This window comes from Episyrphus balteatus, chromosome 1 (assembly GCF_945859705.1).
Source record: "Episyrphus balteatus chromosome 1, idEpiBalt1.1, whole genome shotgun sequence".
In the NCBI taxonomy this organism is placed as follows: domain Eukaryota; kingdom Metazoa; phylum Arthropoda; class Insecta; order Diptera; family Syrphidae; genus Episyrphus; species Episyrphus balteatus.
Genome location: NC_079134.1, coordinates 127,189,431 through 127,261,519, shown reverse-complemented (window position 1 = coordinate 127,261,519; position 72,089 = coordinate 127,189,431). Strand labels below are relative to the sequence as shown.

The 72,089-nt window shown below is 31.0% G+C and overlaps 1 protein-coding gene and 1 non-coding gene across 3 annotated transcripts; one reads left to right on the top strand and one right to left on the bottom strand.

Annotated features, from left to right (window-relative positions):
- Positions 1–44,932: 44,932 nt before the first annotated feature.
- On the top strand, positions 44,933–69,395 carry LOC129906172 (serine/threonine-protein kinase meng-po). Of its 2 annotated transcripts, none has more exons than XM_055981846.1 (7): positions 44,933–45,384; positions 56,296–56,888; positions 67,025–67,286; positions 67,365–67,464; positions 67,522–67,704; positions 67,771–68,257; positions 68,317–69,395. In XM_055981846.1, the coding sequence occupies exons 2-7, from the start codon at positions 56,826–56,828 to the stop codon at positions 69,301–69,303; spliced, it is 2,082 nt and encodes a 693-aa protein (XP_055837821.1). In that variant the 5' UTR covers positions 44,933–45,384; positions 56,296–56,825; the 3' UTR covers positions 69,304–69,395. The 2 variants fall into 2 exon arrangements, with proteins under 2 accessions (XP_055837821.1, XP_055837822.1); XM_055981847.1 differs by lacking the exon at positions 44,933–45,384 and having other exon boundaries at positions 55,703–56,888; positions 68,317–68,665; positions 69,071–69,395.
- Trnar-ucg (transfer RNA arginine (anticodon UCG)) lies at positions 56,733–56,805 on the bottom strand. Its single transcript has one exon. It is a non-coding gene; the product is annotated as a tRNA-Arg (tRNA).
- Positions 69,396–72,089: the final 2,694 nt, after the last annotated feature.

Genomic DNA, 72,089 nt, shown 5'->3' with positions numbered 1-72,089 from the left:
CCAACTTTCGGGGCATCTTGCCCCATTGTGCGACTGGAGGAATTAACGTTGCTTCGAAACTGTGATTTTTCTTTCAAATATTTTTTCACAAACTTTTATATACTGTAATTTGTTCAGCCTAGATTTTCACTTACAGTGATTTTTTTGTCACTGTTAATATGTGTGATTTTTGCCACTGTGTCGAAAAGCAAGAAATTCCTGATTTCTTGGTGTTTACCGGAAATATACTAATAAATAATTAAAACATTAATTAACTCCACTTTATTTACTAAACAACCCACTTCAAGGACCTTCCATTTCATTATGTGGATTTATTTTTTAATGAATCTACTATACATTCTAAATAAATACAAACGTATCCTTCATAATCGCATCCGCAACAATTGCAATCAATTATTATTACAACAATCATCAAGTTGTGCTCTGATTAAAATAACACATCACATCCGCTTGCGTATGAATAATTAAGCACAGTATAACTTAGGACAGAACACAGAGAAGCAGGGGCCAGAGTGTCTCATGGATGATGATGGTCCTCCAAGAGCCATCATGGTCATCATTGTCACTTGTGCACCGCCCCATGCATACGTGCTTGTCGTATATTGTGTGTTCATTAAACGTGACAACGAGAGATGACATCCTTCCTCATCTCCTCATCCATATCAAAACCAAGGACAACAGTATACCAACAAGGACATACATATAAATACTCGTACTCTTGGAAGCAGGCATCTCACATACGCACTGCAACAATTATTATCGATCCATTTCTCAGGCGAGAATTAATTCCAAACCCACAATTTTGCCAAAAGAGGAATTCAAAGTGCTATTTTATGGGTTTGGTGCTGGTGGTGGTTTGTACTCATTCTTATTATATCCTGCCTACTGACCACAGAGGACAAATGCTCAAGGACCCCTCATATACACACACACTTTCTGACTTTAAGCACATGCGTTCTAATCACTTGCAAATGCATATATGCGGATAAGGTTTTCATCTTGATATTTATACGAGTGTGGGAGGCATATTAATATTCACAGTTAATCTTCTGCAAGCGGACATCTCAATTTTCTCAATTTGGAGAATGAGAATATGAAAAGGCGTTAGTCTATGCTGCAGCAGGGATGGAGTTTCGCTTTTCAATTTGCAGACACATTTATTTAGAGCCTATGTGATATTGCCAAGAACCACAGATGCTAGTAACAGTTTTATTCTACTTCATTTGGCGCGAATTTGAATTTTGTTTTTTGGGGTATATCTTCGGATTTAGAAACGCTGCAAGGGTATAGTGCGTTGGGGATTTTTTTTTTATAAATTGTATAGCCCTTTGGACTTACAGTATGGGAAAATGTTGACGTACATTATTATTGAAATAAAAACTCTGAATTTGGTTGAAAAAGTTCTGTCATTTGCCTCGTTTCACTGCAGATCTTGATTAAATGACCTTAAAAAATAGATCTTTGAAAAACTGTGTTGGTAAACGTCCAGAGGTAGTACAGATGGAATTCATTCGCGAAATATGACTTGGACCAAGTTTGCATTTCGACTGATGAAGGACAAAAGTCTGAAACGCGTCACATAAAAACAAAAATAGGTACATTAAAGTTGTGATATTTTTTTTTTTTTAATATAAATAAAAAACAACCAATTTAAAATTTAGTTTCTTTTAATTTAGGTAAGACTCAAGCGAGGAAATTTTCGTACACAGCTATATCATGGAAGTCGTTTCTATAAAAACGAAAAAAATCACTCGCTTTGCCAGAAGCTAGAATTTATACTTCCGAAAACCAGTGATACTCATACATAATGGTTAGAAAGAAGTGCGGAGAGCGAAAAGTACGACCAAGTCAAAGCTTGGATAAAATATCAACTTTCGCATTTAGGGCCACTACACTGAGGGAAAAGCCACCATAAAACCACGTAAAATCAATGAAAACCACATTGATTTAACTATTAATCGGAATGATTTTGCGTTGAAGATGAACATTTTAAAATCAACATGGAAAAAATGTTAATTTTTGATGGTTTCGTATCTGAAAGTCACATAAATCAAAGTAGTTCATCTTTGAATCAACGATTTTTCAACTTCAATTTATTTTTTTCCCTCATTGTAGAGAATTTACAAAAATGCCTTAATGATAGCTGAAGTAACTTACAAAATTCACCTTTTGGCCGCCATTTTGGATTTAAGTTTTAGTCAAATTTTTCAGTTTATACTGGAAAAAAATCTGAAGCAATTAATATTTTTTATGATTTATATTAGCTGAATTCATAAACGCATGACTGCTTTTGCATTACAACTTTTTTTATGGAGAGAAAAAAAAAAACATTACCAGAAATTTTTTTGATGCAAATTTTTGATTTTGAATTTTGGCTCAGCCATTATGACCAACTGTCCATTATTATTGATATTAACAAAGTTACAGATCAACAATGTTGAAAAAATATTTTTTTTTAAGTAGATTGTTTTAAAAATTGAGAACATTTTTTATTGAAATATTAAAAAGTTCACATGAAAAAAAAAAAATTATGAAAAAATGGCATTGATTTTATCGGACTTATAGCGCATTTTCCTTCTTTCCAAAACAAAAAACACCCTTTGACGAATTTTGATAACTTTTTTGTCCCAGTTTTTATGGTACCTACTAATTCTTAAAAAAAAAAATCACCCTTTCGCTCAAGATAATTTTGTTGACTCTTGAGATTCTTGGCTCTTGTAACAAACGAAACTTTTTCACCAAGTTTTAACAATAAACAAAAAAAAACACCCTTTCACCAAAAATATTTCCAAAAACTTTATGGATTTATCCTTTCCTGCTTTATCTTAACTTTTTCAGTTTTGGTGGTTAGTTATCTAACCACCTTTTCAATTTGTTTTATGTTTTTTCTATGCCATCTGGTTCCTTTTTTGCATAAAAGGCGAAAAATCGTCCTTTTTCGTGAATTTTTGTAAAAGAGGCTCTCTATTAAATAAATACATACAATTCAATGTGTTTTAAGAATTCGTGATGTATTTACCTACAAGTTGCGTTATTTTTGTAGAAGATCTCCTAGATGACTTCCACAAAAAGCTTACTGGCGGGCGGTGAGGAAGATATTTCTGATCGAAATTGTTCAAAATAAGAAAAACCAAAAAATTCGTTTTTAGAATAGCTGAACCAAGGTATTGTCAAAATTTTCATTTTTTACAAAATGACGGCTTAACAAATAAAAAAATAGTTTTTTCCGAAGAAAATTTACACTTTAAGTGGCTTAAAAAATCGAATTACTGTTAGAAAAATTATTCCTTCGATCATTACCTGGCAAAAGTATCTAAGAAGATCGTGTGAAATTTTCCACTCCGACTTTGAAAACATCGTTTCGAGAAAAAGGCGTTAAAAAAATTTTAAACTTCCATCCCGAATTACATCAGTTTTTTCACAAGAGTGCGTTAAACTTTCCCCAGCGTTATCGTATTGATTTGGTTTTGATGTCATTAGATTCAGCATATTAAAAAATAACTTTTGAGCAGAGTTGTAAAAACATCAATTGAAAAAAAAAAATGTATTTGAAATTAAAACAAAAAAAAAATATATTTAGGTATTGTAACTGAAAAAAATTTGGATTAAAACAAAAATTTTATTACAAATGAAAAATGTTCTGCATTGAAGAAAAATTGTATGCAAAATGTGTGCATTAAATATTTTTTTTTAAATATTCGTCGAATTTCTTGCAATTTTGACTATTTGGCCTTAAATTGGGTTCGATATTATAGTTGAAATCGCTAATGTATGGTCAAATAGCCAAAATTGTAAGAAATCCGACTAATATTTAAAAAAAATATATATTTAATCTACACATATTGCATTGAATTTTTTTTAATTTCAATGCAGAAAATTTTTTACTTGCAATAAAATTTTGTTTAATGCAAACATTTTACAGTTGCAATAAAAATTTTGTTTAATGCAATTTTTTTTTTCAAATGCAAACAATATTGTTTGTTTTAATTCGTAATGGAAAACAAAAATGCATTGAAAACATGATTTTTTACAACCATGGTCATTTTATCCAAATTTTGTTATAGAATTTTTCTGATTCTTGATTCTTATTTCAAAAGCAATTTTTTAAAAATGTTGCGTTTCCAACACTCGAACCAAAACTTTAGTATGTTCTTGTTTATTTTGGGTCGTTACTTAAAACAATTGTGCCAAAAAAAACAAAAACAGAACTTGCTGATCTGACTCACGATTCCACTTACATACATACATTACATATATACAAAAAGTAGTATTTAAATTAGATTTTGAAGGATGCCATTAAAACGTTGTTACTTTTAGAAATCATAAGGGGCGTTCAATCATTAGAGGCGGATAGGGTATCTGGGGATACCCGTAGCTGGAATATCTTTTTAAACGAGACTGTTATCTTGTATCCAGATAGCTTGACATTATGTTTAACTATCAGCTGATCTCTCGGATCGCCTAGGTTCTGTTTCGGAATTCGGGACTTATCAGAAGATGTTTAGAAGAATCAAATTTTTTTTTAATATGGTGTCCGTAATTTTTTAGAACACACTTTCATAGTAACAGAGTCCTTAAACAATGCGCATGCAATTTATATTTGCAAGTAACCGATAAATACTTTCCCAATGTAACACACAAAACAATAGGGGGATGCATTACTTGAAAGTGTATTTCGTTAAACATTCCTGAATACAATTAATTTGAATACTGCCTTTCTGGTTTCTATGTTTAGACTCGTCCAGGTAGATGGGGTATCCCACCCGAGAAGGACATAGAAAATGACTTTTCTTCCAATGCAAAATGCACCACATGCATGACGAAATGCAGTTTTGTGGTTGCATCCTTGCATCTATTGCAGCGATACCTATACAAATTTTGAAAGTGACCAATGCAATGCCCAATGCCCACACCTTCTGTAATTTTCCTCTGAAAACTTCTGTTAAACGTGTGATTTATGTGATCTCTCATAAATTTCACCGGATGCCGTTATGGCCAGGATGTCATTAATAATTTCATTTTTGTCATACAGCAGCACCAGCAGCAGCAGCGATTCCGTAAGGAAAGGTTTGAGTCTGAGCTATTACAATTCTGTACGGGGTGGATAGAATTTTGGAGTCTGGGTTACAGTCGGATTATCACATCTCCGGTCGGTGTGGTGGTCAGAATTTTAGAAACACATACATACATATCCCGACAGGACATGCATTGGGAATATGTGTACAGAGTATATCTACATGCAGAAACAGCAAGAATCATGATGTAAGGTTTTGTAAGCTGTAAGACACATCCTGAATGAAGAACTTAATCTGCCACAGACGTGCACTTCGATGAGCAGGGACAATAAATTCAGTTAATTGTAGTTTATATAGGAAGAACAAGGAACAATGCACGATACCAGACAAATGGAAGAGAGATTCTTCTTAAAGTTGTTAAATGGACGATTTGCTTGAGGCATCTGCCTGGAATATATACTTTTATGAATTTTTTGTCTAGAGAAAGGTATAGTAGCCTATTCACATATAACATATATGTATGAATGTGAGTGTCAAGACCAAGGAGCTCCTTTTCTTTGGGTGAAGTAGTTTTTTTTTTTTTTTTGTTCAAGAATAAAAAGATACCTATATCTTTTCTATGTTATAATGCTTGCAGAGCTATAAATTCTCTTAGGACTTTCTTGTAAAATTTTCCAAGTCCATTTTATGGTCTTTTCTAGGTCTCTTGCACCGTAAGCAAGTCGGCGATAATAACTGAATTAGGACGTGTGTTACAGATAGTCTTTGAAATATGTGTGTATATACCTACCAAGTGCAACCGGGGATAGTTTTAGTTTCTTTGAGAGAATTTTCCATTTTCGGAAGAAGGTGATTTACAATTTTTACATTGTTAGAGATTTAAGAGTCAGATGGGACATTTAGAGGGTATACCTTTGTATAGAGTAAGAAACTAAAAAAATAAAAGATTAAAACTTAAACAGAAAATTGAGAAACGTTGCGTATACAAGACTCACAGCTATTGCACATCTTAGATCTTACTTTCCAAGAAAGATAATAAATACTTTTATCAAAAAAAAAAAAGGAATTTTCAAGACATTTTTTAAACTTTATTTGTTAAGTTTATTACCTACTTATAGTTGGCAAGCTTATTAGATGGTTTTAGGCTCAAATTATAGGAAATTGCTATTAGTAGAGTACAGGTAAAATAGGCATTAGGGTGGGTCAAAAAAATCGAAATTATTTTTTTTGATTTGATACTCCGAAAAATCGATTGCTATACACCTCTAGAATATACACACCAAATATGAGCTCTTTTATTAATGGGAAGGTCCTCCGCTTTGCAATTTTCCATTTTTACATCAAGCTTCTACTAAAAAAATATTATTTTTTTATTAATTGACTTTTTAGCAAATTTCTTTTCATATTCTTGTAGGAAATTGAATGCTCTACAAAAAAGGCCTTATACACTTTTTTCGTTTATCTAACCGTTGAATAGATAGTTGAGGTCCAAAAATCGAGAAAATCTTTAAAAATTCGTTTTTTGTTCTTAATTTTGTAACAAATTGAAAAAATATAATAATCAAAGGCGAAAGACATATTCTTGTTGGAAATTGATTGCTCCACAAAAAAGGTCTTGTTAACTTTTTTCATTAATCTAACCATTCTAAAGATATTCGAGGTCAAAGTTTTAAAAAATTATAAAAACATTTTATATTTTTAAAAAATTTTCCAGTTCACTGAAAATTCATTATTTTCAATTTATCAAGATATATTCTTGTAGGGGCTTAAACGTTCTACGAAAAATTTCTTGGCATCAAATTGATTGCTTTTACTGTTTAGAAGATATTCGTATCCAAATCGCAATGCATACGGGTCATAAGAAAACTATTGAAATCAGTGAGCATTGGTTTGGATACGAATATCTTCTAAACGGTTAAAGCAATCAATTTCATTCCAAGGAATTTTTTGTAGAACGTTTAAATGAAAATAATGAAGTTTTAGTGAATTGGAAATTTTTTAAAAATATAAAATGTTTTTATATTTTTTTTTAACTTTGACCTCGAATATATTTAGAATGGTTTGATTAATGAAAAAAGTTAACAAGACCTTTTTTGTGGAGCAATCAATTTCCAACAAGAATATGTCTTGCGCCTTTGATTATTATAATTTTTCAATTTATTACAAAATTAAGAACAAAAAACGAATTTTTAAAGATTTTCTCGATTTTTGGACCTCAAATATCTACTAAACGGTTTGATAAACGAAAAAAGTTTACAGAGCTTTTTTTGTAGAGCGTTCAATTTCCTACAAGAATATGTAAAGAAATTTGCTAAAAGTCAATTAATAAAAAAATGATATTGTTTTTTAGTAGAAGCTTGATGTAAAAATAGAAAATTGCGAAGCTCATATTTGGTGTCTATTATAGATAATATTCTAGAGGTGTCTAGCAATTGATTTGTTTTCGATTCCAAGATCGAAAAAAAGAATTTCGATTTTTTTGACCCACCCTATTATACATAGTTCCAAACGTTTGGAAAAATATGAAACTAGCTTCAATACCAACTTTTAAGAAATCTGGACATAGTGAAAGATGCTGTCACGCCCTGAAAGAACTTAGTTGCAAAAAGGTACAAATGATGAAATAAAAGTGGATATTTAAAATAAAGCCACTAACATGAGTGAAATTTTAAGTTTAAGATAGTAATCTGCTGTTCTCAACTTTTCACCTGAAGCACTCGTAACAAATATTTATCTCGACCTTCTTTAGAAAGATGCTGTCTAAGGGATTTTATGTTGTATATCCGAACCTTTGAAGTCTCTTTAAAGGACAGTTTAATGAAAATTAATTCGTTTTAAGGCTCTTCATAAAAATGTCCTTTAAAAAGTCTTTAACATTTGAAGCTTTCATCAAGGTTAAACGATGAATTCAAATATCAATTATATCAATAACTCAAACACCTTTTTCCATATGGCTATCAAAATTTGATTACAAGAGTTCAGTTTTTGTAAATTTTGTCCAATTTGATATTTAAAATCTTATCTTATATATAAAAATGAGTTCGTTAAGTGTGTGTGGCCGATAAACTCGCGTTTGGCTGGTGCGATTTTGGTAATTTCTTGTTTGTTTGAAAGGTATTAATATGTAGATGGTTTGTATCAAAAAAAAAATAATACCTTTTCTCAAACTTTCACATAGCTGTCAATTTGTACGAGTGAAAAAACACTCTTGCTTTTTAAAAAGTTTAACTAAGCTTTATTTGTAAAAAAATATATTTAGACAGGCTTTCAAAATAATTACACTGGTTTACAAGGGTTTTGTTGCCGAAACAAAAATATACTTTTCTAAAGGTTTTCGGTGTGCTGAGCTCAAATCCGAAGTCAAAAACAACCAATCAGCTCCCGTTTTTGAGATATTACCGTTAGAAAATGCAAAAAAACGTTTTTTTGAGTTCTTCGGATATTATTCTTTTGTATAAGGAAAATTGTTTGAGCATATATAGTAACGGTTTCTATAAGAACTGTTTTTCATCTTTCGATACCTGTTTAAATCTTTTCAATATCTTTTGTATTGCCCGAGATATCTTAAACTGAAGTCAGTGGGTTTGGCTTCATATATCATAATCATAAAGAAGATAATGACGTTATAAAATTTATAAAAATACCAAACAACTGAGGATACCTCGGGCAGAAAAAAGATATGGGAAAGATTTAAACAGGGGTGGAATCGGCTAAAATGATATTTGACTATCATATTTTTTACTATCAAATTTGATAGTCAACTATTTTTTATCTCTGTAAGGTGATCGTCTTTAGATCATTTTTAATTTTGGTTTAGTTGGTATCACTTCGGTTTGACATCTGTCAAACGTCATTAAATTAAAAAAAAAAAACAATGCAGAGTTTCAGTTTTTCTTTTCCATAGCTACAATAATTGAGAAGACAATTATTAAAAATGTAAGTTAATATTTTTTAAAACGCTTAAAATAATAATTTATAACTTTAATATCTATCCAGCAAACACAACTCGAAAAGGATCGCTTACAAAGAATCCCACAAAATATTGTGTAAACTTTGAATTCAGATGGCAGATCCAAAATGTGTATTATACTCATAAAAAGTATCTTATGTTATTCGAAAATTTTGTACGAGTCTATAAAAAGCACTAAATATTATTTCAAATTATTTTTTTTTTGTAAAAAGGTGTGATTGCACATTACTTTGAGTCGGGGATGTAAAATATAATTTAATTTGTTCCTCAAGTCTGACTCTTCTATTTTCTATTTCATATTCAGTTACTTTATTTTAATTTTGTAGTCTTAAAATAATTGCACAGGCACAAAAATATTCATTTTTCCCAAACAAAGTAAAAGCACCACGAAAACCATGAAAAAAATATGCTACAAATGTTAAATTGTATCAAATTGACACCTAAATAGGTGTCAGCTGAAAAAGTCAAAAAAATATGATAGTCACTTTTGACTATCATCTTACACAGACGAATTTTCTTGAATTTGACAGTCAACTATCAAAAATCATCTTACACGATTCCACCCCAGATTTAAAAAGGTGCTAAATAGTTCTTATAAAAACCGTTGCTTAAACAATTTTCTATATATAAAAGAATAAGGTCCGAAGTGCTGTATTTTCTAACGGTAATATTTCAAAAACGGAAGCTGATTAATTTTTTTTGACTTCGGATTCGAATTCAGCACACCGAAAACCTTCAGAAAAGTATATTTTTGTTTCGGCAACAAAAAAAAGTTTAATTTTGTTAACCAGTGTTATTATTGTTTATAGTCTGTCTGTGATGCCTGTCAACGTTTGAATTTGCTTGAAGCAGACACTCATTGGGACTCAACGCTTCCTGGTGCATTTGTTTTGTCTTCGCCACATCATATTGGTCTCAGTAATATAATACCTTGCCATATTGTGAGGGCCAATCGAACAAAATACAATTTTTTGGTTCATGTTGCTGAATTTTCAAAGTTTTTGTCGAAATATCTTGAATTTTATTTGTCCCATTTACTTGCACTTATCATGTAGATACGGATTGACTTAAAAAAAGTCAAAGAATTCATACTTTTTGATACAAAATAACGTACAATAGGGGATAAGCTCTAAAAGACGTTTCCTATGGAATTCACGCCCGGATAATTACCAGACCGGTCCAATACTTATTTTTTTTTGTACCGAGGAGTAACGTGACATGCTTAACTTTAATGGCAAGGATCGCATTTTGCATAAACATAGAAGCTCTGATCGTCTGGATAGTAATTTTCTAAGATTTGGAGTAGTTTTTTTTTTCGTATAAGACCAGGCAAGTACGTTAATCAAATAAAAAAACATCCTCTGATCATTATTGGCTGTGCTGCTATTTCAGGAAAAGGATGAGGTTCTTTTTATATTGTGGAAAACGCCAGACCAAAACAAAAGGAGCTTGGGAACGTTTTGATTCTACGATTTTAGAATAGACTCGAGACTCGAAGCATCTATATCTATGCAAGACTGGGTCCTTACCATAAAGTTAAGAATGTCACGTTATTCCTCGATATACAAATTCAAGTATTGGACCGGTCTGATAATTCTCCCGGCATGAATTCCATAGGAAACGTCTTTTGGAGCTTATCCCTTATGTACGTTATTTTGTATCAAAAAGTATGAATTCTTTGACTTTTTTTTAAGGCAATCCGTATCTACATGATAAGGGCAGGTAAATGGGATAAAAAAAATTAAAGACATTTCGACAAAAACTTTAAAAATTCAGCAGCATGAACCAAAAAATTTTATTTTTTCGCTTGGGCCTAATAATATGGCAAGGCTTTTTGATACATTATAGTCCTGGTATATCCAATGAATTCAAAAACTCCGTTTGGTAATTTGATACATTGTTTTCATTTGTGATAAGGTCATCCGATTTGTAGGCAAAACATTGTGCATTTATATAGTTTAAAATTGTTGCATTGATTTCAGAAACATTTTTATTTGTACCAGCCATTATTGAACGTTCACTCAGCCAAGTATGATTTTTGTAATTTGTTATTATACTTGGAAATACATTTTGAATCAATTCATTTTTTGAATTTACATTGAAAAAATTGTTTTGAAGTGTAATTCGGCCTTCCGAATCAAGTCCCGGTATTCCATCAACAATGTCCAATAACTACATAAATTACAATAAATTGGTTAATGTTCATTACAATAAACCAGTTTTTTTCGGTTTAAATGTATTTTCAAACAGGTTCTATTTTTTTAAAAAGTACACTCAGCGAAGCGGGTGGGGGTTAGCTAGTACTACATAAAAATAAAATAAATTTTCCCACACATCAAAAATTATCAAACCTCTCCTTTCAAGCAGAGGGTATAATTTTCAGCTTTTCATACTGCTTGAGGCAATGCCATTCAAAATTCCCTTCACTTTTCCAATAGGTCAAAATATTAATAAAAAAAATAAAAAAATCAAAATCATTTTTTTCGATGACTCAATATAAAAATCAATATCAAGCCCTTGGCAAAGGCAAAAATATGCAATTTAAGTCTTTCAACAGATCTTCATCATCTCATAGACATATCCAATAACATTATGATGACGATAGTGATGATGATGATTCATATTGTGCATGCAACGCAGCCACCCTTAAATTCTTCATCTATCCAAGGAGTCAAGTGCTTTTCATATAACCTGGAATATATTTAAACGCGCATATGTTTTACCTTCACTACGTTCCTTTTCCTCAGGACCTCGGATATAGACATTAAAAATCATAGAAAAAAAGTGTAAATTCTTCATCATGAACATTGCCGGATTTACTGATAAGAAAAACCAAACCATTTGATAAATTCTATGCTACTTTTAACTTCAAGCTGAAGAAAGGTTTGAACTTTGAAGATATAAGAAATTTTTAAAATGTGTTCAACTTAAAAAATACTGGCCTTAGAAGTAAAAACTGAATTAACCTGGGACTGATGCATCATGAACAAGAAATCAACAGCATCAACTCAGTAACTCCAGCTGGGGATGAATTATTATTATTATTATTGGTTCATCCCCGTAAGCAGTTTTGTGTTTTCATCCAATCCTTCTTCATCTTCTACTTCTTTTCGAAAAGTTCCAATAAGTTTTTTTTTATGATTTTTTTATATTCTCTTCTTTTTTTTTATTTATCAAACTAACAAAACTCGCTCAAGTTCATTGATTTTCCATTTACGACTTTTGAGTTCAGAAGTGGGCTTAAGGCGGCAATGGTGTAGTTCATCATGTTTCGTACACAATTTATGTTTCCATTGCTAGTCTTTGTTTTGTTTTTGGTTTGAGGAGAGAAGACTCCAATAGCTGGCTGCTAGAAAGGAGCCCAACAAGAAGCCCACAAAAGGAGTTGGATACGAAGGTAGATGTATACATTGATGTGCAAGGATCAAGGTATCATGGGATCCATGCAGGTTGATTCTATTGAAAGTTTGCAATCGAACTGAAGTGCTGTTTCAGCATCAACATCAGAAGTTTTAGTTGAAGTTTATTTTTATTTTTTGTTTCTTCTTTATTTTTTTGTTGTTGTTTTTGTTACTTTTACTGTTTACAGTCTACCTGTCTGAGAGAATGGTTTTGCTGTATCAATATACATATTTGTTTTCTTTTTTTTTTAAATCTTCTGGGAAGTGTATATGGGAAGACGAGATAATTAAACCTCAAGAGCTATTGATAAAAAGAAGATAAATCTACTGAAGTTGCAATACGAAAGAGCGATGAGTTATGAATTTTTCTTATAACAGGGCAAGTAGGTTGGTATACAGTAACAAAAGTGACCTTTTAGCAATAATTTATTTATGGTTAGATTAACCTTAGTTTGTTTTTTTTTTTTTTATATTAAAACTTCTTGAAGATATTTTTGATTTTATTAGTCAGTTAACTCCTTTACTTTCACTAACTATACCGTGGGAATATAAGTGCTCACTTTTGTTATTCACCATTCAGTTTCAAAAGAGATTCAGAGATTTTGCTGAATTCGGGATGACAATTTGCGGTCGGACATTGCATTGAAACTTGAGAAAACAATTCCACGAGTTAAAAAAAAATAATTTGTATGTATTAAAATTTTCTAACATTTAGCTTAACAAAAAGTTGGTATGCCATTCTTAAGAACATTATAATCAAAAATCACTTAAAAATAAAGTCAAGGAGATACCACCTTACATACACATTTGTAACATTTGACCTGAATTAAAATTTCAATGTCGAATAGGAAATTTCACAAGACTCGTAGGTAACTACCAAGTGTGAAGAAATTCGCTTCAGTAAATTAGGATCTATTTCAAGATAGATACAGACTGGCAGACAGACAGAATTGCGGGACCTACTTTGCCTAAATACGTAAGATTCCTTACACTGAGGGAAAAACAACCTAAGATCAACGAAAACCACGTTGGTTCAACTATTTTTCGGACTAATTTTGCGTTAATTCGAAAATTTTAAAATCAAAGTAGAACATTGTTAGTTTAAAGTGGTTTACAGTTACAAAACATACTTAAATGAAAGTTGTTTCAACTTTTAAAAAATGCCACAATTTAAATAAAAAAAAGAAAAATTTGGCAGCCACTAGGGATCGAAACCTACAGCTCCTGGGTCACAAGGCGAATGCTTTACCAACGCGCTATCTCACTGTTGGAAATTAGGGTTAAAAATTTAAAATTTTCTTACGTTGCTTCAATTTTAATTGAAAGATGTTTTATGTTAGTTTTTTTCAAGATTAAATCAACGTTGACCATATTACATTTTACCTTAAGTTTTTTCCCTCAGTATAACATTGTTTGTTTTCCTCAAAAAAATAGTTACGCATACGCCACCGTGGCCGTTTAAATAAAATATTTGTTTAAAGATTCGTAGCACGGATGAATTATTGCTTGCAAATTTTATTAATTTCTAAATTTAGCTTACTGACCTTCCTTTACTTAGCTTTTTCCTTTCAATAAAAGTTGAATACATAAATTGAATTCCAAGTTTTGGATTACTTGCATACCTATACTATATCTTTCTTCAGTTTTCAAAAGGTTACCCCCAGATTGTTGTAAAAGAAAATAAACAAAGTTTTGTCATTGGACTACTTGTATTTATAACAGAGAATGTTTGGAATTTTTTTTTGAAAACGTTATTAAAAAAAATTTTTTTAACGTTTTCCAAAAATATGCGAAAAAATCTGAAGAGAGTAATAATCTTCACATAAAAACAAAATTTGAAGATATAAAATAAGATATAAAAATAAATATTGTTAAAAAAAAAATTTAATTAAAGATTTTCAGTATTTTTAACAACTTAAGAATTAGAGAATTAGAATTAGACGTAAAACCCTTTTGAGCAAAAATTTTTGTTTAATCGATCAATTAAAAAAATGGCGTTTTAATTGAATTTTAAGAAAGCTATACATAAAACTAAAGAATATAATTTTTTATACGTTGTCGAATTTCAATTAAAATCTCCAATTATACCTAATAATAATGTGCTAGCGGTGATCTCAGACCGTCCGCTTTCTGACTTACGTACTTCTAAGCCGCATTGACTGATACACCGAAAAAAAATTTGATAATAACAGCTATCAAATTAACATTTTTCAGTGAAAAAAGTCGTCCAACAATTAGAATATCAATTTTGATATGAATATCATATCATTTTGACATTTTTTAATGTAAGGTGGATGGTGAAAATTTCACTTTGACATTTAAAATATCATTTTGACATTTTGTAATCTAAGGTAGAAAGTGAAAATTTCACTTTGACAGTTAAAATATCAATGTTGACTAGACTTTACACTGAGGGAAAAAATAAATTGAAGTTGAAACGTCGTTGTTTCAAAGTTGAACTACTTTGATTTATGTGACTTTAAGATACGAAACCATCAAAAATTAACCTATTTTCCACGTTGATTTTAAAATGTATATCTTCAACGCAAAATCATTCCGAATAATAGTTCAATGAATGTAGTTTTCATTGATTTCACATTGTTTTATGGTGGCTTTTCCCTCAGTGTACGTTTTAGTTTATTATAATGAAACCTATTTCTTTCTTTTCTTTTTTATTACAGTAGTCCCTCGTGTAATGTGAATTACCGATAATGCGAATTTCTCTAAAATGTGATTCGCCAAATTTTCATTGTCATCTCTATAATGTGAACTTTCAAAATTTTTAGACTCTGTAATGTGAATTTCTTTTGTAAAAGCTTGTGTGTTTTTTTCTTGTTCGTGCAAACAATTTTTTTTATAATCCTGGATAATGGACAACTGTTATTGGTCTAGAAAAATCTTTAGAAATATTGAATGCGATGACTTTTTTTTTGAAGTTTTGAATTTTTGAAATCAAGTGCACTCGTAATTAATTTTATTTTTTTATTTATCTTTGAAAATTTTTTCAATATAGGCTTAAACGGAGGTTCAAAAAAATATTTTGTGCTGCATTCATTACTTATAAATATTGTTTTAATCAGTTTAATTAGAATTGGAATGAGTTCCACTAATGTAAATCCCTCTAAAATCCGAAAACGCCTTGTTTTAATTAGTTTACATTATCAAGGGACTACTGTATTTTTATTTTTTTAAGTATTTTTTTTCTTTTTTCTTTAAAATCAAACAAAACATTACTGAAAGTGAATATTCTTTATAAAAAAGTGGTGATATTATTTTTTCTATTTTAGTTGATAGTAATTATTACTTTGTCATTTTTTCCCCAACTATGTGAAGTAAAATCTTATTGCCGATCAAATTTTATCAGTAAATCATACATTTACTTCGAAAAACCACAAAGCGCCTCTAAGTTAGTACACATTAAGAATTTTTTATTTAATATATTTGTCAATGATTTCCAATGAGAAATTGATATGAAAGATTGATAATAAAATATCAAAAAAAATTTCAAAAATGTGATATTTAAATATCATCCTGATAATAAAAATGTTGTTTTAATATTTTAATTATCATAAAACACATTTTATAGTGAATTTTTGGTTGATATTTAAAAAATGTTAAATTGATATTGGTTTTTTTTTTTTTTTTGTGTATTAAAGTGCCAAAAATTATTTAAAAGTCGCGACTTTTCCAGTCAACACCTGACTAACTTTTTTGCATGCATCAAAACTGGATGCCTTGTAAAAGTTATTGCAGTGTTCGTCAGATCTAGTATCTTGCTTCATTGTGCACTATAGTCTATAGGTAAAGCAGTATTTGAAGTTGGGTTTCGTTCTTGTTTATTCCCTTTTCTTTCGGACCCTGGATGTTGGATTTAAAACTTTTTTGGGCGGAGCGTTGTTGTTCGTTCGGTCCGTGTGACCTGAACAAGCTTTTCGAGGAATAATTTTTCTTTTTTGTAGAAAGGATTGAAAATTTAAGAATAAGGTGATTTTTACTTGAAACCTTATTTTTTAATTAAAAATTCATCTACATATCTACTTACGAGTCACCGGAGATTATATTTATTTTATATACCTTCGGCTGTTGTTTCCAACGCAACGCTTTTCACAGAATATTTTTAAATAGTGTCTTTAATAGCTTTTAGGTAGCCTAACCTATAATATTCGTCCTATTAATAGCATAACTCTGGCTGTAAAAGGGTTCACATTAAGGACATATTAATTATATCCACTGGTAACAACTTTTTCTTAGAAATGGACCATCAATTCTTCAAATAATCCTTATTCTTATTTGTCTTTTCAAATCTAAGGAAATATACCCAAGAAGTGAAAAAATACGCTCAGGTTGAAGTCTCCTTTAAGTTCCACATCAAAGTTAATTTGCAAACAAAAATTCACACCTGCCCTACATTTTCCCCTGAATTTATCTAATCAACCAAAAAAGTTGTTCGTCATTTATTAGCTTACTAACACACAACAAAAGTTTTACGAACATGTCACCTGATCCATTTCGCCTATTCTGTCAGTTCAATGACTTTGCAAATTCCTTCCACAAAAAAAAACAAAAATAAAACTACCAAACGCATATTTTCTCTAGGTAACATGAATTTTCTTCGAACATTCATCTTATCCCCATATGACTCGTCACAAATTTGCACAATTTACCAAAATTACACACACTTTCCATGTTCATCTGTCTGTGAAAAATAAAATCAATTTATAATCCTGTCAAACCAAAAAACGAAAGCCAAGACTCTCTTCCAAATCAAAAACTATAAAAAAAAAACACAAAAAAATTATACCAATACACTCAACTGCTTTACGTTAACTGCCAAATTTCAGGTTACAGTGCACAAAAGAAATAGGCATATATCTTGCACACACCTGGTTTCCCATTCTGTCAAAGATAGGTGAGCCTGGGAAGGTACATATACCTACGCGCCAAAGCAATTTTAGGATTCAGGTCGGCTATTTAACAGCCCTTCTGGAGTAGGAAAAGAAATTGATTGTTGCCAGAAGCAGGAGCTCTTCCATCGGTCGTCGTCGTCGGTCCCAATGGACTGTGAATTTCTTCCATCCAGAGGTCTAATACTGGACACTGCTATGAACACACATCTCCAACTCCAAGTTCTAACCATAATGGTCTATACACAAGAGTAGTAAGTGTGTGCTCTCTCTTCTTCCGTACACTATTTCATGCATCATTTGTATGCAAAATCTAGAGCCTGCTGATGTCCAATAAAACTCTCACCAGGGATATCCGTTTTTTCTACTCTTCGGTAGGCAATTCATGCACTCACACATTCCATGGCACTTTGAACTATCCCCAAGGATTGAGTGCGGATGTATGAAAAAGCCTTAATATTAGAATGTGTGTATACTATACGTTGTACACACGGAAGCCTATTGTGCGTCGTTGCCAGGGATATTTCTCAGGATACTCGAGGTTCTTCGGCCTTATATTCATTTCCTTACTTTTACCTAGAGTGAACATATAACAGAGAGAATTGTTGTGGGATGGTGTTCTAATAAATGGCCGCCTATTTAGGAAGGATGCATGAAATTACCATTAGGAATGATAGATTGAGGAGATCCTTGTTGAAGACACGCACAAGTTTTTTTTCTATTTTCTTTTTTCTTTTTTTGCCTACCTACCTCTCTAAGCCCTTGCCAAAAGATGGAAGGGATAGGAGAAAGAGTATAAAACGGAAGATTAACTACGGTAAATTAACTTTCTTGAAATGAGAACCTTATATTTCAATCGGTGTGTCTATGTGTTGAATAACGTATATCTTCAGAACACCTAGAAACAAATTTCACCAAAATGAGAACATGGGAACTATAGAACTTTTAAGTAATATAGAAACCAAATAAAATTAACAATTCGGGGCAGTTTCTTATAGTTAAATGTTATAATGTGGTTAGAATTCGATATGAGATAGATAAGTCAAAAAGTTCGATTAGAATTAACATTTCTAGAGAGTGTAAACAACAAAGGTTTTGGAAATGTGTACTAAACATTCAAACTAGTGATAGGAACTATCGAATGATTTGAACTATCGAATAGTTCATTCATTCATTCATTCATTCATTCATTTATTAATTCGAATAAAAACTGTCCAATAAAACAATCGAATAAAAACTATGGAATAAACTATCGAATAAAAACTATCGGATAAAAACTATCGAACAACCTATCAAATAAATACTATCGAACAAAAAAAAACCATTTGAATGAAAAAAACTATCGTTTAAGAAAACTATTCGAATGAGAAAACTATCGTATAAAAAACTATTCGAATGAAAAAACTAGCTATCGTATGTAAAAACTATTCGAATGAAAAAATTATCGTATAAAAGAACTATTACAATGAAAAAACTATCGTTTTAGAAAACTATAAAAAACTATATGTATAAAAACACTACTTTAATGAAAAAACTATCGTATACAAAAACTATTTAAGTGAAAAAAAAAGTATCGCTTAAGAAAATTATTCAAATGAGAAAACTATCGTATAAAAAACTATTCAAATGAAAAAACAATCGAATAAAAAAAACTATTCGAATGAAAAAACTATTCGAATGAAAATAGTAACTAAATTAATGAATGAATGATTTAAAACTATCGAATGAATGAATATTTTACAACTATAGATAGTTTGATAGTTTTCATTAGATAATTCCCATCACTAATGGGTTTTCACAAACTATAAACACACAAATACTGGGTTATTCTATTGAAAATTACTCTCAGTTTTATTGTTCTCATCTACTTTAGACGAATTGCAAATGTTCACACCTCATATAAAGGCCAAAAGGACACCCAGATCCTATGAGAGACAAGGCCACCTTAATCAAGTCAAAGCTTGTTTCTTGCTGTCGCGATGAGCTAAGGGTTCTTGACATGCAGCAAAAAGTGGATGAGCTTGGAAGAGAGGGCTCAGTGCTTGATCCGTCTTTAATAGACCATAAACATCAGAATCCCACAATGTGAGTTAAAACGAAACGTTACCAACAATACTTTGCAAAAGAAAACAGTGAAAGATGGAACCTTCTAGAAACATGTGGTAACACCAGGAAACTATGGCCGAATTACGACAAGAAAAGATCCAATAAGATCTTAATTCTTAATGAATCTTCATTAAGATCTATATAGGGTTTTAACGGGACGTAACCACAAAAAGAAGATGAGGCTTAGTACCCATTATGTACGTAGAGCCAGTGTTTTCAAACGTGGGGCTCACGCAGCACAGAGGGGCAGTTTCACTTTATACAGGGTGTCCCAAAAGTTAACGTCGAAACGAAAACGGTAGATAGGGAAGGTGGTGACAGTTATCAGAAAAATAATAAAAAAATCGCAGCCATATATTTTGGGAGTTATGGGCTTTTGAAAAAAAGTCGAAAAAATGGTCACCCTGTGACGGTTTTTCATGTGCCGTGACTACAAATCTTAATTTTTCTCATTTTTTTCTTTTGTTACGGAACCTTGAATAACCCTGCTATCAAATGCATTAAAAAATTTTAACTCAGCTGCATCAGTTTTAAAGAAAATATTACTTTTTTACCCAACTTAGTACTAAACAAATTTACATGACTCTAATTCAATGAGCCGTAGTGTAAAAAAAATGCACTACGATGTTTCGGCAAGTTGCCTTAAAAGTTGGTGTGTTCAATTCTCTTTTCAAAATGGTATAACATTATTGGGAATATTTCATAAATAACCGAGGTAAAATTTTTTTTCTTAAGAAATCCGACTTTTTTTTAGGTAATTTTTCCATATTATTATAATATATGGCTGCGATTTTTTTATTATTTTTCTGATAACTGTCACCACCTACCCTATCTACCGTTTTCGTTTCGACGTTAACTTTTGGGACACCCTGTATGTATGTTCACTTCACTCAATAGTTCTTTCTAAGAAACCCGGACAGAAAGGTTGATTTCGCAGATAAATTTAAAAAATAAAACAAAAAATTGTTGAATTGAATCGCGGTTACTCGTTTTTTCATTAAACAAATGTTAATTTTTTACAAAATTGAAATTAAAATATAAAAAATGAGAATGTGAATGGTCTTCAACTTGTTCCAGACTCTTCTACAATTTTTCAAAGTTTTTTTTTGTCCTTCTGAGTAAGTCTTCCAAATTTAGTGCACAAAAAGTGTAGAATAGTACTATTAAACAATTTTTTTCATATTCGTGCCAACTTATTGTGTTAACCTTCTCGTTTGTGCTTTGAATATTTTCTTAGTTTTAGAAATGATGTAGATCTTTTTGAGCATTTAAGATTTTTGGTGTTAAATTTTTACTGTCAGGGATAAATGATGATTTTTGAACGGTTCTGGTGGGGCATATCACAAAAAAAAAGGTTGGAAAACATTGATGTAGAGGCTGCGGTAATGAGGACGAGCAAGAAAACACTGCCCACTTCCTCTGTCACTGTCCAGCATTCTACCGCACTAAGAATACATTTTTAGCGAACTACTTCTCTAATGAATAAGAACTATCCGGATCCGTCAACAGCCTACTAAACTTTTTCATGTACTCCAAGTGGCTCGACCAATCATAGGATTCATAGGTATACACTTTTTTCACAATACTTCAGGGCATCACAAGGGATCTACATTCTTCTAAATATGACGGTAACAAAATCAACTGTCAGCCCATATAACCTAATCTAACCTATGAGAGTGAAGGCAAACTTCTTCACCTGCTTTAATTTTGGAGTACACTAAATCACCGCCCATAGTCAATTAAATAATATTGGTGACAGTATGCAACCTTGTCTGACTCCATACTGAATTTGAAACTCAGGTTTTCACAACCTCTAATACTAATACTGTCTTTCAATTTAGACCACTGTAATGTAGTAAATCAAATCATGCTTTGCTTTTTTAAGCATGAGTTTCTCTCCCACGTATTTTCGTGAATGACATAAAGACTATCACGAAAAATTTTTTAGCCAAAATCAACGGCCAAGCTTCGAAACGACTGACTTGACTACTATAGGACTTGAAAATCTTTGAACGTTTATTAAATTTTTTTGCTGCAAATCCAAAAATACAAATGCTTGTTTTTATAGAAATGTGAAGAACGTGGACAGTAAGTCACTAGAACGGTATTTCAAAACAGTGGTATGAATTAACTACCTACCTAACCCAAAATTTTCATATAATATTTAGGTTGGCATACTTTTTCTACACTGACACTGGACAAATTCACCTTGAAAAATGTTCTCCGACTCCGATCAGTCTTGATGAAAAATCCATTTAGGCTCCTGTACGAAGAAAAGGCTTACCTTTCCTGCCATCAAACACAAAAAGAAAAAATTAAGTTAAACCATCCTTCAAAATCCTGAACAGGAGTTATGTCAATAGCATTAGAGTACCTATTCCAAATCCCAAAAACATTGAGAAAAAAAAACTTATATAATTAAACATTCTAGAGTTACCATAGGATCCACCCTCTTCAATATCGATTGGATTCTTTGAAACTCTTTCTCTATCTGGTTCTTTCGAAGCTCATCAATGAAAATACCTTATATAGACCACATAGTTAAGAGCCCAACAATCCGATCCATTCATTTGCTACATCATTAGAAACCTAAACGAGTTAACTATACAAATGGTACAAACAGATAGGGAAAGCCGAAAAAAAAATAAGGAACTTAATGCCTAATCGAGTTAGGTTTTCTGTTTTTCCTTAATTTTCCACAGTCATCCATTCGAGAGTCCTTCCGGCCATCACTGCAATTTATAACAACGCCATTCAGCAGAAGGTATGGTTTAGGTAGGTGTATCTACAACGGGATAGCGAAGGACAATTCGTATATATAATATCAAACGAGTAAAGGACACAAGCTAAAGAGATAGGATAAGGCCACAAAATTTAATTTGAAAAAGAAAAGAAGAAACAGAAGCAGCTTCTCATTCCATAACCAACACCATACCACATCTTCTATCTAGAATATCCTTGCCAAGGACGACACATACAGAAAAGTGCAAAAGAATATTATTGAAGGGTGGCAAATCTCCGTTAATAATTCGAAAGAAACTCAAAGAAGACGCACAAGAAGTGACTCGGGGAAATCTCATTTTGTTTCAAGTCCTTTGTATCCTGTTGGAAAACGGTGTTGTATGTATTTATTGTTGTTGTTGTCGTCTTGGTCTCCTGCTTTTTGTTTCCTTGTCAGTGGACTCCAATCGGAGTTATAAATTTTCGTCGAACAACACGGATGGAAGAACAAAAGGCTGATACGAGAGCAGCACAAAAAAAAAAAACAAAAAATAATGGAAAACAAATTATGCACTTGTACCTTCAGTGTAGCGTGAAATCCCATCGTCCACCGACTCCCACACCTCCTCTCTGAGTTTCCGGTGGGTTTTTTAGCCCTCATTTGGCTGGAAATTAAAATGCATTTTTCTTTTTCATGCTTCCTTTTTCCGTTCTTGTTGTTTATCCAATTGTCCAGATTTTTTTTTTCCTTTTTTTTGCTTTTGTTTCTGTTTTGGTTATATTCTTTTGGTCGCTTAGTCCTTATCTCTGAATTCGAAGAGGATTATTTCGATGGAATTTTAATCATGAGGAAGAGATTTGTTTTAATTTTGTTTTTGCGATTTTAATTTTTTTTTGTTATTTCATTTTCTTCGTTTTATTTTTTGTATTGAGTTTTAATTGAAATTTCTTATACGATATTTTGGGTTTTTATTAAGAAGGCGTTTTGAGATAAAAGTCCCGGATGAAAAGAGATTTCTTTTTAACAAGTTTTTTTTTTTTAAAGATTTTGTTGAGGTTCTGCTTGAAAGAGATAAACTGGATTTCTAATCCTAGATTACAGATTTTTTTTGACAGTCTTCATGTCCATTGAAAAAATAAGATATGTATAAGAGGATTAGACAACAAATATAGGGTAAATGAATTGTTTGTGGATTTTATTTAAATTTCTTTTAGATGGTTTCCTACCACCATATTTCATTTATCTAGGTGAACACAAATCATAATCCTTTCATTTTCGTTGGGATTTTTTGTACCCTCTGATTATACATTGAAGCTCTAATAGTCCGATTTTGTGTAACACAAACCAAACAATCAATTACTCGTTATAATAGATTTTCCTTAAACTCGAATCTCGAACTCGGAAAATCGGATCAGTTGTCTATGTTCACTTACTATGTCCCGTCCCCTATTGTCGGAGATTCCTGAATTTTTATTGAGACTAAGACTTAAAAGCTTCTACATCTAACATGATTTGACTGTTTAATTTTTATAATATGGATGTTAGGGTGGACCAAAAAAATTATTTTTCATTATTTTGATTTGCTCTACCGATAACTTGTTTTCTCGACACAAAATAATGCTACCCTAATTTTTTCAGAATTTTTCGATGATTGCGCGCAACCCTTTATTAAAAAAATAAGCTCTTTTAGTTTTTAATTTTTTTAAAGCTTAAATAATTTTTTAATCAAAAAGCTGTTTGAGTAAAAAGTATTGAGTTTCAATAGGTCTACTTGCTTCAATTTTATTTTTTTCAAAAAAAAATATTTTTGACTGATTTTTGAATAAAAAAATTCTTTTTTATCAGACCAACTCGAGATCTTACTTCTGGTTCCACGAAATTTTATTTTGCAAACTATCCATATTTTTTCATGATGTTGTTGTTGATGCAGCACCTCATAATATTGAATATCGGATATGTTTTTTGATGGTGGCAAAAATATCGAAAACATCCATAAAAATTATAATCTGATAAAAAAGAATTTTTGATATTTTTCAATTTTCTCAAAAACTAGAAAGCATTAAAATATATGGACTTCAGTATTTGATAAGGAATCAATTGTGACACTTTATTTTATCAGCCATTTTTTGTATTGTAATCCACAATCTTGACAAAAATAGTATTTAATGTGGTTTTTTAAACTTTTTTCCCCAATCGATTATTTTAAAAACAATTGATTGAAATAACTTAACTTTAAAATTAGAATAAAGTGTACAGTTCTAGCTTTTGAAAAAAGTATCATTCATAATTGTAAGTGTTGCCATTGTTTTTTAATATTTTTTTTTTATTATTTAAAGTCATTTTTTAGAAAATTGCCATTCCCGCCTAAACGGAGCCAGATAGACCACCGCTTCTATAGTAAAAAAATGATCGTATTTAACTCCTCTACAAACTACCGTTGTCAAATCTCGGCGCCCAAGATATAGTACTCTCCCCCATTTTTTCTTCACTTGTTTTGGTACGATCTTTTTTAAAATTTTTTTTTTCTTTTATCAATTTAAGAAGAATTGAGCAATATAAAAGCACGGTTTTTATAGTAAATTTGATGAGGAATACGATACAAATAATTTTAACCGTTATGAAAACCGTTAAAACATAGTTTTAAGGCTTTTTTGCCAGCATTTATCAGTAATTTCGAGTTCTAACCCCTGGGAATCAGTCAAAAATATTTTTTTTTTGAAAAAATAAAAATTGAAGCAAGTAGACCTATTGAAACTCAATACTTTTTTCTCAAACAGCTTTTCGATTAAAAAATTAAAAGATTAAAAATTAAAAGAGCTTATTTTTTTAATAAAGGGGTGCGCGCAAACCCTAAACATCATCGAAAAATTCTGAAAAAATTAGGGTAGCATTATTTTGTGTCGAGAAAACAAGTTATCGGTAGAGCAAAATAATGAAAAAATGATTTTTTTTGGTCCACCCTAATGGATGTTGGCATCTCCCTCAAATTTTCTATACGCAAAACGCTCAAAATGTTGACGAGAACGATTTTCTTTCCAAATCTTTTCCCTTAACATCAGTAGAAATTGAAATAAAAGCCAATTTTTATTTATGTCTTAAAGTCCAATGAACAAAGCTTGATCGAATTAGTAGTACGAAGATCAGAGGAAGCCTTCATGTTAAAAATACCATATACCTACCAACAACATTAACACCAACGACTCAGTTGGTATTGCCATGTTCAGAGGAGATATCCTGAGAACTCCGTCAAAAAGGCATTACCATACAACGCACACAGGTCAATTTTCCCAAAAACATGGCCAAAATTATTTTTTGTTTTTATTCAATTTATTATTGCATGATTATATCAAAATAAGATAATTTCCATAAAATTCACCATTTTTAAGTAAATTTACACGAAAATTCACAAAAAAGAAGCAAAAAATGAAAAAAGTCGTTTTTTTTTACTTTACGCCATAGGGTTTCTTTCATTTGACATTTAATAATACAATATTTATACATTCAATAGATTGAAAAAAACAGTTGAACAGTCGTTATTATAAATAAGTAAATAATGCAGGCATAGATAACAACTATATACATAAATAAACATGAGTGTGAGTTTGTATGTGTGTACATCATTCAATGACTTGTGAGTTGTGAAACTGTAACTATAAGTCTGCTTGCTCGATCTCTGGTTCTATTAGAAACTGAAGTATTTCAGAGGGAAACGCATTTTTTGTTTTAGGATTTAGTTTTCTCAAACCACTCATTAATGGGTCAGAAGACACCAAGAGATTATAAAACACATCTTCCATATTTTGCTGCCTCGAAAATTTTCTTGGGAAACTTTCTCGAAACGCTTTATATCTTTGTTTCTTGATTCTTGGGCTTCTTCGCCGAGCTGTCCAATGAATGAATAAATTTTATGGTTATTATGAAACTAAGTTAATTTTCCTTCAACAACTATTGAAAGTGCTTCTTCTGATGTATATGGAATAATTTTCTGGTCAATTTTCTTCAAAGCTTTTGATATTTTTCAGCACGTGAAGGAGTTGAAAATATTATATTTTTCATTACATTTGATGAACAAGTTTCCCTTTTTCTCGCAGTTGCATGGCGCAGCATAGCTTAATTCTTCGGCATTATAGTTAGAACGTAAATCTTCTGTTTTACGTCTCTTTGACCGTTCGCTTAGGTCTGAAAAATCCATTCGAGGCCGTCCAACAAAGCCATGAGCTCAGCATGGAAACGATATTTCATATTGCAACCAATTTATATTTCGTTTTAAGAAGGTGTTGTTATTTCTGGAGGCACTCAGCCATCTTCTTCTATGTTCATATATGCAAAATCAAAATCCGTTAAATTTTTCTCTATTTGCTCCGAAATTTCAATATTTCAACCTTTGGTACCAAAAAAATTAATTTTTTCTGTAATGTCACGTGACGAACAGCTTTTTAAAAATTCAGAAAGCTTATTTCTTGAAAGAAAAATGAAAGTTAATTACGATCCTGTGTCAAAAAAGAAAAATCTAATTAAAACAAAAAAAAAAAATCACCGTCCCCAACACCTTTTGAAGCCAATATTATAAAAAGTCGCAAAAAACCGCAATGTTTTAGGATTGTTTCCCATAAAGGAAACATTTAACTATTTTTCAACACTATTTTCAGTACAGAAAAACGCAAATCAACTTAACTTTTTCATTATCAAAGAAAAAAAATTTGTTTGTTTTTACTGCTCAAACACATTATCTTAAGAAGCTTTAAAATTTACTTTAGACTTAAAATTTTGCATTATCTTTATCATTATCTTTTTTTAACATACCACTAGCAACAGAATCCATGTTAATTATTTTTAAAATCGCCAAAAAAAATTAAATAAAAAATAAAGCAAACTACTTCTTATAAGAAACCAACCTTGCTACTGCACTCGTTAATTAAAATGTTCTACTTTGAAAGCGTCTACTGATTAAACAGTTACAATTTGCATCGCATGATCAATCAGGTTCTAAGCTTATGTTATTTGTAAACAACTTGGCATTAAAAAAAAACAACAAATCGCAAATTTTTTTTTTGTAGTTTTGGCCATGAATTTGGGAAAATTTACCTGTGTGCAACGTTCCAATTCAAACTAATAAGAGAGGTAGGGCTAAAAACTCATGGTACAAACAATTTCGAAAACACCAGCATTCAGTTGGCCTCAGAAATGGAACAATGGAACTAGTGTGAAGCAGATACGTAGGACAGTTATGATCCCCTTGACATCGAGATCATAACAGCGCCGAACAAGGAAAAAAAGAAAAGATCCTAGGAACAATATATGTAGGTAATAATCCCAACTAACAAATTTGCTTCTATAAAGCTTTATAGAAGCATGTATAAAGCTTTACAGAAGCAAAATTGTTAGTCGGGATCATTTTCATCAAAAAACCGACTTCCATTGACCAAAACTGGGTTTTATGGTTTTTCTAATAGTTCCTATGGCCAGAACTGAACGAAATTGAAATGGGACCACATTGCAGCCACCAGCTTTTCAATACAAAAAGAATTAAATACCTCCTCCTTTTTGGAAGTCGGTAATAAAAATGCAAAGTAAATCCTGTTATAGTGTTTGTTATGTTTATATATTCCCGAATTTTGGTCTAATTTGACTGTACCTCTCCGTTTTTAGGATGATGCAATATGTATAGACATTTTTCATAACACACTCCAAGTTATGAAAAAATTTCTTGACAGTTTACAAAATTTTGGAAACTTTCCAACTAAAAATATATAAAATTTTAAACGATAAATTGCTCTCATAATCGTAAATTACTTCGATATTACTCTATTTAGAATATTTTACAATAAATCAACAATTAATTTTACAATTGAAAGTATTTTATGATCTTATTACTTTTGTACCGGACGAAGGTACATAATAATTATTTGATTTTTGTTAAACATTTCCTTATTTTTTCTTTAAAATGATGTTATTATTTAGCTTATTTACAAACATACATAATTGCATACAAAGGGTTAAAAAAAAAAAAAAAAAATTTTTTTTTAACCTTTGTATGCAATTATGTATGTTTGTAAATAAGCTAAATAATAACATCATTTTAAAGAAAAAATAAGGAAATGTTTAACAAACATACATAATTGCATACAAAGGGTTAAAAAAAAAAAAAATTTTTTTTTTAACCTTTGTATGCAATTATGTATGTTTGTAAATAAGCTAAATAATAACATCATTTTAAAGAAAAAATAAGGAAATGTTTAACAAAAATCAAATAATTATTAGAAATTACAATAATCGTTCAGTTCTTTAACTAAAAAAAAATATTACGCATACGCCACAGTGTCCAATATGAGTTTAAAGTTTAAAAATTAATAAGCAAACTTCTATGGGTGATCAAATTATGAAACGTGATGATGTTTCTGCTAGCATTCACTCCCCTTAAGTGATAATTGGTCATATCCCCAAAAAATACACTATAATTTTTAAAGATTTCTTAGTCATTGTTTAAGTACATAATTTATGTTTAAAAAGATTACCAGTAGCAAAAAAAAAGCTTATACTCCGCTTCCAAAAATCTCTTTTCAGACACATTAAATTGTTAAACGTACCCAAATGTAAATAATGCTCCCAAAGCTAAACAATAAATTTCTAGCTACTGATTAATATTGGTTTAAGGTGCTTATAGCAGCTTGAAACAACGAAACAAGGACGCGACCCCCAAAATTGGTGATAAAAACTTTTGGTTCATTTTTTAACTAGCAATGGATTAAGAGATTCTAAAGGACCAGTTTAATATTATTAAAAACAAAATCTTTGAATCTTTTAGGAAACTTAGAATTGATTAATACAAAATTATTCGACTCTTTAAATGGTCGATTTTTACTAATTTGATTCAGATTCAGATGCAATGTTTTTCTTGAACTTTGTTAGGATATTAGAAAGCTAAACGGTCGGATAGATATAGGTTATATAAAAATTGTATTTCAAAATATCGTTCAGAATTTTGGTCTTCCGATTAAGGCTTATTAACTTGAACACTGTCATAACTCAAAATAACTAGTTTTTCAGAAAACGAATTTAAATTATGTAAGTAGGTAACGGTCTATTTTTGTATGTAAAAAGTTAGTTTCTAAAACAGAACTAGTGCTCTTTCTCCGTCAATTTTTAAAGTTAAAAAACGATTAAATATTATTTTATTCCAATAGTTTCTGCTTTTTTTATGAGTTATGAAAGTATATTCAAGTAAATGAATCATATTTAGAAAATTTTTTTATAATTATAAATAATTCATTAATTATTAAAATAATTTTTTTTTATTAATACAAATATAATATTACATTTTTATGAAAATATTTCAAATTAAAGCAAAAATATGCGACTTATTCATGGATCTTATTTCACTTTTACAACATCAACCTTTACCATAGCCATGAGCGAGGATTCTTTTGTAACAAATGAGTCTAAAATTCCTGAATAACATGTAAATGTGTGCAGTAAATAAATCACTTGGCCAAGGGATATGCTATAAGCAAAAGCTATATATACGATTTTTGTAAAGCGAGAGTTCGAAGTAAATGAACGACGACATACAGTAAACATATTTTGGTATTTTTTCAATCGAACATATAAAATACATAGTCATCTCTATAGTAACCGTAGGTCTTATGTAGAAATGGAAAGGAACCAAGTGAAATATAAAGCAGGCGATAAAGAGAAAGCAGAGGGCTCCATTTTTATACAGGGTGTTCCGGAATGAGATAAGGGATTTTCAGTGGATGATTATTGGGTATATTGTAAGAAAAAAGTTTTTCTACAGTAACTCTCTATCTGCAAAGTTGATACCCTTTAGCGATGATTTAAAAAAAAAAACCGCTTACTTTGGTATATGCCTTTACTCATGTTAATGTTAATATCTCCGTTTAATGTCTTAATGTCTTGATTTTTAATGCTATTCTTTAGAAATGCATTTAAAAAATGTTAATATCTTTTTTAATTGCTTAGATATTAATTTTTAAAGGTATTAATTTTTTCTTACCCATGATAAATTTTGACTTTGGGGCAAATTTTGTTCGATAAATGTATAATAAATATATTGTTTTATAAATTTATTCTTATGGAGAAAACAATTACAAAAAAATCATTTACAAGTTTGCCAGAAAACTCATAAATTTAATGATAATTTAGAAAAATCTGCACCAGGTAAAATCCTTAAAAAATGTGTTTTTTTGCTTTAGTCAAAAATGGGTAAGAATTTATTTTCGAAGTTTAAGTTTATTTCTATTTAAGACCTAGTTACAACAATTATTTAAAGTGTGCTCCTTGATTTTGTATGCTAGAGCCCGTTTTTTTAATTTTATTTCGTAAGAATTATAATTTAATTTAATTTTTTTTTTTTTTTTCAAAGTAAAATTTTGTTCTTCATTTTACTTTTTCTACCCTGAAGTTCTCAAGAAACAAACACAACACAAATAGGTCGTACTAAAAAAACTACCAAAGTTATTGCTGAAATTTAGAAATTACTAGCTTTACCCGGCGGACTTCTGCTATTAACTTCCAATTTTGAAGTGTGTCAACCTTTTCCAAAAAAAATAAAAAATTGGGTCATAACATCAAATGTAGGTCTTTATAAATAAAAGAATGTGTTTTTTAAGCTTTATGAAAATAAATATTGGTAGATTCTCAGACTTAAAAACAAACTAAATTTCATAAAAATCGTTCCAAAAAATTTAAAAACAAAATTTTGAGTGAACCACCCTAGCCATTTAGTGGTATGAAAATATATGTAATGCACACAACATTTTATAAAAATCATTCCAAAAATATATAAAAACATTTTTGGTTGGACCACCCTAACCATTTAGTGGCATAAAAATAGATATTGGCTGATTTTCAGACCTAGCCGATAAGCACACGAAATTTCATAAAAATCAATCCAGCCGTTTCGGAGCAGTTTGGGAACAAACACTGCGACCGACACGAGAATTTTATATGTTAGATAAGATCGAATATTTAAAGCCTTGTTTATTAACTAAATAATAAAATTTATTTCATTCAATTATCTTACCAAAAATGTGAAAGTTATTCACCGATTCATAAACGTTGAACTGTTTATGTGGTGGATGGTGTTCCCATCCAGCCTCACCCAATAAAATGTTCCGAAAAAGAGGTTGTCTATAAAGCCGGTTTACGGACGATGATTTGCGTCGTCTGAAAACAGGTTGTTTGCTTTTGTTTAAAATGAGTCAATTAAAGCGTTTACTTATTTCAAACAATCATAATTTACAAGAAAAAGCTAAAAAAAAATACCTTTCTTATTTTCTCATTATATTAATTTTTTTATTTTAAAAGCTTAAGCCAAGTATTTCTTCTTAAGAATAAAATAATTTTAAAATTTTTACAATGCGCAAAAAGTATAAAAATAATTTATTGAAAACAATCATTTTCATCAAAAAAGCAAAAATAACATGAATTTTTATCTTCTCACGTCATTAATTCCATTTTTTTTCCTAACAACCTATAAAAAATTTTATACTATCTGAAAGCTTATTGTCATAGCTCAAAATATATATATCGATCAGGTCTATGAGACATCTACAAAAAGAGCTCGAATTTTTTGAACTCGATCAAATTTCTTTAAAAAAAAAAAGCAAAATACACATTTATTATGTTCTCACGCTATATAATCAATTTTTTTGTTTAACAACCTTTATTTTATACCATGTGAAAGCTTATTATTTCACCTTTCATATGACGTATCAATCTCATTTCAAAGATGCCTACAAGAGAAGTTAGAATTTCTAGACTGAGATTACTTCACTTCTCACACTGGTGGCTGTTCTGGGAGCAACAGATCTCCACTGGTGTTTTGAGGTTTTTCGCAAGTTTCTTGATTTAACATTGTGTAGCTTGTAGTTAGTCTACCGTTCTGTGTGATATACTAAATGAAAGGTAATTGTATTAGGATGCTCATAAAAGTTTAATAAAATTTCTATCTGCTCTTGGTCAAAAGTAATAACCTGTTGAATTCTAAAAATTTTATTTTACCGTTATCTCAAAATTGTGTTTACGCACACATTTAGTCGAGGTCATGTTCTATCATTACTCCATATACTTTATTCCTGTATCTATTAAAGAAAAAAAGATAAAAATAAAAAACGATGAAAATCGGTTAAAAACGGTCAAAAAACGTGTTTTTTAAAAACTTGTTTCTTCCGTTATTCAGTCAAAACTCACAAAACGATTGTATGCATAAGCCCAAAACCTACATTACCTATTAGTTTATAATTTTTTGAACGCTCCAAAAAAAGCAAAAAATCAAAAACTACCCAAAAATACCCCTTCAAAAATTCATATTTCGAAACGCAAAGTGTTGGAAAAAAATCCGTACTAATTTTTTTTCCCTCATCTTTCACCTGGCACCTTTAGAATTGTCAAAAAAAAATTTCCCTACCCAAAATCATCATTTTGTCATAGCTCCAACACATGTACAACGTTCAAACAAAACGTTATAGCTTAGTTTCAAAATTTTTTAGATTTTTTTCTTAAATGCAGTTAATCTTAAATTAGTCTCATCTATCTATAGCAAACAAATCAACTCTCTACAATTTCGCGTTTAAATTTTAGCCCAAATTTCATCTTTCCGTTTTACCTCTGTTTACCCTATTAAATTTTTAAAAATCCTTCATTTGGATTAAACTTTAGGTTATTATCTTTCAAATAAGCTATAGAAGATTAATGTATCTCTAATAGTTTATTTTTAATTGAAATTTTTCCGCACTGCGAAAGTGCGAGAGTGGAACGGGAGAAAATTGCGTCACTTTTTTTTGGTGGCTGCCATGGTTCATCGATTTATAAGACGTTATCACGTCAAAAAAAAAAAATAAAAAATAACTTACTTTCATTTGTTTTCATACAATTCAGTGAGCCGTTTATAAGCTTTTTGTGGAATGAAGGACCATAGAATTTTGAAGAGGGTTAGGAATGGTAAAAATAAGTCCTAAAAGGTTACTTTCAGTAGTTTACATAATAAAAAGTGGAGTTTCCCAAGGTTCCATTTTGACTCCCGAACTATGTATATAATCTGATTCTTTTTATCTCCTCCCCTTCTCTGTCAACAACTTGGTGAAATCAGTGTTTCCGAAATACACAACTTTCTTCAGTCATAAAAAAAAAATAATCCCTCTTACCTTTATTTGCTAACGGTTTTCGCAGTAAAGAAACCGTAAAACACCTACTCATAACTCCATAAAGTTGAGCGCCCTTTTATTCCTTATTTGAAAGCGACCCTGTTAAACAGAGTCCTTATGCATATTCGAAATAGCAAATGGTACTTCATAATGATGTTTCAAATTGGCAAATGTTTTAATTAGCAATCCAAGCTATCGATCTACTGAAATATTTCAGTGCCTTTGAAAAACCTTGTTTTACAATGTGCTCTGTGTAAAAAAAAACATACATATATTTCAAGAGTCAGTCCAATGTTGAATTCAACATTTCCCTTTGAACAATTCTTGCTAGTTCAACATCATCCAGGTTCTTTTACCAAAGCCAAAGCCTATTTTCAAATATTTTTCGCTCGAATTCAATCAGGAAAATTCCAATCGAAAACATCCGTTGTGTTGTGAGTGTGTGTGAGAGAATTAAGGGTAAAAAATATATAAAAACACTTATCTCGCACCAGCAATTGCATTGTATATGGCACTGAATAAAAGCCTTCTGGCAATCAATTGATTCCATCAAACTCTCTCCTCCCATTGAGCTGAACACACCTGAGAAGTACACCTGTGCAAATCAGAAACGGATTACTTTATGCCATTGAGCCTATTATTTCTCGGGGTCGAGTTTTGTTTTTTTATTTTTAATTGTTAATCTCGATAAAACCCAACCTTATATTGGGTGGCTGGGCTGGAAGGTTGCGGATTGAAGATTTCTTCAATCGGAAAAATGGAAAACTTTTCTTTTTGCCACCAAACCGACAACATCATGGAAACTTTTTACACCACCACAACTTCGTCTTTCTTCCACCTGCATTGTGAATATATCCTGACCGCAAATAGGTACTGGTTGTGCATAATGCACAGCGCTTCCAAGCATTAGCGCCTTTTCTCTCTCGTTAAAGGCTCAATGGCATTGGTTAAGCTTATACAACTTCTAGGCCACCATTCCCATTAACAATGGGAATATTGAGTAACTAGCGTAATGAAAACATCGCTGATGTAAAATAAGAAAAAAAAGGTTGAGTTGAGAAGCAGGGGATAAAAAAGTTTTTCAATTAAAATTATAAATATTCATTTAGTAAGAGTCCTGCGGAATTGTTTTTCTGCCGGTAAACTACCTGGAATTGTTTTGGCCTCTAACCATTTCCGTTAACTTGGGTAGATGGGCAGTTGCAAGTAAGAAAAGAGCAGCTATTATTCCACGAAAGGATTTCTCCCCCATAATCATTCCAAACAGTTTTTTTTTTTATTGGTAATGCCTGCTGAGTACAAATTGATTGTAAATAAATAACGAAGAAAAAAAAACCAACATGCAAATTCACAATAATAAGTGAATAGTCTTGAAACTGATTATTAGTATTATTTCCTCGAAACTTTTGTATTATTTTCTCCTATTAGAAATTGCCAATGGTGATTATTGATTTTCAGGTAAATACTGATAACAAATAGTGTTTCATTTATATTTGAATCGTGGCCATAGCTTGAAGTTAACATCAATATCAATTGAGTAAGGACTTCCGGACTTCTGACGTTTTGAAATTTGTCGAAATAATATAAAATTCTTATTTTTTTACTACTTTTTTTCATTTTTATGGACCATTTGTTAAATCATTATTTTTAACAAAAAAGAAGTAGAAATGAAGTTGACACAATCAGTGAAAGTTACGAACTCGCTGAAGATTTAAAAATCTGTTGGTAAAGCTGGCTTTGACTCTATTTATCATAGTACTCAACAGTGGTGCATTTGGTGCTTTATGGCGTCAAAAATCATTTGCACGACCGTTTCTTGACGAAAAAACAAGAAATCCAGGATAGGACACTGCGAAGCATTATTATTATGAGAAATACGAAAAATTATCCAACTTTTAATTTTTCAAAATGGTAGTCCAAGATAGCGGACAGAATAAGCGTTAGTAGAATTTTCTTTTTCAAAACTGTACATAAGCTAGAAATTAAACTAAATGAATGTCAAAAAGACGTTTAGTAGTACCAAAGTTCTGTTATATGCCGACGATTTGGTTATGTTTGCTGACAATCCAGTTTCGCTACAGATGCAAATTAACCGACTTTTTTTATTTTGTGAAACTTGGGGTCTGGAAATAAATGTACAAAAAACTAAAATTATGATTTTTGAAGGAAGGCAAACAAGAAGATGCTCTGATGAAAAGTGGTTGCTTTATAACACCGCTATCGAAACGGTCCAATAATTAAAATACTTGGGTGTTACTCTTACCCACAATTTGGATTCAGTGGCGTATCCAGAAAAAAATTTGGAGGGGGCTGGAAAATTTTTCAAAAATTTTTTAGAGGGTAAATGTGCAAAAAAATTTTCATTTTTTTTTATTAATCTTTGATCGAGAGTTAAACGCTGTGCTGCGGTACTGAAAGTGGTATACCTAGTTGCATTATAGTGCTCTCGATAGATTAGTACAACTGTCTCTTCCTTTCACATTCAGAATACCTAGTGTTTTTTCAAAGTTCTTGTGTCCCAAACATTTTACACAAACAGCAAGGAGTTGAGTCATCCTTAAAAAAAAACTCTTTATTTCGTTCGAACTATTTCATGTGCTGAATCCAAAACTGTTTACAGATTAATTTATATCACGTCAAGAGTTTTTGGGCTATGCTTATCAATATTTTCGTTATATACGACCATGTTCCCCAATTCGAACGAAAGTGAATTCAAATCACTTTTCAATTTCACGTGAAATGAAATATCAATATTCTTCATTTCGATCGGTTTCGAAAACTTCGAAATTACTTCTAACTGTCAAAACTGAAGAATCTTCCATTTTTATTTTGTTTCCAAAGTGAAATTACTGCAATTCATTGGAAAAGGCCCCCAAATTCACGAACAGAAACATAGTGAATTGAAAATCTAAATGAGTGAAAAAATGCGGAACACCTATTTCACTTTCGGCAAGTGAATACGCAAAAAGTGAAATGCAGAACGTGAAAGTCACAAAAACTAATTTTAAATGAAATTCTTTTTGATGTTTAATCCGAAATATATATGCTTTTTCGTAATACGTTGCTCTTTAATCCAAATAGGAAGCGCAATACTGCAATTTTCTTAAAGAAACCTGTTGACCACTTAGATTTTGAGATATCAAAATTTCTATTTCCAATATCTTTGTGAAAAATATTATTAAAAAAAAAAGTAAATATTTGATCAAATACTGCGTTTTGAGATTGCATAAGAAGTTTTGCAAAAATTGTGATGTAATTGGACGTCAAAATACTAAAAAAAAATTATCTAAAGAATTCGGAATTGGACTGAAATCCGAAAAAAAAAACTATCACAATCCTCATCGTCAGCTAAGCTCTTACTCAAACAAACCCAAACAGCCATTTCAGAATTTGCCGCAACAAAATAAATTCATGCACAAGTTTTCGATTTTTATATCTACATAGATGCTTTCGAGAGCCTGCAAAGGCACTTCTTTAAACGCCTGTTTCGTTTGCCGAACTCAACTCCAAACTATGCCATTTACGTAGAGTCAGGCATCACCCCTATATATTTATATAAAAAATTTAAAGGCTAATGTGGATTTTATTGTTCAGGTGATGAAAAGAAGTGAGTTCTGCCTTCACAAAATAATTTTGAAAAAATTGCTGCAATCAAATGCATCTCCGTTCAAAGACTGGAATCAAACTCGCAATAGCAACAGAATCTTCTCTTAACCTTTAGAAAACTAATGTTGACGATTGGCAAGCGCAGTTCGCAGGTGTTATTGCAAGTTGTATGTAGAAAATCTTTTTAGCGCAACATCTTCAGCATCTAGAAACGTTTATAGAAACTTAAATCATCAACTGATTTCAGACATATTCAGATAAGTAGAGCCAGAGTCGAAGCTTTAAACTTAAACTTTATACCACACCGAAGTGATTAGCCGCAGCTATGTGATCTGTGTAAGTGTGTAACAGGAGAGAAATCGAAGATATCTACCACTTTTTAGCTATTTGCCCAATTTTACAAGAAATTCGTAGGTTATACTTTCGGAAGTGTTTTAACAATGCAAGAATTTTACGAAATCCTTAATGGAGCACTAGGTTTGCTAAACGTATTTAAATTTTGTCGCCACGCTCAAGGCTACCTTTGCGCCTCTAAAGAGGCGTTTTTCCTCTTTTTTTTTACCCAATCCACTTTCCCTCCACTTTTTCAAAATTGTCAAAAAATCCCTCTTTTTGATATTTTGATTTCTCTTTTTCCTCTTTTTTAAAATTATGTACGTTTGATTAAAAAAATAGACATTTTTTTTTAAATCATGGAAAATTTGGCTCATACCACTTTCAATTATAACGACTCAATTGTAAAAAAAAATATGCTACTGTTGTTTAGCGCTGATTTGATTTTTATAAGGTTATTTTTGATAAATTCTATGTTGTTTCTTGAAGAAACTATGCACAAGTAATGTTTGTATACGAGTATTATTTTTATTATAATCAAACAATTTTAATTTTAAGAAAAATGAGGTATTTCGTGTGACTGTCGTACTTAACTTATTCTATTTTCACATTTTTTTATTTGGGCCTCTTTTTTTATCAAAATCCTCTTTTTTGGCCTCTTTCTGAAAATCAACTAAGGTAGCCCTGGCCACGCTCTTAACTACCGGAACAGTTTTACTTATTAAATAACTTTTTATGGTGTTAGAAGAGAAAAAAGAATGATTTTTTTTGCTTTTTTTGAGAAAACTGATTTTGTTCAAAAAATTCTAGCTCTTTTTGTAGATGTTGTATAGAAATGGTCGATATAAATATTTCGAGCTGAAACAATAAGCTTTCGGATGATAAAAAATTTATTGTAAGTTGTCATAAAAAATGGATTTAAAGGTGATGAAACAAAAAAAAGATAGGTAGATATTTTCGGTTTTTTTTTCAAGAAAAAATATTTTTTAAGGTTTCACTTCTACCGCGTGTGAATTGCACACATGATTTTTTTTTTTAATTTATATTTTTTTTTATCACTTATGAAATATAATTCACATTTGCTTTTTGTATAACCTAAGTAGAAGTGAAAAATTTTACTAAAACAGAGATTCTTTTAGTCTACTTTGAGTTGATGATCTATCCTTAATGCAAATATTTTTAAGCCATAATAGATAACCCTCGACATGGAGATCGTAACAGCGCCGAGAAAAGGAAGAAGACGATTTCCGTATTACTGAAGAATTTTTGAAATTTGGTAAGTTTTCTTTTTAAATAGGTCAGTGTCTCATTTTCGAATAGTAGGTATTTCCATAGTCTCTCACTTTGAGTTCGATCATTCTGACTTCGGTCATTTTAGCTTATTTTAGTCATACCCTCATACGGGGTGGGAAGCACTTCACTGCATAATGCATACGCATTATTATTTTACTATACATTTTTAACTTGATTCGAAAATTTCCTTTTTATTTACACAACGGGTCTAAAATTGTGTGATACAAGTCCATAAAGAATAACGCCTTTTATATAGTCCTTACCACCTATCCATGGACAACAAAAACAATTTTGTCCAAAATTTTTCTCAGAAGCTACTGATTTTGATAAGAAAATTAAAGAAAAGATTATAAGCTTTTAAAAAAGGTAATGCAATATATATCGAAACCAAGTTATTTGATAATTTTGAAAAGTTATTAAATGTTTCTAACTGAAATATTGCACATTGATTGCATCGAGAAAAATAAAAAAGTATTTCTAGATGAATGAAGAAACAGCCAAAGCAACACAAAACTTTTCAATGCAGATTGATAGAGCCTATAAGTAGCAGTACATTCGCATAAGCACATCACCCGCAACTAGGTATATAAACTTTATTTTCATGCGGATGTGAATTTTAAGTATAATTGATTAAATAATTTTGTTTAAACACAGAGAGTAGGTACGAGTAGAACTTTGATTCAATCAAAAATTAAAAACTTTGCCGTCGGAAAACTTATTTAATCCACATAAGAGATGTTTTATAAACTTTTCCCGGTTGTTGTTCAAAACTTATCAAATTGTGCATCAGACATAATTTTCAAAATTTTATTTAAACATCTTCCCATCAAGCTATATCTATATACTCCCTCTACTCCTTCCAAACATAGCATCCCAAAAACAGTTCAACTCATAACTAACAAAATTCCATACAATTCCACAGCGTCACAAAACAATTTGTGTATATAATTTACAATATTACCATTGTTATGTTAAAAAGCCAATTATACTTCTGTCATTTTCATGATAAACTTCAACAAGACTACACTTTCTATACAAGATTTTGTACCGCTTTTCTATAATGAAAACAACAAAAACATAAGAAGATACCCCAAACTATACGAGTAGGTTCTACACGTATAAAGAACTATACGACCGACAACGCTGGAATACCCCCGAACAATGCATCCGGTAATCTTGTTAAAAATGAAAATTGCAACATGCAACAATATATACAACATCTATTGTCCTGAATTATTCATCTTTTAGCAATTGAGGAACGCTGAGCACTCTGAGTGAATGCACATCGTTTAAGGCATTCCGATTTTAATTCCACATCCAGTCGGGTTTGGGTTTTAGGTAGTTTGTTTGGTTGGGGTTGCTTTGACTACCCTTTTTCTCCATACTCAACACCCCGGGCATCCTTTTGCATATCTTATAGAATAAACTTTAGTTCCTTTCCGCACTGAAGATGAGAAGAAATAAAAAAAAGTATCTACACACAAACTATGTGATGCACATTATGAGCCCGCAGAAGCTTGTCGTAGAATCGTCCCTTTTACCATCATCATCGTCTTCGTCGTCTTTACCCGTCTTCATCGTCCTTGTCGTAGTCTCAAGACCCTGTGTCAGAGTCTCGACCCCCTAAGCTACTCGCAAGGGACAAATTAAAATATTTTGAAAACATCTTTTGTGCCTCCACCCTTGTCGTCATTCTTTTGCGTTCCCTTGCTCTGTTATGCATGCAGAGCATGCATAGTAAAAGTTGCAAGTTTGGTGCAAAGTTTGCTTCCGCAACACTGCTGCTTTTACAGCTCCCGCGACTGTTGCCATCTGTATCCGCGATGCGATAGAGAGAATGGGACATTATATATAGTTGAGTTGGGTTGGGTTGTGAGATTCCAATTTGAAAAAGTTTTTATTTTTTTTTGTCCGCACTGCAAGAACGCTTTGGATGCCCATTAAAAAATTAAATCATAAACGTAAAAAATGAAGAAATTCGCAGAAAAAGGATGAGATAAGCGCAAAAGAAAAACTTTTTCATTGACTTTAACAATCACAGAGTCAGATTGTGTTTTTTTTCTAGATCCTTCTGTTATTTAGCGACAGCTCGGGTAATACCTGGTTTGTCCAAGATATACTTTGTTTCATTCCATAGATAGTTTACTGTTAATTGCCTTCCAAGCTCAAAAAAGCAAGTTTTTCTTCACGAATATTTTTTTTTCTTTATAATCAGCGCTAGAACTTTTATTTAAGCTTCTAGCAGAGACTATGGGTCGTATACAAAAACAGCTTTAAGCTCTTTTCTCACTTTTCAGAAAATTTTCTTGAAACCGATCTTAATTTCTTGAGATAGATCTCAGAAAATGTACTGAAAAGTAAGAAAAGAGCTTTTACTCTTCTTTTTGTAGAAGCTCTAACTACCTTTAATGATAGCAACTAACTAACTGCTTTAATAAAGCTTTACAGAAGCACTAATAGCTGTAAGGTTTCTGTAAAGTCTTAACTAAATTGTTTGTTGTATGTCGATGGAGAGTTTCCATTGAAAATGCCCAACAAAGAATAGTTTTTTTTAGTTTTCGGATCTTAAAAAGTGGGTCAGTTTAGACTGCAGAAAAAGCCCACGACGCGCATGTGCAATTGTCATTTTAAGAAATGAAAGAAAGTCTGAAGGGTTTTTTTTTTGTGATATAAAATATGATTGAAGCGTCATATTAAAGGTGAAATAATAAGCTTTCATATAATATAAAATTTACTATAGGTTGTCTTATAAGAAAATAGATTTAATGGTGTTAGAAGAAAAAAAAAATTTTTTTTGGGTTTTTCAGGAAAAATTATAGTTTTGAATAAATTATTTTTATACTTTTTGTGAATTGTAAATATTTAAGTATGGCTTTATTCTTTAGGAAAATTTGTAAGCTTTGTAATGGTGTAGCTTTTTTTCGAGAAAAATAACACGGTGTTACAAAAATGAGGTTTTAAAATATACGCGGGCGGAGACCTATCAGGTTTTGTAGAGCTAGTCGCACTGAATACGAAACGGTATTTGAAAATCCCCTAACACCCCCAAAATCTGGAGTTACGGGCAAAAAACGGTTTTTTAGAAAATTAGAATCAAATGCACAATTTTGCCTTTTGGAAATGGTATCATTTATTACTGTAAGTGTTGCCGTTGTTTTTTAATAATTTTTTTTTATTTTGATAATTTTTTTTTTAGAAAAATGCCCCTCCCACCTAAACGGGGGGAGATAGACCCCCCTCCCAAAGAAAAAAAATGTTTGTATTGAGCTCCTCTACAAAAACCTTTCATCAAATCCTGGCGCCCAACTTATCCTACTACGTGCCGAAACAACATTTTTGTTCTATGCCTAAAAGTTCGAATTTCTGTAACTGGGTTGAAATCGAAAAATTTTTTTTTCTAAGCCAATTTTGAAGTGATTTTCATAAAAAATACCTCGATCAATTGGGAAATAGATAAAGTTTTAGAATACATTTTTTAAATAGCATGTTGTCTTGAAAACATATACTTTAAATTGATGCCGAAGTTGGGCAAATGACAAAAAAAATTGAATTTTTGAACTTTGACATCTTATAAATTCTAAGTGGTTTAACCGAGTTACATGTTTTATACATTGTTAAAAAGGTATATTTATCTTCTATCAGAAACTGTAAAAAAATCGAAAATGGGTAAAAAATTGTCGAAGCTAGAATTTTTTCAATGGGTGAAGGTCCAAAAAACCGTTTTTTGCCCGTAACTCCAGATTTTGGGGGTGTTAGGGGATTTTTAAATACCGTTTCGTATTCAGTGCGACTAGCTCTACAAAACCTGATAGGTCTCCGCCAGCGTATATTTTGAGTGTTACACCGTGTAATTTTTTAAGGTTTCACTTCTACCACGTGTGAATTGCACACATGATTTTTTTTTCGTCATCAATTTAAAGTATATGTTTTCAAAACAACATGCTGTTTTAAAAATATATTCTAAAATATTGATTATTTCCAAACCGAACAATGTATTTTTTTATGAAAATCGATTGAAAATTGGCTTAGAAAAATAAATTTTACAACATCAACCCAGAGACAGAAATTCGAACATTTAGGCACCGAACAAAAATGTTATTTTGGAACGTAATACGATAACTTGGGCACCAGGATTGGATAACGGTTTTTTGTAGAGGAGTTCAATGCAATCATTTTTTACTATGGGAGGGGGTCTATCTCCCTTTAGGCGGGAGGGGCAATTTTCTAAAAAATAATTTAAAATAAAAAAAAATTATTAAAAAACAAAGGCAACACTAACAGTCTTAAGTGATTTCGAAAGGCAGAATTGTGCACTTAATTCTTATTTTTAAATCAATATATTTCAACCAATTGCTTTAGAAATAATCGATTTTAAAGTGAAAAATAGCCAAAACAAAATTTTTTTAAACTCATTTAATACCTACTATTTTTGTCCAGACTGTGAATTTTAATACAAAATTAACTGCTTTTTAGTAAACTGCTTCAATTAATTCCTTATCGAACAATGAAAGCTACATTATGTATGTGTGTCTATGCCTTCTAGGTTTTGAAAAATTAGAAAACTACTTTTTTATCAGATTTTTCTTTTTTCAATTTATTTTTTATTTTTATTTTTCGAGTTGAACCATTTTTTTCGCAACTTTTGCATGAAAATGAAGAGCAACTGCCAGTCCATTATAATACGTCCATGGCCAAAACATTCTAGGTAGACATAAAGAAACAATGATACAATCCATTTAAATACTTAAAACTAAATGCTAAAAAGAGATGATGAAACTGAGCATTAGAAAAGTTAAAAAGTAAAACAAAAAATTATTCGAAGGCTGAGTTTAGCACAAGTTAGCATTTCAATTTAAGTGATTTTCAAAGTGAATAACGAAGATGATAAATTCAATATAACAGTAGGTAGATACTTATATGCAAGAAAAAGTTTCTCTACTCTCGCAATCTGATGCTACTATGTAGGATGTTAAGAATGTCTTTGTCGCATTTATAATTTCTATCAATTCCTGTGAAACTCTACAAGTGGTGCGGATTAAGGTGCAGATAAAAGAAGTTTAAGTTTCAACTTTTAAGTAATTGATTCTTTTTTTGTCACATTTTTTGCTTATCTATGTTCTAAGAATGAAGGAGATTTTGCCTTGTGATTGTAACCTTTTGAAGTTAAAGCACTTTAGAAGAAGAAATAAAAAATTAAATGTTTAGTTGATTTACCTAGTCTTTAAAAAATCATAATTGGAGTATTTTTTTGACTGAAAGTCGTAATTGTTGTGAAGTGTAAGTGAAGTAAAAAACTTATATTCATAAAAAAAAAGAATCGGTTCAAAATAAAATCCAAAAGAGTGTAATGCTAATGAGTAATTTGAATTAATCTGCAACCATAAAGTTTTTGACATTTTGACAAAAAAAAAAAAAAAACAATCAAATCAAATTGGATTTTTAAACAAGAGAAACTTTTTTTGTGAATGAAAAAACTAAAAATACAGTTATTAATGAGTCAGTATATAAAATGTTAAATCCCCATCGAATGATAAAAGAAGAGATTCGAAATTCACAAAAAAAGTGCGTATACGCCCGAGTGTACGGTAGAGAAAATTGAAATAAACTCATTTGGTTGTGGATTTTATCATACCAACTGGTATAGAATCACCATCGATGGAGCTGATGAAGTGGAATTTTTGGCTTTCTAATCTTACGATTAAGCTTGTCCTGTAAATTTTCGAAAAAGCTTAAGTCTGTGCATAGTTGCAATATCAACTTAGATGTCAAAACTAATGTCAAATGAAAGATAAGTTGATACTGAAAATGAAAAAATTCAGTTGTCACTTTTAAAATAGAAATTTGTAACTGGCAAGCCTATTTTAAAGGGAAAAACTGTCGCAAAATTAATATTTTTTCATATTTTTGTGGTTTGATCAAATGAGATTTTTTTTTAAATGCCAAACTCGAGAATGTAAAAATGAAAAAAAAATCTCAGACAATATCATATAATTTGCCTGAAAAATGAGTATTTTTAGTGTATTTTATCATTTCAGTAGGGTTGCCGTACTTGCACGAATTTTATATTTTTAGATAGAAGAGGGTCTGGCCTAAATTGTATGTTTTAGACCTAACTCTATCAAATATCATACATTTTAGCTAAAAACAAGTGTTTTTGGTGTTTTTTTTATCATTTGAAGTAGGTACCTTCATAACAACCCTGATGTACTCCATAAAAATGTAGGTACTCTCAAATAAAATTTCCCATTTTCAATAAGCCGCATAATGATGCGACGTGCCATTTTTCTCTATTTTCTCTCTAACGCATGCGTTATTCACTTTCTCCGAAAATCATTCATGTCTTCATGAATAAAATCATTTTCGAAATCTCAAAATAGATAATTTAACCTGAAAACATTATTCCTCATCGGCACGATTTAGTTTGCAGTTAATTCTCACGTCGATCATTTTGAATTTGAAAAATCGGTGAAACCCGCGCTACGTATTAAGTCGCATTTTAAAAATAGAAAAATTCCTTTAGCGGTGATCTCGAAAGTGTTTTTTTTTTTTTTGTACTCCTTTCAAAAAAAGTGAAAAAAAAACAGATTCCAAAATCAATTGTTCTATAAAAATTTTGAAAAATTCAAAATTCCGTGAGTGATTTATGTAAGAGTTTTCTGTTTTCTTCTTTTGAAAATTGCAGCATATATACATATCTACATATTACTGCATTGCTAATACAAAATTTCGGTCCGACAAAATCTTTGAATGGAAGTGATTTTTCATTTTTCAAAAAGAAAAAATTGTGTTTTTTGTTATAAATAGATTTTCACAATAGAGTGTTTAAAAGTGTCTAACGAATTTTAGAGCTGCAGCACGCGAGAGTGACGGTTTGTTTAAGTGTTCAGTTTTTTTTTTTTTTTTATTTGGTTGACTTGCGGAATATTTTCGAAAAGTTTTGTAAATAAAATTATTTGTATATGTTCGTTTATGTATCTCGCAAATGTTAATTAAGTGGGGCACGTCAAAAAATTGTTGAAAATGGGCGTTTAGGTATTTGAAAATGCATTTATTGAACTCTAACAGCTGAGTGGTTGTTCATTATTAGCTATTCGTGTAAAATAAGTTACTGTCTTAAAAAGATTATCACGTCTAAATTACAAAATATGTACATTGTATGACAAATCAGCTGTTTCCAGTCTGTGAGGTTTAGACCACGACTACTACCTTTACAGCCCATGCAAACGTTTAACTCAACTAAATAGTTGGCACCTTTCTTCGATGATAAAAGGATCTGTGATGTGATTTTTCAATGAAGTAGCAAATGTTGATGCTCTCGTTCAGAATGATGACGAACGAGTATTACCGCTTCTTGGATATTGGCGAGTCCATTCTTTCTTTTTGAATTCTTTTTTAATGAAATTGGTTTTAATAGGACACTCGCTGGACTGGTGATTTCGAAAGTCCTTCTTGAATTCTGTAGAAATCGTTTAAAAACTCCCGAATTAAGTCGATGTCCAAGAAATAAAAGCTTCTACTACCTACTTTTTTGAGGTTGCTGATTATAATTTTTGGAATTATGTAGTTTCTTACCTATCATAATCTGTTTAAAAAAAAAACTTTTTTATACGTAACACTAGTTTACAAAAAAAAATGAAAATTGTTGGTACATCAAGTGCTTTTATACTTTTCGTATAGTATTTTAAGCAAAGGAAACTCTTTAAAAAAAATGTGTATGGATAGGTGTTCAAAATATGGTTTTTTCAAAATTTGTTGTCGTTTGTATTTCCATCATACTTATAGTATTCGGGCTATATTTTGAGTAATAACTGACTGATCTGAATAGAAGAAAGAAACACTAAAATAACTTTCCTTATCACCTCAAATGTTTAAGTCCAATGAGAAAAAACATTTTTAAAAAGTCGATTCTTTAAATGAAATTTTTGACAAAAAAAATTGGTCTGATCTGATCCACGATCTTATGCTCATGTTTACTAGACTATTTTTAAAATAAATTTTGCTAAGTCGAATCTAGTCCTTTAGTACATTAAAAGTTAGTACTAATAACTACCTTGTATCTAATTACTATTGATACAATAGAAACATATACACTTTTTGAAATTCTCTTTAAGATCATTTAAGGCCAAAGGTGTTTAAATTTGTACAAAAAAAAATTTCCAAATTTTCCATTGAAAACCAAATTTTAAACCTTTGTGGCGACAACTTTGAAAAATTTTAAATTTCAAGTGACTTAATTGATGTATAGAAAATTATTACTATTGATTTGTGGCTTACAAAAACGAAAAATAAAGTTTTCAAAAAATACACTTATCTAACAATGAAAGCTCATATATTTGTTTATGATTGTAATGGCTTTTTAACATGATTTTTTTTTAATGATCATATTATCATAAGGTTTATAAGATGTTTATAGGATATGAATTTTTTAACCGGGGACTCTGTTTAATTATATTTTTAAATTTTAATTAAACCTTTAAAAAAAATCTCAATCTCAAAGCTGTTGGAAGTCAGTTATATAGAAAAATGTATTAAGATAAAAGTTATAGAAAATAAAAGTTTTAATTTTACTTAGGGGAAGTGGGGGCCAGACCGCCTCACAGTGTGGCCAATCACGAATCTAGCTGGACAAAATTTATAACTCGCGTTAAATCGACTTTTTTTCTAAACAGTTTTAAACAAATGAATGTGAATAGATAAAATTCTATAAAAAAGAAAGATTTTTTAAAAAGAAATCTATAATTTCTGCAAAAAGTGTGTCAAAATAGTGATGAAGAAAATGCATTTTTATAGTATTTGAATTTATGTTTCCGTAAACATATTCTATGATTGGATATACTTAATTATTTTAAAAAAACGCTTGAAAAATCTCAATAAATAAAAACTCTATTGCTATTCACGAAAAAAGAGAGGCAGAATAATTAGTTTTTATTAAGAAATAGAACTTTTACACACGTTTTTGACAGGTGACATACATGATTTATTTTCTCAATATCATGCTTTAAATTAAAATTTTAGCAATGATTTTAATTAAATATGCTTCACAATCATAAAAAATGGCATCACCTTTAAAAATATCTGCAGATAATTTAAAAAAGTAACTGCTTTTTGTGCGATGCAAACTTGAAACATAAGGGCCTATTAAAAACAGCTGTGTTTATATTACCTTCGATGTTTTTCAAGCTAATAATTCTCTAAATTTCTTCGTGACCCTATTTCTGGCCTTATACACTTGCTTGCTTTTTGCATTGAACTTGTTTAAGATGTTCCGACAGAAAAGCATCATTCATCAATGATAATGCCTCATTAGTTGAAAATTCCAGTGGTTTGGTGGTTCCAGAGGATCAGAACTTAATCTTTTATACATTATGATCCTTCACTCAAAGAACATTTCGATAAATCCTTTCCGGTATTATTGGAATATGCTTTTTCAATTTTGCGGAGAGCGATTCTACTGATTTTAACTTTTTTCTAATGGATAGGTGCACTTAGGAGTCTTTTAACCTTCCGTTTGTTATATTTTTCCCGTTTTTTTAGTTTTTAAAAATTCTTTTCTACTTTTGTTTCACTATCTACTGTTTTTGTTTATTTAGTTATCGCATAATACTGGTCAAGCAAACTGAAATTTATGTTTAAAGAGCGGTCCAATGTGTCTTCCACCTTTTTTTGTCTTTTTTTCGCTTAACTTGAAGCACAAAACTTTTATGTTTTTTATTTTACTTTATTGTCAAAAATGTTCCAAAGATGATACCTGCTCATTAAAAGATCAAAAAAACTGTCTTTTCGATCGTATTTGGCAGTTTTGACACATTTTTCGAAAATTTGTTTTTTTTGAAAATCTTGACTTCATTTTGAAAAGTGAAAAAAGTTGTATGGCGGTCGAGAAAACGCGAGACATGTAAATAGTTAATCTTAATTACAACACTCCACAATGCATTAATTAATTAATTTCAGACCGGAAAAATGCGGAAAAATTAACTTTACCTCTAGGTATTTGAAAAACAAAGATATTTTTTTTTGCACTTCCTAGGCTTCTTACAGAATTTATTTTTTTTTTTAAATAGTTGCAATGGTAATTAATAAATAAAAATTATAATACTTTACCTCCAAATGTAGATTAACAATAAAAAAAAAACAATTACAACAATAAAACTACCACAGCGTTTTTAATCGTCAACCAAACTCAAGCGAAAAATAGAATACTTTGTATTATATCCATCCAACTGTTGACAAGAACCAACTTTCAAGCTTAGCTTACGCTAATCCGAGATGAAAACAAAAACACCAAACATGAATTACAGTTACCCATTGTATTGAGAAGCTCAACTCATGATTTAAAATCATGTGGCTAAACTTTTTTTTTTCTATTTTGTCCAGTCAGATTGGCGAATTACCACACTGTGCGCCTATGGGGGCAACACGGTTTTCGTACTATGTTGTATGAAAAAAGTAAAATTGGCAACACTTGCAATATAGAATAGGTGCAATTTGGTACTATCGTCAGTAAGTTTTAGCAATTTTGTTTAAGACCTCGAAGAGTTACGGTAAATTTTATGATTTTTCATCAAATTTTTATCGTTCATGTGATAAGTCAGCTGTATTTTGACACTGAAATAATTAAAATTTTTAACTTTTCCTTTTTTTTATAATAGAAAGTGAATATTAAAAAGTATTTTCTGCAAAAGAAGGAGTCATAAAGATAAATTACAAAAAAATTATAATACAGAACATCAAATATGATATGACTGGGGCAAGACAGCCCATGGGCGAAATTGGAAGCTCTGGTAGCTTAAACAATGTGAAAAAAGAAGTTTACCGTTAAATCTTCCAAAAAGCTAAGCAACAGGCGCCCAAACAATGCTGTAATTGATGATTCTGATGAAGAGGACTTTGTAGATTGTATTTGTACCTTCTATCTGCAACACTTTTCTTGATCCAATCCAAAGTATTGTTGGATTAAGTGCAAAATGTGTACCAAATGGTACTAAAAAGATTGTGCTGGAGTGAGAACTAATGAAAATATAGCATATATAGCATATAGGCTGCATTTAAAACAATAGAAACGGTCTTTCTACCAACAAAATTTGATAGGGCGGTCTTACCCCCATGTGGGGGCAAGACGGTTTTTTGTTTGATGTTTTTTCAAAACGTATTATCTTTTGTTCATTTTTTTTTTTTTAATAATAAGAGTTTCTGCAAAAAACATTAAACTTAATGAATAAAAACTTTATTCTATTTAAAAGACGTTTTTTATTGGTTTTTAAGAAAGCCAAAAACTAAGTGGGCGGTCTTGCCCCCACTTCCCCTATATCATTTTTGTCAAAAATCAAAAATGGCCGAGTTATTCACTAAAAGATGTTTTTCCTTAAATTCAAGATGGCAGCTTTGGCTCAAGCTTGATTTTTCCGGAAAACTGGTTTTAAGCTCTCAGTGACCTCGTCTACTATCCTATGAAAAAAAAATCACGATTTAATTTTTTCCATTTGAAATGTTTATCTCGACTGGGCTATGTTATCGAAAAGGTGGCTCCAGTTAAGCTGGCGATTTAGAAAAAAAACTTCTGATCCGACCGTTGGACTTGAACCCAAGATGCGGGCTCTGCAGTCATCCATAATAAATCGTTTGTGATGCAATGGCCGCCCCCAATCAGTTTTCGGGCTATATCTTTAAGAATAAATGATCATTCTGAAGAGCAAAACTAAATGCTGAATATATAAACAGTAAATATTATAACTTTTCTGGGTCATATTACAATTTTAAGTGTAATAAGTACTTGTAATAAAGTTGAAAAAAAGGAAAAATTCCATCAATCATATCTCCAATACCTATTAATAAACATTTTTGTCCAGTTCTATGCGTTAAGGGGGGAAATTCCTCTGGAATTTTTTATTTTTGCATTTTTTTTTTGCGTAATAAATTCATGTATCAACCGAAGAAACTATTTTTAGTAGTCTTAGCCTTAAATGAAGCCTCAAAAGTCCCTAGATAGTCCCGAAACCTACGCCGAAACTACCACAGTACGAAAACGAAAACTTTAAACGCATTTTTCTCGAAACGCGTTTTTTTTCCGCGCCGTGGCAACGTAACTCTTAAACTAATGAAGCTCTCGACTTCAAATAAAATGCAAATTACTCGTTAACTTATGGCCATTTCATAAACCTAAAAGTGCAATATAATTTTTACCTACAATAAATATTTTTTTAACAATTTATTTATAAAAAAACATTGTGTTTTTTTGGTCTTCAAATTTTATTTTACACTTTTTTTACTAAATTTAGGTTCATGCAATGCGAATAAATTGATTTTATTGGTAAAAAATTTCTTTTTTGATTATTAATAATTTTCTGTACTTGGGCATTGCACGGCGCAAACTGTAGACGCCAAACTTTTAAGAGCTATAGAGCCGCCATTTTCTTTTTATTTTACTTCAAAAAAATTGTATCAATACTTCATAATGTCAATAATATCGTATGCTTTTCCAAATTTCAATAAATGCTGGTTTTCCAAAGCATTATCGAAAAAGCTGTCTTCCCCCTTAAATTCTGTACAAGAAGTGCCTTATGTATAACGACAATATCGTGTCCATTTTTTTTTTTTTTTTTTATTTATTGTGTTAAAGTAGTATTCCTGGTTTAACATTGATTAAAGTTCTCTATTTTTTGTCCCGGAATTCATTTCTGAAACATTTTTATTTTGCTTAAAACAAAAACAAACTCTTTTTAAATGCAAAACTTAATTACCAACTTTGAGGTTTCTGCAAAAATTAAGATTAAATAAATGAATTAGGTAATTAAATAAATAGGTATGTGAAAATTTATATTTTGGACCTAAAACATTAAATTTTTTTATGAATGAAGCTATCTCAATTATATTTTTGCTTGTTTTTTAGGTGAATTTATAAGGAAACACTTTTGTTATTGCCTTCTTAATCAATTTCTGTTTGTGGTCACTTCTTAGATTTTTTTAATTTTTTTTTTGGATAGATAAATAAAGCGAATGATTTCCGATCAAAATAATTGAAAGCAAAATCATTTGACTTTTGATGTTTTTTTTTGTTTTTTGTAACCCCACAGAATGCCAATACAACATAGATTTACATATATCTGGTAGATCCACTTGTACTAATTTAACACTTTTCACTAACTTTCTTTTGAAAAATATGGTAAAAGGTTATCAAGTGGATGTTATCTTTACAAATTTTGCGAAAGCTTTTGACCGAGTGGATCATAAAATTCTAATAAATAAACTTAATCAAATAGGTTTTCATTCGAAAATGCTGGATTGGTTAAGTTCATATCTAATCGGTCGCACACAATATGTTAAAATTTATTCAACAACCTCTAAATCTATCAAAGTAACGTCTGGAGTTCCACAAGGTAGTCATCTTGGTCCACTACTTTTTCTTATATTTATAAATGACTTACCTAATGATTTGTCTTCTTCGTCATGTCTTTTGTTTACAGATGATCTGAAGATGTTTTTTTGTATAAAAAATCCTAATGATTGTTATTTGTTACAAGAAGATCTTCATAGGCTTTCGGTATGGTGCAATAAAAACAAATTGTTTCTTAATATTTCTAAATGTCATAGTTTTTCCTTTACTCGTCGTTCATCTCCCTTGTTGTCTAATTATTGTATTGATAACGTTGTTCTCGAAAGAGTTTATGAAAAGAAGGATCTTGGAGTTATCTTTGACTCTAATTTTTAGTTTAATCTGCATGTTGACTTTATAGTCAGTAAAGCCAATTCAATGTTAGGTTTCGTTATTCGAAATTCCAAAGGCTTAAAAGATCCATTTGCACTTAAATCTTTTTTTGTAGCATATTATGTCAGTTCTGTTCTTGAATATTGTAGTGTGGTGTGGAATCCGTTTTATAAATCATATTCACTAAGAATTGAAAAGGTCCAAAAAAAAGTTTACTCGATTTGTAATAAATAAACTGCATTGGAATATAGATAGTATGCCTCATTCTCCAAGTCGCTTATTTAGAAATCGTAATTTATTCCAGGAAGGAAGGAACGAATTATGCATTAAATGAGTCTATAAATCGCTGTGTGAAAGAAGTAAATGCTATTTTGAATGGTTTTGATTTAAATTTTCAATATAGTAGAGAAACTTTTAAAAATTTGTTAAATTTATATTTTTTAAATAAGCTGCGTTCCTTTGGAAATATTTATCTACTGCCTAGTACTTAAAACTACTTTGAACTACTTTAGCTAGGTATACTGAAACTTACTTACTTACTTACTTAAGGTGACCAGCGCCGTAAGGCGGCTTCAATCCGTTGTGGATTTGGGCCTCAACCAACAAGCTTCGCTAGCCAGCTCTATCCTTAGCTCGCTGCTTCCAGTTGCGCACGTCAAGTTGATTGAGGTCCCCTTCCACTTTGTTGCGCCACCTCAGACGAGGTCTTCCTCTACTGCGCCGTCCCTCTGGGTTGGAGTCGAAAACTTTCCGGGCCGGAGTATTGTTGTCCATGCGCTCCACGTGACCTAGCTATCTCAGGCAGGCGCTGCACCTTCACTCTCTTGGCTAAGTTAGCGTCCTTGTACAACACGTAAAGCTCGTTGTTGTATCTTCTTCTCCAATCACCATCAATACACACGGGACCAAAAATCGCACGAAGAACTTTTCTCTCGAAACAATTTAAGATGTTTTCATCCGCCTTCGTTAAAGTCCATGCTTCTGCACCATATAGCAGGACTGGGATGATAAGGGTCTTGCATAGGGACACCTTAGTTGCTCCAGAGAGGGCTTTGCTGGTCAATTGCCTTCTCAAACCAAAGTAGCAGCGGTTGGCAAGAGTAATTCTCCGTTTGATTTCAGCGCTGATATTGTTGTGTTTATAGCAGAGCCTAGGTAGATGAAGTCCTTTACTACCTCGAAGTTATGGCTGTCGATGGTGACGTTTTGTCCAATGCGTCGGTGTTGTGTGTCCCTTTTTGACGACAGCATATACTTGGTTTTGCCCTCATTGACCCTTAAACCCATTTTTGCCGCTTCCGTTTCAATGCTTACAAAAGCGCCATTGACATCACGCTGAGTTCTTCCGATTATGTCAATATCGTCGGCATATGCAAGCAGCTGAACGGACTTTTGAAAGATGTTGCCTCTGCTGTTGACGTTTGAGTTCTGTATAATTCTTTCAAGAACGATGTTAAAAAAATCGCATGACAGTGCGTCGCCTTGTCTAAAACCTTTTTCGACATCAAATGCTTCGATTAGGTATTTACCGACTGCAGCGTACATTCTCCATCGTCATCCTGCACAGCCGGACGAGCTTTGCAGGGATGCCAAAACTAGACATAGCTCTATACAATTCATCTCTGTATATACTGTCATACGCGGCTTTAAAATCGATGAACAGGTGGTGGGTATCGATTTGTTGTTCTTGGGTTGTTTCCAAGATCTGCCGTAATGTGAATATTTGATCGATGGTGGACTTTCCTGGTCTAAAGCCACACTGATAAGGACCTATCAGGTTGTTGACGAACGGCTTAAGACGTTCACATAGTATGGCAGAGAGGATCTTATATGAGATGTTAAGGAGGCTGATTCCTCTGTAGTTAGCGCAGGTTAGAGGGTCTCCTTTCTTAAGGATCGGGCACACGATGCTGAGATTCCATTCTGTGGGCATGCTTTCCTCCGACCATATTCGGCAGATGAGCTGGTGCATACTCCTAACCAGGTCATCTCCTGCTGCTTTAAATAGTTCGGCAGCAAGGCCGTCAGCTCCAGCGGCTTTGTTTGACTTAAGCTTGGTTATGACTGCCTTCACTTCTTGCAGGTCGGGGGGACGGAAATGTTGGCCTTCATCGTCGATATTGAATGGTGCAATCTGTCTTTGGGCGGGGTTGGCTTCGTCGTCGCCATTGTAGAGATTGCAGAAGTGATCTTTCCATATTCTCGTATACTGAAACAGTACACCGAAAAAAAAAATCAATATCAATTTAACATTTTTTAAATATCAAATTAACATTTTTTAAATATCAGCCAAAAATGATCTATAAAATGTGTTTTATGATATTTAAAATGTTAAAACAACATTTTTATATCAGAATGATATTTAATTGTCACATTTTGGAAATTTTTTTTGATATTTTATTATCATTTTTTCATATCAATTTCTCATTCCAAATTATTGAAAAATATTAAATAAAAAATTCTTAATGTGTACTAATTTAAAGGCGCTTTGTGTTTTTTCGAAGTAAAATGTATGATTTACTGAGAAAATTTGATCGGCACTAAGATTTTACTTTACATAGTTTGGGAGAAAATAACAAAACAATTATATCACTTATAATAGAAAAAATAATATCACCATTATTTTGTAAAGAATATTCCCTTTCAGTAATGTTTAAAAAAAAAAGAAAGAAAATTCTTAAAATAATAAAAATAATAAAAATGAAAAGGAAAGAAATAGGTTTCATTATAATAAACTAAAACGTAAAATCTAGTCAATATTGATATTTTAATTGTCAAAGTGAAATTTTCACTATCCACTTAAACTTTAAAAAATGTCAAAATGATATTTTAATTGTCAAAGTAAAATTTTAACTATCCCACCTGAAATAAAAAAATGTCAAAATGATATGATAAAATATCAAAATTGATATTTTAATTGTTGGGCGACTTTTGTCACTGAAAAATGTTAATTTGATAGCTGTTATTATCAAATTTTTTTTTCCGGTGTAGTTCAAAGCAGCTTTAAGTACTAAGCAGTAGATAAATATTTCCAAAGGAACGCAACTATAGATAATTTTATATTGTATTATTTATTGTATTATTATTGTATTATTTCGTAGTCTGTAGAGTATTGTAACTCGATTGATGAAAATAAAGAAAATTAAAAATTAAAATTAAAAGTCATTAACGATAAAACTCAAAATTGTTCAATAAATCTTTTTTATTAATCATGAAAGGTTTACTTTTCTAAAACTCATATCATTACCTTTCTAGTTACAAAAAAGCTCTCAACATTCAGTCTTTAAAATAATAACTTTCGATATAATCTTGAAAAATCCGGCAACACTTCCGATTTGCAGAGACCTTCTCTATTTTAGTAGATATATTTTTTATTATTTTAAATATCTTGATAAGTTCTAAATCAATCAAGAATTTTAAGAATGGTGTTCAACAATTTTTTGACCCCTACAAAAATTTAGAACATTTAATTGTAGTTGTAGAATATAATAAAACTAAACAAGATTGAAAATAAAATTAAAAATAAAAACGAAATCTTCAAAACCGTCTAAGAACAGAGAACAATTCAATTTTTCAAATAAATTTAAAACAAAAAAAAAGCAGAGTGCAGAGAATCCAAACATTGAAAAAGTCTCTGCAATCTATAAAATTTTCAGTTTTCGAATATATTCCGAAAACAGAGTATAGCTAGATTGAAGCAGTTTGTACCAATCCTAAAACATTTTCGGAATTCGAAATAAAAGGCAGTGTATTTGTAGCATCTGGTCAAGATAGAAGCAACGGAAATAAATTCTTTTTTAAATCTGAAATATTCAAAAAAAAAAAAAAAAATCGACAACTCTAAATATCAAGAAATCCAAAATCATTGCTCATGAAAAACCGCAATTAAAAGCACATCAGTAACTAAAGTGCATTATTTTTTTTATTTAAAAAAAGGAACGACAGTGATGACATCAATCCTCAGCTGGTGGCACAAAACAGTCCTCATTTGATGGATGGCTAAATAATTGTTTCATTAAAATCATTTAGTGTAATTTTTTTTTTTTTTTGTTAATTTTATTCTGTTGTCTAAAAATAGTTCGAGTCTGATTATAAAAACATAAACCTGACCCGTGCACATACTTTGTGAATGTAATTTGGTTTTCGGTGTGTGTCATATCAAAAAATGGTTAACACTGCCGACGAGTGTGCATCAGCTAGTGCGAGTTTTTTCGAATGCAAATCTTTTGTTTCATACCCGAAGGAGGCGGTGGATGGCGAGAGATGATGATGCACAAATAAAATTCAATATTCAAGGAACAATTTCATTGTTTAATTCGCAAACCAACAATAAATCGAATAGAATAAAAGAGAACACAGAGAAACTATTTATAAATGCGGTAAAAGTTTGTTGACTCACGAATGTGTGTATTTCCCGGTGTCTAGACTCTCCCCTATATAAATTATTGAATTAAATTTAAACTACAATTAATTTAAATTAAAAAAAAAAAAATTAAAAAAAAAGATATTTTATTTCGACCGTGACAGGACTCGAACCTGCAATCTTCGGATCCGAAGTCCGACGCCTTATCCATTAGGCCACACGGTCACATGTAAATTCATTGCAAGATGTCTGTTATGAAGAAGCCGCGTGGGAGTATCCATAAGATACGTGAATTCGAATTGGAAAAGGTTTGTATAATATCCACAGTTTTGTTTGTTACTGTCAGATTGTTTATTTAATTAAAATGCAATAAATGCTAAGAACTTGGTATTGATTATTTACTCAAAAATTTAAATGTTGGCATTTGTTATCGCTTTTGTTTGCCCCCTGAACGAAAAAAGTTTGTTGATTTAGTAAAAGATTGAGAGCTGAAATACTTATTGTTATCATTTCGAGAGAAGAATAAAGCATTGCAAGTGGAATGAGTTCTAGGAATGGAATCAGTTTCTCACCTATAATTATGTAGGTATGAGATTAATGAAATAAATTTGAGTCATCTCATTTTGAGGGATATTTTTTTTTTTTTTAATTATTATTATTTTATGATGTGTTTGTTTATTTTTAAGAATTATTTGGTTGGGTTCGGTTGTTTTGTTTTTTCTTTAGAAGAATTTTTAGTTTGATGAAAGTTGATATACCTAAAATGATAACTTTGAATAATAGTGGAGTAACTAAAGCTCAAAAATTTGCAATATTAGGGAACCCGGCCGAAGAGCTTAGATTTTGATGATCTTTTTTTCCAGACGTGGGTAATTAAAAATACTTTAAGGTCTATAGATTAAAAATTGCCGGTGTTTCCGTTTTGATTTTTTTAATTTAATTGAAGATTTTTGTGAACAAAAAATTTTTTTTCAAAAATTTTTCTTAAATTTCATAAATTAATTGATGGCAAAAGAAAAAAAATATATGAGAGTGAGTGACAATCTTCTATCGTTCAAGCGATAAATGCAATTTTCTTATTAATTGACTTCAAACACACAAAAAAATATTTGAACACAACGGCAACACCTACAATAATTAAATATAAATTTTTAAAAAGCTAAAAGCTTAGTCACATTTGTAAAATTAAAATAAAGTTCATTGAATGAAGGGCTTTTGAAAGAATGGTAATTGAACTCAGATTTTTGAAAAAAAAAAAAATATTGACAAAATTTTAACATGTCGTTTTTAAAACTTTTTCGTAATATAAAATGCATTTATTTCTCAAATTTTTTAGGCCACATTTATTATGATGTGAAATTATAAAAGGAAATGTCAATATGTATTACAGTTAATGAAAAAAATTAAAAAGTATTTCATTTTCGAAGAACTTTTTTTAATAGAAGTTTTGTAAAAAAAATTTCATTTATTTTTTTTTTAAGTTCCACCTTTAAATATAAAGTTATTTTTTATTTATTCAAAAGCCCTTATTGTTGAAAGTTAAATAGCAAAAGTTTAAAGTTCTTATTTGCCAAAATCTTTGAGAAAATCAATGCAAAAATTCAGTTTTTATCAAATAAACCCATTGAAATTGAAGTAATTTTTATTATTTTTTTTTTTTTCAAAAGTGTGATATATGTATATTACCTTTTCTGCTTCGGAATTCAACTGATAATATTTATGGCCAAAAATTTTTTAAAAATAAATTCATATTTTATTAGAAAAAATTTGGAGAAAAGTCATTTTAAATTTTTTTAATAACATTTTTTTTTTAATTCTGAGTTTGAGGACCATTTTATTTTTTTACTCTTAATTAAATTTAGTGGATTTAAATTTAAGAGATAAGAATGAGCTTCTGGCTTTTTAAAAATGTATTTTAAAATATTGTAGGTGTTGCCGTTGTTTTCAAAATATTTTTTTTGTGCTTGAAGTCAGATTGTGAGAAAATTGAGAATCTTCTGCTATCATGTGTTTTATAAAATTTAAGTAAAAAAATGGTTTTGTTCAAAAAAAATTTAATTTTAATTTTAATAAGCAATACGGTAACATCGGAAATTTTTAATCTATAGACTTTAAAGTATTTTTAATTACCTACATTTGAAAAAAATAATCGTCAAAATCAGAGATGTTCTCTACTACTCTACTATAAATAAAATCTAAGTACCTGAGTAAAGTATTTACAAATTTTTAGTACTAATTTGAGTGGGAGCCAAAACAAAATTAACAAGACACACCTTAATTTTTTGTTATTTTTTATTTCTTTAATCGTTCACAGATTGTTTTTTTTTTTATAACTCACTTTTTATGTAATAAACCAAAAACAAGAAAACACGCATTATTTGGTCATTAGTTATGGTTGCCGCTAGAAATTTTGCTATATGCCAAAACCATTTTCAGAGGTTTCAAAATTTGGGAAAATTTATAGTAGAAAATGAGCTATGAGGAAATTTAGGATTAATAGAATAAGGTGAAAACTCGATTCGATCAAAACAGATCGAAAAAAGGTTTTTAATAATTTCTTTTAAAAGTAATAATCTTATTAAGACAACAATTGGGTTGGGGTCAAAATTTTGCCGGGTTAAAAATCTTGTACAAAATTCTGCTTTCAAAATTCTGTTTTCAAAGTTCTGTTTTTAAAAAAAATCCGTTTACAAAATTCTCCTTTTTTAACTTTTTTCCCAAACTTTTTTTTAATTTTTTTTTTTTTTTTTAATTTTTGTATAAATTTTGTAAAATCATTCGCTCACTTGCAGTACAGAATATAAAATAAATATTCAAAAAATGTAATGAGAAAAAAAATGTTTGTTATCACACAACATCGTTTCTCGTTTGGTTGTCAAAGAGTCAAACCACGCACTTTGAAAAATATTTGCAACATTTAAATAGGAAAGTACCTAAAGTTTAATAAGTACTAAAGTTGAATAATTCAATTACAGTACCATAAACTAGGGTGAAATGAAAAATCAGGCATAACAGAATTTTCGTTTAAAAAGATGGATTTTGAAATTTTAAAGAATTTTGTTTTTGACCCACTCAAAAAAAAAAACAAAAACAAAACTATGTAAAAAAATTATTGTTAATTCAAAAATCTACAATATTGGATCATTTTTTCTAAATTACCTTAAAAAAATTTGAGAAAAATTACAAAACTATTTTTTTTTTTTGTTTTTTATTTATTATTTTTTTTAACATAACAAAAAAAATTGTTTGATTTTGATACAATGTTGATATTCGTTTTTATTGTATACCTAAATAAGTTTTGTTTTAGTATTAACTTTTGGATGATTTACGACTTGTTTGCGAAAAAATATGGATTTTAGTCAAAAAAAAAGTTTGAGAAAATTTTCCCAAGTTTTTAAAATTTCCAAAGGTATAGCAATTTTTTTCGTTTAATTCATTCAGTATGCATTGGAATTTGCAATAAATGGAATCAAAAATAGTTTTGGAACAAAAAGAATCAATTCAGATAAAAAATTAAAAAAAAAAAAACAGGTATACGTCACAGTGAACCAACATTTAATGTTATTATGTAAAAGTACAGTACATTTATACATTTTCTTTAAAATAGTGCAGAAAATCTTTGCTTTAACTGTGGAAAAAAACGGTTAAAAACGGAAATAATTTTAAAAAGCGCATTTTTTGCGTTCAATGTTGTCGCCCCTAATATAATTGCCGCTTTGGGCAATTTCCCAACTCAATCCCCCTTAGATCGGACCCTGTGTATACTTGATTTTGGGCACCCTATATGTGTGCACAGAAATCTCTAAGGAATTTTTTGTCAGCCACTTTTTTCCAATTTGAACGAATAAAAAAATTCCACGCTTGCCCGAGACCTGCTTGTTTGCACCATGTACATTCTAATTTGTCACCCCAAAAAATATTATTGTTTATTTCGCTCAGCCAGAAACATACAATAATATTCTCTGTTTTGAATAAATAAAACATGAGTTTCGGAATAGCGCATTTTTCGAAAGTGGCATCATGCCAGAGTGCGGCTACCATCTACAAAAATAACGCAAGCAATATATAAAACTTGATTAGCATTACAGGTAGCTGCTGCTGTTTCGATTCTATATTTCTAGAAGCGCCACCGCTGGCAAAAATCGAAACTTTTCAGACTTACATATTAATTTGTACTATTATATACTCGAATATAAGATTTTATATTTGTATTTGTCAATGCAAAAGATAGTTCACGCGGAAGTTTCCGAAACACATTTCAGTTTTTTTTCTGCAGACGCCGAATACTTTAAAAATATATTTAAAAAAAAAAAACGCCATCTGGTGACGTTTTTATAGGCCCCCTTAAGCGAGTTTGCCTTTAAATGTTCATTCGATTCTATATACATTCAACACAGTCATTATACACAAGTAGAGTCAATTAATCGAAAGACACATCCCAGAACCATTTACGAATGGCTTTTGACGGGCAGAATGAAATTAGTCTTCTATTTTTCTCGCAGACTTTTGTATTTTACTTTCGATAAATTGACCATTGGCTATTGGCCAGAAATTATCTAATTATTCAGCATGTGGTCGAACATGCGGCTAAAATTCTTTAATAATCATAATAAATTTGTCTTGGTGATTGATCTAAAACGATGACGAGTTATTAGAAAATATATTACCGCTGTTCAGTTTCGATAGCAGTTAGATTTATTTTTTTTTTATTTCAAAAGTTTTGTTTACATTGAATTTTACAAATAAAATTTGGTGTTCCAAGAAGTATTTTTTCTTAGGATAAAATTAGATGATTTGTTTAAAGTTAATTTAAGTTATGAGATTTGTTTTTCCTTTGAAAAATATAGACAAGTAAATAAGAATTATTTGTAGGTAGCAAGAAATAAAAGCTTATAAGAGATTGTATTTTGTTGACTAGGTCTTGGACTAATACAGAATTTAATGAAATTTTTCAGGAAAAGAAATTCAATTTGTAATAATAACACATTTAACTGTAGACTCCTGTCATTTTCATTAGCTATCATTTAATCAGATTAGTAGTAGTGTCTTAATATTTCTCCTTATTAACCAATAATTATAATTTATTTGTGTATTTTTATATTTCATGAATGTACATTAGAGTGACCGCAACTCCCATAGAAAAAAATTTTTGTCGAATTTTTTTCGGGGGAACCCCATAAAATGTTCCGCCTTTGCAGATTTTTAGATAGCCAAAATTTCAGCTCGATTGGATAACTCTAAATGGTGCCGACACTCGCTCAAAGTATCAAAAATCTCTGTTTAGAAAACTAGCTCTAGCTCCCAAACAAATCGGGTTATTTTCACTTTTTATATATTAAATTAAAGGTAGTGTTGTTACACATAATTCAAATGCTAAATTTGTTTAGTTTTACTAAAAACGAAAAATATTGTCATCAATTTAAATTTTCAGTACTTACCTCAAAAAGAGCTGAAGTGCAAACTCGATTTAAAATTAAATTTTTTTTTAACTGTTTTATTCTGCGTATTGGGATAGAATGGATGTTTCTCTATCTCTGGGCCCTCGGGTAGCAAAAGTATGAGGTATAGTCGTGGGGTGAAAGAGCTTTTAACAATGCAACTTTCTATGTTATTGAATCGATGTAAGGCATCTGATAGAAATGCTTCTCGCATAATTATAGCTACAATAGAAGCACTAGGGCAAAATCTAATTGACTTTGTAGTTTCAAAATCAAACTTACATTCAACAAGAAAAAACTTTTGCTTGGTTTAATGCCCCAAGAGCTTATCTGGCTCCTAAACAAGATCTTGATCTTTTGCATAATTGCATTGAATACCGCAAGATAGACAAAGATATTTCAGAGAAGGCTCTTGCTAAATTCTCAAACCATTTATGGTATTTGAGTTCAGAGCTGGCAGGTCTGGCGTTCTTTGACCTAACTTTACGAGATGGCGAAAAATTAGAAACGGCCAACATAATTTTGAAAACCAGTGAAACGTAAACCAACAGAATAGTAAATCCAAAGCTACAGACACATGAAGATGAACAATTTGTCACAGCAGGGTTAAAAAATATTGTGAACAAAAAAACATTGAACTTTTTCAGCCGATTGAAAATAGACACAAGTTTTCTCAAAGAACCTCCAAATCTTTGGCCCGAAAACCCGCATTTTAAAGAAGGCTTTAAAAAAGTGCAATAACTTAAAGTCGTAAATGACATGACAGAAAGAGGAGTCAAATTAATAACCGATTTTAATAACCTTTTTAAGTAAAGATGAGGAACAAAAACAATATGTACTTCAAGTAGTCAGTGAGGGCCGAAAATTGTATCCTGATGCTTCCAAAACTACTTTGTAAATCTCTTGATTAAATTTTTTTAGTATTTACTTCAATAATTATGTATAAGAAATGTAACACGATGTTATTTTTTTTGTTTTTTAGGCCTATGTGAATTGCGTAAAAAAGTTAACATAGTGTAAAATTTTTGACACTATTGAGGTGAATAAAAAAATTTCAGCTGTTAAAAATTTATTGGGCTCTGGGACCTGGTTAAATTTGAGTTAAATTTTTTTTGCAGATGGTTTTGTTTTGTATTTTTTTTTATTAAAAAGGAGTTTCATAGCAGAAAAGAAGCAGAGAAAAATATTAAACAATAAGCCATACAGCTGAAATTTTTTTGTTCACCTCAATAGTGTCAAAAATTTTACACGGTGTTAACTATTTAACGCAATTCACACACAGCCTTAGAATTCTGTTAAATGTTTCGTTTTTTTAAATAAAACAGTTTAAAAAAAAGTTTCATTTTAAATCGAGTTTGCACTTCAGCTCTTTTTGAGGTAAGTACTGAAAATTTAAATTGATGACAAAATTTTTCTGTTTTAGTAAAACTAAACAAATTTAGCATCTGAATTATGTGTAGCAACACTACCCTTAATTTAATATATAAAAAGTGAAAATAACCCGATCTCTTTGGGAGCTAGAGCTAATTTTCTTCGAAAAACAGTGAAAAAACAGAGATTTTTGATACTTTGGACGAGTGTCGGCACCATTTAAAGTTATCCAATCGAGCTGAAATTTTGGCTATCTAAAAATCTGCAAAGGCGGAACATTTTATGGGGTTCCCCCGACCAAATTTCGAAAATCGATTTCTTGCGGTCACTCTAATGTACATTTTTGGAAATCAATTTTCATGATTGGACTTAATTAAACATTTTCTAATAAATTGTCTCACGTTAAGTTCTTATAAGCCTGTTGCTGGGAGCTGTTGTTACTTTCCTTCAATTTGTGTAATTATTCACGTAAATAACACATACAAATCAAACTGTCTTGTTCTTTTACTCAACAACTGAAAATGTTGGTTCACTGTGACGTATACGTGTTTTTTTTTTCATTTTTTACCTGAATTGATTCCTATTGTTCAAAAACTATTTTTGATTAAATTCAAATCCCAATGCATACTGATCATAAAAAAAAACTATTGAAATCACTGGGCATTAGGGTTTGGATATGAATATCTCCTAAACAGTTAAAGGAATCGATTTAATACCAAGGACTTTTTTGTAGCGTAAGAAAATATTTTTATTGTTTGCCAAATAAAACAAAAATATTAAACTGCAGAGAATTTTTAATCTTAAAAAAATTCAATACCTAATTTTTAAATATTTTTAAAAACAAATGTCATGAGCCATGATTCTTCTTGGAATTTTTTTTTTTCAAATTCCGTTCTTGCGAACCGTCAAGCATTTAATTTGATTAATTATAACTTCTCAACTTAAAAAATAAAATGCACGACTTGGTCCTACGAACATACTCTTATAGTAAAAATTGCTTTGATAGTTAAAGCTGTTTGTAAATATTTATTACAATAATTTTAATTAAATTTAGGTATTGATTTTGTAATAAATGAAAGAAAATATAATAAGGAAAACACATTTTTAAATTGTTTCTAACTCCAAATGAAACAAAGCATTTGAATTTTCGATTTTTTTTAATTACTTAAGAGCCTTTTTAAAAAAATGATTATTAAAAATAAAATTTCATGAAAATTCATAGGTACTTAGTTTTGAATATGTACATTAGAGTGGTCCTTATTTTGGAGATGCAGTTGGATAACCGCCATCCGGTGGGAAATACTGAGAAAAATTTCCCTATTTTTTTTAGATTTTATTTGACTCCCTTCTTCTCCCGGATTCAATGTGAAATTTTCATGTTAAACGTCATTTCCTTTGATTTTTTTGAAGGTAATTTTCTATTTTATATGGGATCTTCCGGATTGTACCTGTAGACTAGGCAGTTGAAATAAAAATTCGCAAAAATTAGAGAATTTTTTTCACTATTTAGAACTAATAATGTACATCCACCGTGGAATTTCGGCAAAAAGCAATATAAGGACCACCTTAATGTACATCTGATTTAAAAAAAAATTATATTTTTGTGTATGAAAACTAGGAATAACACCCTATTCTCCACAGTACACGTATTTAAAAAAAAATTTAAATCGTTTAAGCCGTTTTTGAGTAAAATCTTTTTTCATACTAGGCAATACTGGTATCTCATATTCCAACTACCAAAAGAAATTTTTTTTATTCATGATCAAATTTTCCAAATACAGATTTCAAACGAAATTTAAATCTATGCACATTCTCATACGATGTTTTTTTGAAAACTTGTTTTTGTATAGTCTTGTAAGTTATATTGAATATTGAAAAATGTCTAGCATTTATAGTCCAGTGCATTTATAATTTGACCCAGCAGTTTGTACCACCCCCAAATTTTTTTTTCTCATTCGATAGAGTATTGGCTGAATATCATTACCCTGATTTTTCGCACTCGCGAAATTCACCTTACGGCCGCCATCTTGGATTTTAGTTTTTGTTGAATATCTCAATTTCTATTTGTCTTACATAAAAGTTGTATATACAAGAAACGTAGGCAATTAAATTTCGCGTCTTTTATGTTCAAAACACTTATCCGATATTCTGAATATTAAAAAAGTTACAAGCCAACAAAGTAAAAAAAAAAACAGAAAAAAGTGACAATTTTAAAGATTTGAGCACTTTTTATCAAATTTATGAAAAAACCTTCCGAGATAAGATTATTCACCTTAAAATTTTCTATAACTCAGCTATACAACTTTTTTTCTATCGCTATAAATACAAAAGTAATTAATACTATTTTTTGTTAAAAATGCTCTTTTTTGTTTGTCTTTTTTATCTTTACTTTTTTCTCAATTTTTTTTATACCAAATCTTGAATTCTAAATGATTAGTGAGTATTTTATAGCTTTATGTTACAAGAGAAAAAGCAGGACCTGCAATTTTTTATATTTAAGTCTCTTCATTTCGTAAAAAAGGGGTATTTTTTAACAAAAAAGTATTAATAACTTTATTAATTATAGCGATACAAAAAAAAAATTGTATAGCAGAGTTGTAGAGAATTTCAAGGCGAATATTTTTTTTTCGATATGTTTTTTCATAAATTTGATAAAAAGTGCTCAAATCTTTAAAATTGGTTTTTTTTTACTTTTTTGGCTTGTAACTTTTTTAATATTCAGAATATCGAAAAAGTATTCATAACATAAAAGACGCGAAATTTAATTGCCTACGTTTCTTGTATACACAACTTTTATGTAGGATAAATAGAAATCTAGATATTCAACAAAAACTAAAATCCAAGATGGCGGCCGTAAGGTGAATTTCGCGAGTGCGAAAAATCAGGGTAATGATATTCAGCCAATGCTCTATCGAATGAGCAAAAAAAATTTGGGGGTGGTACAAACTGATGGGTCGCCCATATATGAACTTCATAAATGCACTGGACTATTAGGAACAATAGCTAATTTCTTAACAGTATCCATTTGCCACAAGAGATCTTTGGATCTCGTACAAAAATCACTGTTTCCAATTTAAATTAATATAAGCAACAGACTGAAACTCTTAATTAAATGTTTGCTAATTTAGTATGCAAAAGTAACAGAATTATCCTTCAATTGACCTCTCTTTTGTTCGAAAAATCAATTATTATCTAATATTTCAGCACTGCATAATTGTGAGATTATTTTGAAATCCATCCAAACTCCAAACCATTAACCGAATGAATCTACCAAATATCAGAAATTATAATATCATTATTGCAGTTCTATGATTAAGTTTAAAGCTACACTCTATACCTACTGCATATCATTGGCTGTGTGAATAGAGTCTTCATATTATACTACTGCAATCCCATACCACAAAAAGCAGCTTCCCATCAGAGAATTATTAAATATGGTTAACTTAATACCCCCATCTCTGCAGTGCGTATTATGTCAAATATGAATCCCATCCATTGCTACTGCATTCAATTTCAATTAAGTCCAATTTCTCTGCATTCGCCTCTGTGTCGTTTCTCTCTCTCGATTTAATGATTTAACCCCCCCAAAAAACCAACCCACTCTTATCGTTCCATATACATATTTCCATTCACAGATCCATTTAGTTGATGAGTTCGACATTCTGCAAATTGTCGGCGAGGGATGGTTTGGCAAGATTCTTTTGGTGGAGCATCGAGCCTCCCAAACCGAAATGGTTCTCAAAGCTGTACCAAAGCCATACGTATCGCTGCGGGACTTTTATCGTGAATTCCATTACGGACTGCATTTGGGCATCCATAGAAATATTGTGACGACGTATGATGTGGCATTCGAAACGGCAGGATTCTATGTATTCACTCAGGAATATGCTCCTTTGGGTAAGATGTTTGATAGAATTTTTTTTTTTTTGTGTGCAAATTTTAGATTTGTTTGAACTTTTGTTTGAACTTTTAAAGGTGATTTAACATCCAACGTTACGGATAGTGGCATTGGAGAGCTTCATAGCAAGCGAGTGGCTAAGCAAATTGCTTGCGCTCTAGACTATATGCATACAAAGTAAGTGTATGCGTACAGGCCAGTTGTTTGTATTCTTATTTTATCTAATTTGCTTAGAGACATAGTTCACCGGGATGTTAAACTGGACAACGTTTTAATCTACCGGTCTGATTTTTCCCGAGTGAAACTTTGCGACTTCGGGGAATCTTATCAAACCGATACAACAGTGGAAAGGCGAAATGAATGGCTGCCATACAGTCCACCGGAAGTATTACAAATCAAGCCTGAAAGCACTTACAAGTAAGCCAATCCTTTGTCAAAGCAAATCATGATCATTGTTCAATCCTCCTTAAAATCACATTCCAGAGCCGATCCCAGTCATGATGTGTGGCAATTTGGTATTGTAATTTTTGTCTGTCTCACTGGTTGCCTGCCCTGGCAAAAGGCTGCCAGCGATGACCCTCGCTATATGCGATACCTTACATGGCAGAACACACTGATGCTTCCTATTCGGCGAACGCCGAAGCTCTTCAAGCTACTTGCGTCAAAATCATCAAGAATGTTCCGAAGGTTCTTGGAGCCCAGACCAGAACGAAGGCCAAAGAATCTGGCGGATTTGGCTAAGTTCATTGATGACCGATGGCTGGCTAAGACAGCTGAAAAAGAAATGGCCGAGTACGAGACTGATGAACTGTGTCCATCAATGTACTCCTTCCATAGCAGTCCTGATGAAAAACACAGATTGCTGCATACCCTGGTGGCATGTGGTATCGAGTCGAATGTCGATAGAACGGCAAAGAAGAACCGTATCAAAGATTGGATTGAATCTTCCATTATTACTGAAGAAGATGAGGTGAGTATATATTGATTCGAATTTTCTTTCCCATAAAACAAAAATTTGTCCTCCTCTAGAACGAAGAAGAAAATGAAAGTGCATCAGCATCACCATCATCGTCGGTATCTCGAGGGCCGGTGGCAGGGCATATCTCATCAATTCGTACTGTTGAACCTACCAAAAAGGAAATCAAGACAACTCTAAAAGACGCCAATCAGAAACACTTTGATCCCCGCACAGGAGCTCTCCAGCAAGGACCAAGCTCAATGGGCACTGTCCATCCGAGTCCCTCCCCTCCTGGCATGAATTCCTTAAACACCTCTACCGACAGTCTCAAAGGCAGCATTCTAACTCTTGGGAGCCGTAATGATCTTTTATCGAGTGACTTTCATCTCTATGCGTCCGAGATGAATATGAACGCGCTAGGTGAGCAGCCGATGCAACATATGGTTAGTCCGCAAAATGGCATGTCACATTCGCTTAGTATTAACCAATTGAGCTCTGATGCTCTTACACGCATTAATAATAATTTTGCCAGCGGCACATCGACCGTAGTGAAGAACAATCTTCTCCAACGGACTCGATCCGATTCGGCTAATCTAGCGCTAGCCAATTCTAAGTTGTACGCTTCTTCGTCAGCTCTTGATACTAATCATTTTAATGGACCATCATCTTTTTATGATGGTGGTCGTCAGCCCAATGCTAATGGTAATAATGAATCTTTTATGGGGCTTGCTAATGCTTTTCAATCGCTTGCTACAATGCCAACTTCTTCTGACCAGGCGACAACATTACCATTTGTTTCATTTCATTCGTCGCGGCAATCTGAAGTCAAGGACAGTGGTTATGGGTCAACAACAACTACCAATGGCGATGGCCCGGGTACAAAGTGGGTGAGCCAAAGGGAAGATGTCATTACTAATGATAGAATGCGTGCCAATAGGAATCCAATGAATGGTAAGACTCAACAGCAGAGTAATCACACAAATTCCGGTGGTTTCCATTCGGGGGCATCAATGAAAGACACACCTTATGATCGTTTTGCTATTTCAAAGAAGAAATAATTTTTGAATGATCTACGGTCTTGCTTTGATGGTGATATAAATTTGTTTTTGAAATAAAGAAAAATAATAAAATATAAATTAACTACATGTTACTATTAAATAATTAATTAATCGTTATATCTAATCATTAAATAAAATATATTGGATACATTTTGTACTTTTAAGCTAAATAAAGTTAATGCGATTCTAGTTTTAAATATCTAGACTTTGTTTTCATAAAGTTTTTAATTTTTAATAAACAAAAATATTGATTTTTGAGAATTTGTTAATTCAGTCAAATCATTAGGACCTTATTGCCCAATTCTGAGTTTAAAAATTAATTAACATGACAGTCAATAAACATAAAGCTTGACCTCTGTAACTTTGAGCTCAAAGTCCTTACTTAAGCACCGGAAACCAGTTCTTTTCTAAAGTTTGTAATGAAATCGGTACCAAGGTGAGGCTTCAAAAATCGTTCTCCTTACCAATTTTTTATTAACTACACTTCTGCCCCAAAATCAATTTCAACCTTTACAATTCTTAAATAGTGGAATAAGTGAATATTAAAATAGAAAAAGAAATATGTACTAGGAAAAAACGGCAACACTCACAACATCGGAATTATCTGAAAAACATCTATTTTTTTATTTTTTATTTGATGAATTTGTTTTGATGAATAGTTTTAAAAAAAATAATTTTCAAAATTATAAATATTTTTAGCAGTTTGAATCGGGTTTCTTCCAAAGTTTTGCGATGCTAAGTACCGCTTATACTAACTGATAATATATGTTTGCAAACAACAACTTTGAAAGCAAATGTAAATGAATGTTCACAATATTAGACATTCAGTCGTATTCTGGGGGTCTATTACGTAATACGAAAGACCGGCAAGTCAACGATACTGAAGTAAACGATAGTCACGACAAAGAACGATTATGTAAAACGAGAAAGTCGTTTGGCCAAACTAAACCAAAAAAAATATTTTTTTGAGGCTCACATGAATTCTACCAGAAAACGCAATAATATTATGACAGCTAAACGAAAACGAAAATTAAACGATAGGTAAAGGGCAGTCGTAAAGATTAACGAGTATCGTTGAAGTTAAACGACTATCGTAATACGTAGTCGGATTTCAACGAAAACGAAGTAGTTTCAACTATAATCGTTTTACAAAATAGGGCCCCTGCTATTCATGTGAATTTCAGATTCGAATCACAGATCCGACTCACTTTCACTCTACCTTCTCATTCTGCTATCCATCGAGTAAACTGCACTGCACTGTAAACTGCATCATAATAACCCCATTTGACGTTCACGTGAACGTCGACTGTAAATATCTTATTTAGGTACTTCGACATCCTCTATGTCGATTTTCACGGAACACGAAAATTGGTTCGAGTTAGAGGAATTAATATAACCTTTTTGCTTACATTAAGAATGCTGAGTAAGTTCAAGTTCGATAGGTTTCTTCTTTTCTCCAAGGCTCTAAAACCAGCCGAACGTTGGGCTCGTTGAACTGTCTACTTGCTTAATGCTTTACCAGTGTCTCTGCGAACTAGTCATGATGCATTTGAAACCAAATTTGCATCTTCTGTACCAAGATATCTGATAACTAGTCGAGTATCTGCAGAGCTCAGTACCCTAGCCTGTTTCCAACATTCTTTTTCAGCTCATATTTAAAATTCTATCTTATTCTATGTAGAGAGCTCTTGCTTACCTTCAATATTTGTGCAATTTTCCTGATGAATCTCCTTATTTTAATTTATTTACGGCCGATTTCTTCACAGAGTCCTAGCGCTAGTACCGGTCCTAGTAATAAAGTTAGTACTCAAATCGGTATCAACTCATTTCTTCACTCAAGTACTAGGTACTTAAACTGTCAATTTAGGACCGAGTACTAGGTAGGACTAGGTCCTAGCTAGCTCCTCAAAATCGACTGGTACCCAGTTATTATACCAATCGTTAGTACTCAAATCGGTACCAAGTGATTTCTTCACAAAAGTTCTAAGCCTTAGTACTGTCAAATTGGTACCGAGTATTAGTTAGGACTCGGTATTTGTTAGGACCTCGAAATCGGTAGTCTAGCGGTTAGCACTTGAATCAAAGCAATGAATTTCATTCTTTTTAAGAGATATCTTACAGATTTTTTTAATTTCTTGGGTGTTATTTCCGGCTTTTTATGTTGATTTTAGTGAAATTAATGATTTTTTAAAATTTACCAAAAACACCTGAAATGAGAAATGCAATACCAGAACGTGAAGAATGAAGAAAAGAACACTTCTGGAGAAAAAGTAACAAAAATGTATATTGAACTTTCTAAAAGTAAAAACTAAGTCAAAAAAGATTATCTTTGCGTAGGCACTCTGCATTTGCATTTCTAGACGCCCCCTACAATGCTGAAACCATTTACGATTAATGTTATACTCAGACTTGGAAAATAGTAGCCTAGACTACTCCAAAAGTATGATCTTTCGACTACATTTTTTTGGGTGGAACAAGTTTTGAACCACAGTATCACAGATGGATGTTCGACATCAATCTTCTAGTTTCGAACCCAAACTAATATGTTTGTTCCATTAACAAATTTTTTTGAAGGCTATGTGCAAGCTCGTCTACAAGTAATGTTAAAATAATGCGATTTGCACCGATGACTTCTATGAGAAACACACCAAAAAAAGAAATGCGCCTTAAAAAACTGTTATTTTTATTGAAATATGTTGATTTACACATCTATATGCAAACTGTTTATGTTATTTCTTAATATTATTATTCCTGTAGGGGACTGGTTGTTCATCCGTTGCCAGCCC

What these genes read in the sequence shown, in the direction of transcription:
- LOC129906172 (XM_055981846.1), top strand. Translation starts at nt 56,826, where the DNA reads ATGTCTGTTATGAAGAAGCCGCGTGGGAGTATCCATAAGATACGTGAA. An exon ending in GTGAATTCGAATTGGAAAAG is followed by an intron (nt 56,889 to 67,024) that starts GTTTGTATAATA and finishes TTCCATTCACAG; the next exon opens with ATCCATTTAGTTGATGAGTT. An exon ending in TCAGGAATATGCTCCTTTGG is followed by an intron (nt 67,287 to 67,364) that starts GTAAGATGTTTG and finishes GAACTTTTAAAG; the next exon opens with GTGATTTAACATCCAACGTT.